The 60948-nt window shown below is 31.4% G+C and overlaps 6 protein-coding genes and 1 long non-coding RNA gene across 11 annotated transcripts in view; 2 read left to right on the forward strand and 5 right to left on the reverse strand.

Annotated features, from left to right (window-relative positions):
- Positions 1 to 4998, reverse strand: part of LOC108484082 (ketol-acid reductoisomerase, chloroplastic) — a 5665-nt gene extending 667 nt beyond the window's left edge. Inside the window, exons 1-9 of one of the 2 annotated variants that reach the window (XM_053031067.1) lie at positions 4767 to 4998; positions 4586 to 4678; positions 3955 to 4020; positions 3377 to 3517; positions 3027 to 3254; positions 2829 to 2946; positions 2608 to 2747; positions 2297 to 2464; positions 32 to 187 (exon numbers count right to left, since the gene is read on the reverse strand). In XM_053031067.1, coding sequence (XP_052887027.1) covers positions 32 to 187; positions 2297 to 2464; positions 2608 to 2747; positions 2829 to 2946; positions 3027 to 3254; positions 3377 to 3517; positions 3955 to 4020; positions 4586 to 4678; positions 4767 to 4826 — 1170 coding nt within the window. In that variant the 5' untranslated portion in view covers positions 4827 to 4998. Of the gene's footprint in view, positions 1 to 31; positions 188 to 2296; positions 2465 to 2607; positions 2748 to 2828; positions 2947 to 3026; positions 3255 to 3376; positions 3518 to 3954; positions 4021 to 4585; positions 4679 to 4742 lie in introns of both variants that reach the window. The other variant, XM_017787721.2, reaches the window with a different exon arrangement.
- A 3410-nt stretch (positions 4999 to 8408) lies between these two features.
- LOC108484570 (protein MICROTUBULE BINDING PROTEIN 2C) lies at positions 8409 to 11375 on the reverse strand. The gene is made up of 5 exons (XM_017788395.2): positions 10939 to 11375; positions 10713 to 10796; positions 9864 to 10208; positions 9246 to 9464; positions 8409 to 8981 (listed from the first exon to the last, which is right to left on the reverse strand). Exons 1-5 carry the CDS (start codon positions 11152 to 11154, stop codon positions 8814 to 8816), a joined length of 1032 nt encoding a protein of 343 aa, XP_017643884.1. The 5' UTR covers positions 11155 to 11375; the 3' UTR covers positions 8409 to 8813.
- A 6651-nt stretch (positions 11376 to 18026) lies between these two features.
- LOC108485383 (uncharacterized) lies at positions 18027 to 20444 on the forward strand. 3 transcript variants are annotated; one of them, XM_017789214.2, is made up of 6 exons: positions 18027 to 18245; positions 18514 to 18582; positions 18681 to 18751; positions 19153 to 19888; positions 19979 to 20076; positions 20200 to 20444. In XM_017789214.2, coding segments are annotated over exons 4-6 (834 nt in total). In that variant the 5' UTR covers positions 18027 to 18245; positions 18514 to 18582; positions 18681 to 18751; positions 19153 to 19154; the 3' UTR covers positions 20202 to 20444. The 3 variants fall into 3 exon arrangements, with proteins under 3 accessions (XP_017644703.1, XP_052886387.1, XP_052886388.1); XM_053030427.1 differs by having other exon boundaries at positions 18044 to 18245; positions 19979 to 20444; XM_053030428.1 differs by lacking the exon at positions 18027 to 18245 and adding an exon at positions 18265 to 18416 and having other exon boundaries at positions 19979 to 20444.
- Positions 20445 to 23218: 2774 nt separating this feature from the next.
- LOC108484549 (dof zinc finger protein DOF5.4-like) lies at positions 23219 to 24713 on the reverse strand. Its single transcript, XM_017788370.2, has one exon. The coding sequence runs from the start codon at positions 24422 to 24424 to the stop codon at positions 23477 to 23479; it is 948 nt and encodes a 315-aa protein (XP_017643859.1). The 5' UTR covers positions 24425 to 24713; the 3' UTR covers positions 23219 to 23476.
- A 6997-nt stretch (positions 24714 to 31710) lies between these two features.
- Positions 31711 to 32672, reverse strand: LOC128295071 (uncharacterized). The gene is made up of 2 exons (XR_008285374.1): positions 32594 to 32672; positions 31711 to 31967 (listed from the first exon to the last, which is right to left on the reverse strand). It is a non-coding gene; the product is annotated as an uncharacterized LOC128295071 (long non-coding RNA).
- Positions 32673 to 40251: 7579 nt separating this feature from the next.
- On the reverse strand, positions 40252 to 42951 carry LOC108484180 (uncharacterized). The gene is made up of 2 exons (XM_017787875.2): positions 42535 to 42951; positions 40252 to 42395 (listed from the first exon to the last, which is right to left on the reverse strand). The coding sequence occupies exon 2, from the start codon at positions 42358 to 42360 to the stop codon at positions 41482 to 41484; it is 879 nt and encodes a 292-aa protein (XP_017643364.1). The 5' UTR covers positions 42361 to 42395; positions 42535 to 42951; the 3' UTR covers positions 40252 to 41481.
- A 1562-nt stretch (positions 42952 to 44513) lies between these two features.
- Positions 44514 to 48273, forward strand: LOC108484715 (uncharacterized). 2 transcript variants are annotated; one of them, XM_017788614.2, is made up of 6 exons: positions 44514 to 45040; positions 45262 to 45362; positions 46069 to 46166; positions 46615 to 46817; positions 46971 to 47005; positions 47968 to 48273. In XM_017788614.2, the coding sequence occupies exons 1-6, from the start codon at positions 44695 to 44697 to the stop codon at positions 47989 to 47991; spliced, it is 807 nt and encodes a 268-aa protein (XP_017644103.1). In that variant the 5' UTR covers positions 44514 to 44694; the 3' UTR covers positions 47992 to 48273. The 2 variants fall into 2 exon arrangements, with proteins under 2 accessions (XP_017644103.1, XP_052886444.1); XM_053030484.1 differs by having other exon boundaries at positions 45262 to 45299.
- The last annotated feature ends 12675 nt before the right edge of the window (positions 48274 to 60948 follow it).

A 60948-nucleotide genomic window follows, 5' to 3' on the forward strand; every position in this document is an offset into this window, starting at 1 on the left:
CCTTCGTCTATATCAAAGGCAAGCATCATACCTGAGCCATCATCAAGGCCACATAGACACCGGCAGTAAATGGATTCAATGGCCCTAAATCACCAGATGGACGTGCCTTTCGGACTCGCTCACCGACTTTCCACATGCGTGTTTGATCAATTTTTCCCATTGGGAAAGCAGGGAGACCATCCTTCTCCTGTGAAACAATTGTTAGAGTTTGTTGTAATTGTTAGCCGGTAGTTAGGAATTAGTTATCAAGGCAGCTAGTTGTAAATACTTGTATATATATGGATGTACATGGTTAATAAAGATTAAGCATTATTTTACATTTTATTTTTCAACATGGTATCCGAGGCAGGTTTTCCGTCATCGGGATTGGAGAATGTTTCTATTGATTACACTCACCAGCTATATTTGCATCCGTCAGATACGCCGGGATGATTTTAGTCTCACAACAGTTGACTGAACAGGAGAATTATAACGTTTGGAGTAGGTCTATGGAGATTGCTCTTTTAGCGAAGAATAAATTAGGGTTTGTGGATGGCACTTGTCGCAGGGAGAATTTTGATGATCAGATTCGTAGCCAATGGGATCGCTGTAATGCTTTAGTCTTGTCTTGGATCATCAATACTGTGAGCCGAGATTTGTCCGCAGGTATTGTGTTTGCTTCCAGTGCTGCATTGGTTTGGGGAGATTTGAAGGAGAGATTCAATAAGGTCGATGGGGCGAGGATTTTTTACTTGCATAGAGAGATTGCCACTGCAAGTCAGGGTGATTCTTTGATTGCTGCATACTTTAATCGATTGAAGTTGTTGTGGGATGAGCATAGTGCTCTTGTGCCCTATAGTTCTTGTCGTTGTGATTGAGCTCAAGATAACTTGTTGCATTTGCTGCAACAGCGGTTATTTCAGTTCTTGATACGCCTTGCTTCCAGACAGTGGAATATTAGGCTTACTGAAGCCTTGCTTGCAGCCGAGTTTACACAAAGTAAGTATGATTACTCTTTGTTTACAAAAAGAGTTGAAGGAAAAATTGTGGTGTTACTTGTATATGTGGATGATTTATTGATAGCAAGGAATGATGTTGATATGATAGAGGAATTAAAAGAAGTTTTAAATATGACCTTCAAGATGAAAGATTTGGCAGACTTGAGGTACTTTCTTGGAATTGAGGTGTTGAGGTCTAAGGAAGGAATTGTGTTGAGCCAGAAGAAGTATGCGCATGAATTAATTGAAGACACTGGCTTAAAAGATGCTAAAACAGCTTCAACACCAGTGGAACAAAATCTAAAGTTGACAACTGTGGATTATGATAAAGACATACAAAGTGAGGATGCACTGCTAGAAAACAAGACAAGCTATCAGAGGCTGATTGGAAGATTAATCTACTTGACTCATACTAGACCTGACATAGTGTTTGCTGTGCACTATCTTAGTCAGTTTATCCAGCAGCCAAAACGGTCTCACATGGAGGCAGCAATTAGGATTTGAGGTATATCAAGAAAGGTCCAGGCCAAGGTTTGTTGTTCAAGGCTAATAATGAAGGAAAATTTGCTGCGTTTTGTGACTCTAATTGGGCAGCTTGCCCAATGACGAGAAGATCTGTCACTGGTTATTGCATCATGCTGGGGAGTTCCTTGATTTACAGTGGCTAGGTCTTCAGCTGAAGCCGAGTATAGGAGCATGGCTACTGTGGCAGCAGAGATAGTGTGGTTAACAGGACTGTTACAAGAGATAGGAGTGCAGAATTTGAAGCCAGTTGAATTGTGTTGTGATAGTAAAGCAGCAATACAGATTGCAGCAAATCCTGTTTACCATGAGCGTACAAAAATATCGAAATAGATTGTCACTTTGTACGAGAAAAAATACAGGATGGGCTTATTCGGACAGAGCATGTATCAACTACAAATCAGCTTGCAGATATCATGACTAAGGCCTTAGGGTCCCAACAGCACAACAATTTAATGTACAAGTTGGGGGTTAAGGATGTTTTTCAACCTCCAACTTGAGGGGGAGTGTTAGAGTTTGTTGTAATTATTAGCCGGTAGTTAGGGATTAGTTGTCAAGGCAGTTAGTTGTAAATACTTGTATATATATGGATGTACATGGTTAATAAAGATTAAGCATTATTTCACATTTTATTTTTCAACAACAATTCCAAACACAATGAATCTTACTGGTCCAGAGTGTGAATAAATCCATAAATTAAATAACAATAACTATGTGCAACTTTAAATTCCAAATAATGAGAAACTCGAATTCATTACAAGTCAAAGTATCAACAGTTGATTAAAGAAAATACTTACATAAAATCGTTGCCCAGCCAAAACAACACTGCGGATTTCACTTCCACTAGCTACATCTTCGTAACACTCATACAGTATATCCATGCATGGGTAATAAGATGCACTATAGGCAAGCTCGAATTCCCCTTTTCCCTCTTCTGACAAGGAATTGTACACAGCCAAGATGCCCTATTAAAGGAAAAAAAAAATAGAATACAGTAAATAAATGCAAACATTTAACAGGTCCAACTGCACCATGGTAGAGCAAAAGAGAAAAGTAGATAAAGATTAGGAAATATAAGAGGTTGAAGAAATTGGACACAATGGACAACCTTTGTTGAGATGGTCTTTGATATAATTCCTGTAATGCATTCAACGGTGTTTTTGTAAGCAAGATCCTCGTTCATTCCGTTTTCGGTGTATCTTCTAAACAAAGACTCCACAATTCCATGAACAGCACCGAGTAGAATGCCTAGAAATGATTGTCAAAGCACAATAAGCTAAAAGAAAAAGCATATAAGTTGATCGCAGAAGTGCATGGTAAATTACTTACCCCGCTCCCCGAAGATGTCACTCTTGTACTCCTGTTCTAAAGTAGTAACAAAGGTGAAAGGTGATCCAAGGGCAACCGACCACCCCAAGGCAACATCAGTAGCTCTACCATCAAAGTCCTGTGCACAAAGAAAATTAGTCAATGCCTTAACAGGAAAAGAAAAGAAAAGAGAACGGAGCAAGACAAGGAAAAAAATACCTGATGGACTCCAAAACTAGAATTGATTCCAGCACCGTTGATCTCTTTCCCTTGAACATAAAGTCTCCTTACAGATGGACCCATTCCTTTAGGACACACAGCAATTACACTAATGTTCTTTGGGAAATCAAGGCCCATTGATTGCAAGTGTCCAAGAAGAAAGCCATGGGAAAGCCCAAGGATGCTATTGGGTTTCATGTGGGAGAATATCTTCTCATGATTGTCAGCCTGCAAAATCACATAGAATTCAATTCTTTGCGCAAGAAAAATCATATAATTAGTAAGACCAATGACCAACCAGTTATTTTCATTAGTAGTTTAGCCAAAAGAAATATTATATTGAAACAAACCTGTGCAGCATCAGAAATTAAGAGTAATACAAGATCACTTCCAGAAATAGTTTCCCACATATGACCCAAAGTGCCATTTTCTTCAGAGAACCCAGCAGCGCGAGCTTCAGCAAAAGAAGGAGAACCGGTCCTGAGTCCAACCTGTAATTTTATATTATTTAAATATTTCTCAAAAATATTATATTATATTTTATAAATGTAAATGCCTACATCTTTAAAATAAATAAAAAATAAAACCATTAAATTTTTGTACGTATTATAAAATTTTTCTATTTTCTATTTTAACATTCTAGGTTTTTTTAGCAGGTGCACCTAAAAAACCAAAACTTAAAACACGTAAAAAGGCTAAAGCTTGAAATGTTTAAGAATTTGAGTAACATTAATTTATTTTCTTTCCAGCTTAAAACGCCATCTTTTTTCCTTTAACGTTATGAAAGCCAGAAAATGAGAATAGCGGGATGTTATTGTCGCTATTCTTGCGGCCATTATTCGCCGCTATTGTTGTGATTTATATTCACAACCATTTTCTTCCGCTATTTGAATTGCTGATAACAACGTAACTGAACTAAAGAGATCACCTTGACAATGATATTAGATTTTGCATCAGCAAGAGAATCCCTTAAATTTTGAGCTTGAGGAGGTCCCTGAAAGAAGTTTGTTAGCAGTTAGTAAGTTGGAGATTTTATCCCTCTACTTACATTCCGATATACATTGAACAAAGGGGTACTTCATGAAACCATAATGAAGAATATGAAAGATATAAACAGCAACCCATGTTGCTGGGGCAACAATATCTATTACAAGAAGCAGAATACCATTTCTTTCTTTAGTTGAGTGAAGATGCAAAGTATTTTTATACAACAATACATGGATACCACTTGCTTAATAAACCAAAAGCTATATAACATAACACAACGCACACGATGCCATCAAACCAGAGGCAAATTTAGAGGCCATCAAATGAATTTTTTTTTTTCCAAAATGATGGAATTATAAATGAATACAAAATAAAATTACACCAAATATTTTATAATTCAATTCCAGGATAAAATAATATTTATATTTACTCCATGCATACACGAATTGCAATGTCTAATATATATACAAGAGTGGAGAAGTCATAAATGGCCATATATAAATAAAACGAAAATAAAGCCTAAGACAAAAAAAAAATGATAAAAATAAAATTCTGGGGGTTTGGTTTGGTACCTGGGAGCCCCAGCCAATAACACCAATCTGCTTAATCCCTTTGAAAGCATCAGGCAGCAACTTAAACAAATCTCTTCCTCCTCTCACAATGTACTATAAAAAAAAAAAAAAACCCAAATCAATTCTCCAAATGAGATTACAAAAAAAAAAAAACCACTTCGTGGTGACCAGCGAGGGAGACTTTCTCTTTCTTAAAGACACAAGTTTGGAAATCGAGAGATATGTGGGTTTGGGAGGCCATAGCTGAGTCGCAGCAATTATGAATAGTCAGTGTAGTTGGTATGAGAGGACTCAAAAAAACTGAAAATGGACGTCAAGAAACCTAAATTAAAGTTTTGGAGGAAATTGAGGGATAGAGAGCAGTGAAGTAAGTAGGCGCCAAATATTGAGCTTTAGCAAAAAGGGGGCACAAGCGGTTACACCAATTTGGAATTTAGTCTACAAATTTAATCTTTTTAAGTTTGTTTTTCTTTTATTATTAATTTGTTAGTATCACTTTTAAAATAAAATAATTATTATTTGATAGCAATATAATTTAAATAATAAGGATTAAATTTTTAAAAGATATAAAATGTACATGAACTTTTATTTCGATACTTTCATATCAATCCAAATGTTCTGTTCCGTTAGTAAACCTAAATAATAAACTTTGATTTTATTATTTATTTTAAATTTATGTAATAATAAATTGTATTAACGAAGGTTATTAATTATAATATTAAGTAAGCTTCTGAGGTGGGCCAGCCCTGCCCTCTGCAACTTTCGGCTTTAGTAGGCGCTACTGTATCAAATGTAACGCAATGGTGAATAATAAAATTGTCAACCATCAGTATTTAGGGAAAAAAAAAAGAAAAGAAAAAGAAATATTGTGCCTACAATCAAAATTCTAATTAAATTACCCATAAACGAGAAGTAATGGTAAACATGTGAAAAATCTTGGTTTTTACCATAAATAATTATATTTAATTATAAAATAATCAATGTTGCCCTTTTTGTCGTCCAATTATTTGAGTTTTGGGTGTTTTCATTGTTTAGTTTAGTTAAGGTTTTGGCAAGAAGGTAGATTCATTCAAGCTTGAGGAATAGACGTAGGACAATGGAGTTTCTCTGTGAGGAAGAGAGGAAAATGCATTGAAGTAGGGCCCTTGGTTTGTTGTAGCAAGGATAGTCAAAATGGGGCAAGTTTGCATTGAAATCAGCTTGGATGAACCTCTCATTGTAGACAAGTAAATGTAAAAGAAATGATTTTGAGAAAGATCACATTTTCACATATCTGAAAGTGGTAGCTGATAGACATGCTGAAGGTATTTGCGGGGAGATTGGTGGCCCACCTCAACAATGCCGAGGAGTTAGTATAGACGCACAAAGGATATTTTCCTCAAAATCATGCCTACTAATATTCACATTCTGCATCTTGTAACTTCATTTCACATTCTTCTACTCAATCATTTTTCCAAAAATATTTCTCTCTCAAATTAGTCACCAAAACAATTGTAATTTCTCAAAATTTTAACACACATAAAATTAACTAATCATATTATTTAGACATGAAACAATTCAAATGTAATTATAAAATGGATAAACTACATCGGTAGTCATTTAACTATTAGTATTTTTTTATGTTCGTTCAACTATAAAAGTTACAAAATGATTAATTAACTATTTGAATTTTTCTTTTTTGGTCATCAACTATTAAATTACTAAAAAAATAATTTGGCAACTTTTAAAATTGATATAATAATAACTTTAACCCTTAACATTTATATATTGTATCAATACTAACATTATTCAATATTAAAAGTATAATTATTTACTTCAAAGTCTGAATGCAAAATATATCATATAAACTTTTGATTTCTAATATTATATAATTCAAATGTGCAATTGTTGTATTTAAAGGTATAAGAAGAATCACTCCATTCCAAAAAGAAAAAAAACTTATATTATATATTGAAAATAGTATTTTGTGATGTACAATATTTTTTTATTGTTCTGCACACAGTTTAAGAAATTTGTTTGGAACAAAAAAAAATTATACAATAACTAAGAATTGTAATTTGAAAAGAATTATTCATATATAAAATTAATCAAACATATTAATATAAGATGTGGGATCATTATTAATAAGCAACATTTACAATAGTTTGCATTTATATAATTTGATTTATTTTAAAAGTGATTAAATTTATAGGGTAATAATGAATTTTTAAGAAAAAATTTATGTTTTTATCATATTAACTAAAGAACACTTTTATATCTCACACTCACACTTACACTAAATAAGTGTTAATTTTCTCATTATTTTCATGAGCCTTTAGAGTAATAAATTCATGAGGAATGAGTTACAATTTAGGGTGTTTGGTTCGTTGAATTTTAAATAACAGGAATGTAAAATTACAAGTGAAATGTGAGATTACATTCTTTGATTCATTTAGTTGGAATGTAAGATTTAGTTCATTTAGCTAGAATGTAAGATTCAAATATTTAGTAGACAGAAGGGAATATTACCTAAAAGTAAATTTTACTATATTATCCTTGCTACAAAATATGGACCATTAACCAAATAATTAAGTCAACTATATAGCTAAAGAGCAAGTTAGTTCATCAAATTGCCACTAATTCTATAATCCTAACAGTTGGAAGAAAAAAAACCTAAAATCTTGTAAAGAAAAAAAATTTAATTGAAAGTTATGATCTTAGTGAAGTTTTCTATTTCTATCGAAGCATCAATTTAAATTACAAACAGCAAAGCAAATAAGCTACAAACTTTAATCTATGATAGTAATATTAAATTAAACTCATAACAAAAAGAACATTGAAATTTGAAAATTGAAAGTTAATTGAAACTCACAAACAATACAATGCAAAAGAAGAGATGGCCATAATAGTCATTATACAAGGTTTCCTCTTTCACTTTTCTCTATATACTCTCATTAATTAATTAATTAAAGATTCATAACAATTAAGAGAACCTCTAAAAAACAAGCGAGAGAACCCATAACAATTCAATCCGCAACAATCAACAAACATAAAACCTACAACAAATATTGAATTTTTTTTTTTTTTGAAAATCTCTCAATGCAATAAATCACAAAGTAATATGAAGACACAACTAGAAATTGAAAATATTAAATCTACCTAACTAGAGACGGTGAATGATTAGGAGAGTGTGAAGTTGAAATTAGGAAGAGAAAGCTAGAGAGTTTCTTTTTCAAACTTATGAAAGAAAAAGAGGTATTTTAATTCTTGTTTTACAAAGGTAATTTTGTCTTAAAATTCAGATTCTACTCCTATATTACAGGATGGCCGTAATGTGAGATTATGAGATTGTCAGGATGTTGAAATCTCATTCCATAATCTTCAAACACTACAATCTTATTTTGAAATGTAAGATTTAGAGGACCAAACGCTCCCTTATAATTATTTGTATACAATAATATCTATTATATTAAAGAGAAAAATAATAATATTTAAAAAAAAAGTATTGATTCAAATAATCTACAACTTTACACAATGCATATATAGAGTCAAATTCGAATCAAATTCAAAAGAGGAAGTTCAAATTAAAACTGAATCAAATTCAGATAGCTATTTGGATTCTTTTGCTAGTAGACAAACGAAAAGAAATGTGAGATTCAAGTTATATGCAAAACTTGCATCAAAAACAGCCAAATGGAGAGACGCCCATAGTAATTGCGGACCTTCAATAAAAGCAATAGTTATATATACATACATATATATACATATGTTAGAGCTTGACCGAGTTTACAAATATTCAAATCTTCAATCTATAATATTTTTTTGAACGAAACTGTAAGACCAATGAGTCAAAGCGGATAATACCCGGCAGGTATTGTCATATAATAAACATGGAAATAATAAAAAAGAAAGACGGGTGAGAGTGAAGGAGATCAGATACAGTAAATAAACGCCTACAGTATGAAACAAATAGTGCTAATACATAAATGAGCTTGTGCGGAATGCTTCAAGCTAAGATCAGACAATTTCGAACACTACACGTTTAGTAAAACATGAAACCTGTGTAATAAACACAGCACAACCCGAGAAATTTATGCACTAGTAACGCAATGGACACCAACATGTTTAATACACATTTGTGTTGTGTTGTGTTGTGTTGCGTTTGTGTTTACACAGCTTACACAAAACAAAACACCGAACGTGACACGTATACACAGGTTGCCAAGCCTACTTCAATTCTTATATTGCTTTATTCCATACTTTCTGATCTGAAAAGAAATGATTGAAGATATAACCTTGCACTAGCTGCAGCAGCAAGGGATTCTTCATCTTGCTTCTCTTTTGTAGCAGCAACAGCAGCAACATAAGCTTGCCTTGCTTCTTCCATTTTCTGCAGCTCCTCGTCATTTACATCATCCTGTTTATGCCAAAAGCAGATTCTTCATGACTAGACAAAATAAACAATGAAATCCGCACTTTATGGGCCTAAATGCAATGATCTTAAGTTATAATAAAGCAATAATAGCCTTAAATACAAATCCATTCATGCAGCTTTCTATTGTGGCAAATCCAAAAGAATGAAAAGTCATGTTAGGGATTTTGTTCGGAATTTATTCGGAATTTTGTTCCCTTCTACCATATAAAACCATTAGATATATTAGGCATAGGATAATAAGCTTACCATACAAGGGAGAGGATCCAAAGGGTATGGTTCTAAATCATAATCATCAGCATGTGTAGTGGGATTATTCTTTGTTAAACCATTTAACAACAGCATAAATGATGAAAATTCTCCTTGCATGGAATCAATATTATTTTGCAGCTCCTCCACCTTTTGCTTCGATGTCATTGCTTCCCACTGTGTCTTTTCCAGGCCAGCCTGCTTGTCTGCAAGTTTAATCTGAGGAAGACCTTACTTATCAATAATGATTAAGGGAACAAGAAGAGGTTCACAATGAAAATGTTTTATGTAGACATCTTTCTAAGTAGTCAAATGATTCATAGGTAGACAAAAATACAAAAATGGAAAACAAGAACCAGATATGCAGCAACCTTTTATAATGGAGGATACATGTATTCCGAAATCAGATGACAATCATATTTTAACAATCAATTAAATAAACAATAATTACAAAATCTTCCAATAACACAATTAAGTCTTGTAGATGAAACAAATTCTTTTTCATGTCAATTATGGAATATTTCATCCTAACTTTTTAATCTTTACACAGGTAATATAAAACCACAAACTCCGAATTCACAAACAGATCTCACTGTTCCCATTAATGATGTATTATACCTTGGCATCAGAGAGTTGCAACTGAATAGACTTGATTAAAGAGTCCTTTTCTGCAGCATCTCGCTTCAATTTACCAAGTTCAGCACGAACATCATTGATCTGGTTCTTTGAAAGCTCTGCTGATTTCAAAAGTTCATCTTTCTCTAGCAACTTCTTTTGCAGATCCTCCACTTGTTTCCTCAATGAAATTAACTCTTCATTCTCTTTTTCTGTTGCCAAAGCCTCTGAGGAAAATATTGAGCAGTCGTCACCATCTTGATTATTACTACCATTCTTGTCGACTTTATCTTTTTTCTTTCTCATTGGAATTGACTGAGCTCCATTCCTCCCTTTCATATCGGTAACCTACGCGAATGAAAATAACAAAATTATAGCACATTTATGTAAAGAAAATTAACCATCTCAAAAATGAAAAGCTATTAAACTAAAATATGAGCATGAATTTGATAGTAAAAACAATTGCACATAAAAAATAATGTAAAACAAACCTTATTGGTGAGAATTCCTTCGATAATCCTACAAAGAACTTCCATTGCATATTTGTTCAACACAAACTCAAATGTTGAATATCCTACCATGGTACGATACAGACACAAATGGAAGCATAGCAAATTCATATCAAAACACCAATTTCAATAGGCTATGCCTAATTTCCAATTTTTCATATTTGGAATGCAAAGGCATATATAATTTCAACTTAGATACAGGTATAACAAGGAGTAAATCTATCTAATTCACTAACAGTATAAGCCTATTAAAAAAATAAAGTAAGTAATACATAATTCCACAAATTTTCAAGTAAACTCAACAGATTAAATTGAAACAAGTGTATATATATTATAATCTCACATTTCCAGATAAGGATTCCCTTGAAGGGGTCTTGGTGTATATCATCGAACCACGCCTTGTAAATGAACTACTTGGTTTCCTCTCCTGATCGAACACAAGGTTAGAAAATAAATTAAAATTAAAATGAAACCCATTACTAATTTCCCGGTGTTGTTCACTAATTTCAAAAAATTAAGGCAAAGAAAAAAAAGTAAAATTAAGTAAGGAGAGAAGAGGAGGAGATTACGATGAGGGATTGAACAAGAGGGATCATTTCGACGAGATCGTTGTAGAGGACGCGATCCAGATTGGCGTTAGAGTAAGTGAGTGAAGAGTGAGCTGGAAGGTGAGTCGGGGAGGAGTTGCCGTTCATGATGTTGCGATTATCACCTGAAAGAAAGGATTTGGGGTCTCCGAAATTCGAATTCTCTTGTAAATTTACGAAACGTTGAGGCTCAAACATTTCTTTTCTTTTCTTTCAAAACAACGAGAATAGATAAAGAGAAAAGAAAAATCAAAGAGAAAATTCGAATTTTGAAACAAGTGAAGAAAAAAAAAAGGAAGAGAGAAGTTAAAGTTTTTTTTTTTTTTTTTCAAAACCGTTTTTCGTTGTTTCCACTTACAGACAACGGATATTTCTTGAAATCGTATTTTCGAAACTATTTTGTAAGATTACAAAAATACCATTTCACTAGAATATTTATATATTATTATTTAAGTATATGAGCTCTATATCTCACGTAAAATAGAAAATTATTTATCTAAATTTTTAAAATTTTAAAATTTTAATTTTAAAATTATAAATATATAAACTATTAAAATTATAATTTAATTTCGGCCCCTTAACTAAATTTTCTAGCTTCGCCTTAGCTCTCACCCATTATTTTTTGTGTCCACTATTATCTAATGCGATTTCAATAACCATTTACAAGTAAGTAAATTAGAAACCGAATTGTATTTTACTTCCTCTACTAAAAATAAATTAATTAGTCTAAGGACGTTAAAAAAAAGCAAATTGGTTATTCGATTAAAAATTTCATCTATTTTTACGATTAAAAACTGGTCTTTACAAGTCAAAATAAGATACACATGGCATGCCACATGTCACTTTCTGGTTATTCCATCAACTGGTCTCTATTTTTATTATATTTCGTTTTTTGTTTTCTTCTGTTTTGTTTTGAGACTACTGTAGACTTCTCTAATTAGTTTTTCAGACCCAAGTAATAAACGGACTCTTTTTTAAAAAAATAGTACAGTTGAATGAAAACTTTTACCAAAAGGCTAAAAAAATTAATTTACTCTTTAATCTAATGTACATTAAAAAAACCATTGACTTTAATAGCATTTATTTAAACTTGTTTTAACATTTTAAGAATGCCTCTCATTATCACGAAAGGCATTATCAAGAAAGATAGCGACGTTTTAAAGAAAACATAGCAAGATATTGGACTTTAGCGACATTTTCTAATAAATGCGACCATAGATATAGCACATGGGTGGCACTTAAATGACAAACGCGGCTAAATTAAGGTATTTAGCAATGTTTTTTCTTTCATAAAACGCCATTAAAAATAAGGCATTGAGAGACGTTTTTCATCTAAAATGCATGACCTTTTACAAACGCTCCTAAATATTCATATTATATATATTTTAAAAAATTACATTCCCTAATAATTATAATACAATCCAAACATCTATAATTTCACATTATTATTTATAAAATTATATACAATTCACAAATGAAAATAATATTTATAAAAATTAATTAAGTTCCAATATAATTAAATGAAATATAACATAAATTAAAAATTACTCATACAATGACATTACAATCACCGGGAATTTAACAAAGGCATCCTCTAATATTCATATAAGTGTATGAAACTGAGTGAAATATCTAATGGCTCTGACTTGCTTATTCCCCTGTTTAGAGGGACACAATTCACTGACCGGTCATGGACTTCCCCATATTTTTAAAAAAAAAATTGTTCGGTGTGACCCGACAGATTGACAGTACCATTAAATTTATTTATTTATTTCATTGGTATATCGATATTTTTATTAGTACTTTTAAAAATATATATATAAATACAGCTTAACACAATGATAGTATAAATTCTTTTCTTTTAACACTCATAAATAATTAATGATTGGTAAAAAAAGGTGAATAATGTTATTAATGTGTCGGACTATACCAATAGCCACAATAACAAACAATTTATTTACGTAATTAATTAATTTTTTTATGATATTCTTATAAAAAAAGCCTGAAATTTCAAATGATGTAAACACCTTTCTTTTGGCTTGATTATGAGTCAACTACTGGGTAAAACACTGTTTGATAAAAGGAAGCTGAAATCTTCAGAAGTCCCCCCTCTCTCTATGTTCTGCAAATTATATTATTTTGTTATTCTGTAATGAGTCAATAATTCATACTCACCGTCTCTTTTTTCTCTTTCCGTAGTCACACATAATAAACAGTGCAAAACTGATATTTATAAATCAAAGGTTCAGAGGCTCCGGCAACTTCTGCACCACATGCGATAGATACCTGCAAGACCCTTATCTCTTTTGCTTCCTCTCCTGCAAGGTTTCTTCTTCCTTTTTTAACCCATAACTCCACCACCACTTCCCATTCTTTGATTGTACACATAGGCTCATGGCAGATTGACAACGTATTAAGAACGGGATATGGGCTTTCCAAGTTCCTATATGATTGCAATTATTTGCCATTACCTGACGTGGGTTTGGATGATGGTTTTGAAAACTACAATAATAGTAATTTCAGACATAGCACAAGCATAAAAAAAAAAAAAAATTGTTCCATTGGTTAGAGTCTTACCCCTTCGTGTGCAAGAGCGATAGCCATAACAGCGAAACATGTTCTTTCAGTTTGTGCTCGAGCTCCACAACCTGCATTGGGTCAATTTGAAGGCAAGTTAATCTGAAAAATCTGAAAGGATAGAAAACTAGATTGTTCAGTTGACAACCAACCTTTTTCTGGAAATTTGAGCAAATTTCTTCCTTTTCCATCATTCTTTCTGAAAGTTGCCACAATTGCCTGTCTAATTATCTACATAACTCTGTCTTGGATGAAAGCTGGTTTTCAAGTTCATTGGGCTTTTCTCCTTTGGCGTTGCAAAGTTGATCCTTGCCTTCGGCTTTATCCTCTAAGTTGTGAAAGTTCTCCACTGACTTTCTTAAAGCATCATCTTTTGATTTCAATTCTTGCTTGGCTTTGTCAAGCTTCCATAGATCAACAGGAAGATGAGGCAAGAAAAGTACATCTTTAGGTTTTAGTTCCAGAAGATATCCACTTCATGTTCTAGTTTTGTGTTAGACTCTGTACATTACGTAATTAGCTTACCATCTGTTTCAATTTTCGAAGCTCAGCGATGTCAACCTGTTTATTTACCGGACCCAACTCCACTCCTCGAACCCGATTTGCAAAATTTAATCAACTTAGGGTCTCACCTAAGTTCTGCTCCGAAGGGCTGATTTGTACAAACATTAAGGTTTTAGAATCACCCTCTACAGCAGATTAATAAAGGCTTTTGAGAAAGGTAGATGATACTTTCGATTCCTTCATATAATAATAAAACTAATACCCCGTCATCATGGTTTAAGTGCACCATATTCTATAACAAAGCGTTCCCTCTTCAACTCTGGACATTCTTCTAAATGTGGTCATAGATAAACAAGTATGTGACGAATTCTATCTAAAGTCTATATTTGAACGATTTCACAGTTGACTTATAGAATATTCGAATAAGAAGCTCCTTCCATGTGCTTGCTTACCTAAGGAATCTTGGAGTTCCTGCAAAACCCAAATAGATAAAGCTGATCAGATTTAATTAAAGAGGAAGCATTTTCAAAAATTAAAAGAGGAGATTTTGCATGGATAATTCATTTACTTTAAATGTTGATTTATCTCCTTATTTGTTTGGAGAATGTGCTTATCTTAGCATATAAATAGGTTGCATTGCCTCGCATGGTTGGAGAGTAAATCTTATTGTAAGTGAGGTTTTCGGGGTGAGTGTTTGTGATATTGAGATACTTTATTGAAGCTGCAATTAACCGTTATATAAGAGTAGATTGGACTTTAGCCCCAACAAATTAATCGTAGATTTTTCAATTGGTACCAAAGTAGACTTCAAGAGTAGTTTAAAGGTGATCCTTTGTTTAGTTTGCAGACATGGAGTCCATGAAGGAAGGTAATTTGATTACTCAACCCTCATTGCTACTTGGTTAAATAAACTACGTATGAGAGATTTTATCATGTCTATTAATGAAGCAGCTTAAGAAGCTATTAAAAATTGGTGGACTCTACCTATTGTGATTATTGCTGATGGCACCACACATCCTAAAGAAAGTAGAATACATACTACTGAAGAAAGAAGGGTTACTCGTGGAAATTTACAAACTCTAAATGTCATTTTTAGTGAAGTTGACTTGGACAATCTTGCAAAACCAACATGAAGAAAATGAATTTGTGCACATCTCAAAACTTCAGATTTTAACTAGCAGGTTTGAAATTTAAAAAATGCATGAAGATGAGTCTATTTTTGAATTTTATTTGTGACACCTTACACCTAATCTAGTTATCGAATCTGAATGCATGACATCACATTACGTTATCAAAGTAACTCAAACTATCTCAATTAATTTTAGCATTCAATCATATTAAATTCCATACATACTCAATTATATGCATAAACATGATTAATTAATGTTAAAAGATCCTATACAGAATGTTTCAGAGTTAAACGGGTCAAATATGGAGATAGGATTCGAACCTGAATTCAGTGTGTCAATTTGAACAGTCTGTCTCAAGACATTGAAGTTCATGTCTCGAAACATAGGTCCCTTATTTCAGACGTTTAGATTCGATGTTTGGATGTCTTGAGACAAAACGGTTTTTATCTCAAGCTTAAAAATAAAGCAAAAATTATTTTAGGTTCAATGTTTATTAGTCTCGAGACAAAGTATCGATTATCTCGAGACCTGACAATGTATGTCTCAAGACATGTTCAAAATATCTAGAACAATCAATTTATTATTGATATCAGAAGACAATGATCTCCTTAACTTGAAACCAAATGGTAAAATGCCAAAATGTGCATTATCTCAAACATAAAAATGATTTCTTAAAGCCATCTAATTCACACCAAAGTTATACCACATCACACCAAATTGACCTTTAAAAACACAATCAAACATTTTAAATTCATAGCATTCCATGCATCACATTTTAATATAAGCAAATCGTTAATTAAGCAAGCTAAACACATACTTTTAACTACTTAAACCAAGCATCAAAACTAGCAAACTACCAACACATGCATCATTGTAACATTTACAAATCAAAGCATCATACAGGCCTCAAAATACTTCTTAATGACTTAGGTACATGCCGTATATAACCTATTAAAGTAAGCACAATATAAAAGATTATCGAGCTGAGAAAGTTGATGTTTCGGATGCTACCGAACTCGCGATCACTTCAAGAACATAAATCAAGCATGGGCACAAAAACAAACTAATTTGTGCACTGAATATTATATACTCAGTGGTAATAACATAATTTGAATTCAAAACATAAAAACATTAAGCTCATAAACATGTTACTAATACTTTATATCCAATTCATTAAATCAATTACACCGTCTAGCATTTTATCAACATCATGATATCATATCATTATCAGAATAATTTCATATTCATTTTTTGCATGACCAATTTCACATCATTTTCATGATTAGGATAACATTCAATTATCAAAATCAGAATGTCATATCATATTATGAGTATCAAAATAACTTTTCATTATTAAAATCAAAATGAAAAATCATTATTTACTTTTAACCTCTATTAACTGGATGCATACATAAGTATATGAGTGTACGGATTAATCCTCTAACACTCTACAATAAGCATCGAAGTGCTGAGAAGGCATAAATGCATTGCTTCTCTAACATTCCACAAAAATGAATCACACCGAAGTGTCAAAATGCTCCCACCAACAACATATATGAATCCTATAACATGCAAACTATACCTTATTATGTCTAACATATTTAATAGGGTAATTTCATAATTCTCATAATATCATTACATGTAATAATCATAGTTTCAACCTTTTATATAAAATCATGCATTATCAATTTCTCAATATCATACTCCATCATTTATTTAACAATAACATTACATTTCACATATTTTTATCATGATATCATAGTAAAAAACATCATAATATTATAGTGAATTTGTACACACAAACATGACAAATTTATTAATTGTACCAAAATTCAACAAGGCATAATCAACATATTCAAAGTGTCATTTATCATTACAATTCAACGAGCTTAGTTATATAATTAAATTCATGAAAGGAAGAAAATTATGAAAGTATAAATTGTTATTCCTCGATAACTTTCACTTTTTTTTTGTCTTTTGACAGACCAACTTCATCTTTAACTACATATGAAAATATAAATATATAAACTATGTTAAAAATCCCACAATCAAACAATATAACATTCAAATTAAACATGTTATGAATTAATTCAATTTGTTCCTTACAAATATAGGTTCTTATCATATTGCACTTTTTTATACAATATCTAGAATTACCCATAACTCCTCCACAACCATTAAAGAGGAGGATAATGCGCTTCAACGCACTTAAACCCACGTCCTCCTGCACTGACTACAATGCCAATATCAATCGAATTAAGACTCAATTAATAACTTAAACTAAAACTTAACTAAACAATTGAGTGAAAGACAATCATCATAAACTACAACCTTGAGGTGCAATGTAATGTTTCTATTCTCAATCCTTTAATTCACGTGGTTATCTCAAAGCATTTATCTTAGTTAATTAATTAATTTAAAAAAATCTTTTAAAAGTTAGATAAAAAATAATGTATAACTTATTATAATTTATTGAAAAACATTTATGTCAATCAATTAAAAAGTTAAATAAAAAAACAAGGTATAATTTGTTGATATAACTACATATTTCTTTTGCAACTCTAAATTACTAACCATTATTAATTAGCAAAAATATATTTTAACAAAAAACGGCATCTATCTCAATAAATTAAAGTAATAATATTTAAAAAAACTAAAACATTAATCTCAGTTAATTAAACTAATAATAATATATTTTCAAAAAACATGTTTTACAAAACTAAAAATTTATGCATAATTATTTAAAATTATCGGACAATAACACTTATAACAATCGAGTTAAAAGACTCAATCCGCAACTATACCATCCTTTCATACATGAAATATTAAAAGAAATGAGAAAACGTTTATGTTTACAAATTGGAAGTTTATGGTTTTATTGATATTTAATATTGTGAGCTGTCCATTTATTTCTTAACCTTTTTTGCTTTTTCTTCCCTTTTTCAACTGCCCTCAATTCCTTTAACCATCCCATTGGCTGATTTGTATTTTAGCTTTTTTTTCTATTATTATTAATCACTTGTTTATCACGGAAGAAAGTGCAGAAAGTTTTCTGGGTTTTTCCTTTGCTTACTCAAGGTAGCGTTCTTTTGTTACAAGTTATTTGATTAATCTTATTTGACAAATGCAGAGTTTATTGTGTTGGATTTTTCTTTTTAAAACTTTTTATATGTATGGCTTTTTCTCCATTGATTTTCTTTTAAGTTTTGCAATAGGGGAATCAATTTTGTAATTCCTTCTTTTTCTTCAGTGAGTACCCAAATTTTCAATAGATATAGATTTCACCAATATTTGGTTTCTTTTGTGTAACCATACAAATTCTCTTGTATATATCATGATCATGCAGGGGATGAATTAGTCTCTAATTTTCAATAATTTGAAAGAAACAGCCTTTATTCAGAGATGGGACATACTGGTTAGTGACAGCACAATGCCAAACATTCTTCATATCTTGTCAACTTTGCTATGGAATATTGACATTTTCATTCATTTTTGGTTTCTGAGATTTTTCAGGTAACTGCAGATATTTAAGAGAACAACTTGTTTTTGCTAAGAATTAGTACCAGCTGGATTACATTAACTTGGTAATTTTCCAATATATATTATCAATGATACATTGATGTTTATTTTAAAATATCAAGTTCCGTTACAAGCATGGATGTTGATTTTGTTTATAAACAATTGCATTGATGATTGTTTTTAATTTGTATGAAGATATATATATATACATATATATTGATGATATACACTTTTTGATTAATGCTTGACTATGTTATAGTTTCAAGATATCTCCCGGTCTTTTCATTTTCCTTAGAAGTACTCGTATTCTACACTTATCTCCGGCATATATTCATAAATGAGTATAGGCATATATGAAAGTGAATTTGTGTATGTACAATTTCTCTGCACATTTGAAGCAGTCGTATATATATATATATAGAATCCAATTGTCATGCTCATGCTCTTGGCTTGTAAATCACTGCAGGGATGAGAACATATAAGGCGAAGACCAATATAGAAGTTAATGGACAAAAGGGTGATGGAGGAATCAAGAACCATGGAGTTAATGATTTCATGGCTCGGAAGAATCCGATACAAGGAGCATCGTATATGGCAAGTCCTAGTGAAGTAGAAAGACGAAAGGAAGAAAACAAAGCTCATAATATGAGCGAGACCTTTTTGGCATCTGATGCGCCGGAGCTGGTTGTATTTATTCAAGAGAGTGATTATCAGTCAATCAAGGATATTTTCATAGACAGGGAAGTTCCTTCGCGGAATCGATTAAAGTATAAGGGTATCTATTCCAAGTATAATACAGATGCGAATGGTGATAGTGAAGAACCTGGAAAATCTCTTAGTATAATGTCATCTATTTCCAATGAGATTGAACAAGATTTTCAGAATTATGCAAGGAAAAGGCATGCTCTTGAGGACTTAATGAAGGATGATGATGATGAAGATTCCGATGGAAGAGACGTTCACTCGCATGATAAGACTACCATGAGCAACCTAGAGGAATTTTTACAAGGTTCAGAGTGTCAACAGCCTCATAAAACCGAAGGCTTACAGAGAAGCCTAACAGGTCCGAATCAAAACATCATTAACGAAATGGCTTCTGGTGATTGTGGTTCCATTGCAGCAAGTCCGATACCATGTTCCGGTAGCATGTCTCTGCGGTCAAGTAGTAGCACTGCCAGCTCTCATTCATTTGCTTTTCCCATGTAACTTGTTCCCTCTTCATGTTCCCATTTCCTTTTCTCAGTTGCCCCGTAAAACGTCGATGGCTCATTGATTGGATTTTTACAAAACAGGTTGCCAACGGAATGGAACGGCAGCCCGGTGAGAATGGCAGAAGCTGACCCGAGACGGCCAAAGAAGCACCAAAGTTGGAAAACCTGTTTTCTCTGCTGTATGTGGCTCTTTAATTGCTTCTTTTGTACCAACAGCAATTCTTTTTTTTTTTTTGAAATAGTACCAACAGCAATTCTAATTCCTCATATCTGATACAATTTTCATTTGTAATGCTATGCAGGATTCTAAAAACATCATAATTTTCAACAATGGTGTCATATTAGAAAGATAAAATTAGCAATGACGTTTGTCAATTGTCATACAGAGTGTTCTTTTACCTTCCAACATTATCATTCAACAAGTTGTGAAGTCTGTTGGGTGCAAAAACAAATAAGACAAAGCTTGTCCCTTTTTCTTTCTTTATACTGTCAATGACTGATACAAAAAAAAGTTAATATTTATACAAGTCAGTTCTGTTTTTTGTCATTTTCATTAGTTTCCATTTCTTATCTGCTGTTCCAGATTTGCAAGGTTTTATACTAGTTTTACCTGAGATTCAATAATGTCCTTGAGATGTTTCCTGGAAATGTAGGTATTTGGAGGATCATACTCCATACTCATTTCTGAATATACGCAGGATAATCAGGTTTTCATCAATGCTGGTCCAGAATCAGGAGTTAGCTTAAGTTTGTCGGAAATGGACATGGATAGAGACATGCGTAGCCATGGCTGAAAGTTCCTTGCTGGCTGTTTACGGCATAATTATAGTTTCCTCTCATGTGTCCAGCTAAGATATTGTAACTTTGTCACCTTTGACAAGCAAATCAAAGCCGGCTCTTCACTTTCAGACCTTTAAACACGTTTGAGGTCATTTTCCCTGGCAAGAAATCAAACCATTTCGAGTTTAGGTCATATGTGTATGAAATTCAAACCGGAGACATGAGCGTCATTTGCATGAGCCTCAGAGTAAAGTCATTAGGAACAATGTAGTAGATGTTTACTAATTTCTGGCACATCAAAATCATGGCTACAAAGTAAAGGGCCACAGAGAGAAGCAAGGAGTCATTTGAGTGAAGGACCACCTCCATGTGCCTAACTTTTTTTGAGGTGCTAGTTTTCAGTCGCCGTCCATGGCTATTGGAGACAACATGGTCCCTTGCTAGTTAAATCGTTAAATGATCCTTCCCATTTGGTTATCAAGGCAAATGCCTCATGCTTGGTGTATTGGGCCATTCTATGACCACCGGCCAACCATCTTTGTTGGTCTTGAATTGAACTGGTTTTTGAGATATTTCACCTTCAGTACAGCACCAATATACTAGCCAACTCAAAGAAAAAAAATGGAGAAGTTGGCTCTTTGACCTTGTGAATAAAATCTAGATAAATGAGAGAGAGAAAGACTCCGGTTGAGTTCCGAGTCGGTTAGGAAGGGAAACCTCTTCTCTGTGGACACTTGCTGCTGCTTCTTTTTTTCATTCATAGTACTTGAAGTTAAGATATGGAGATCTTGTTTAATAGATATCGAATTTTTTGTCACTAGCAGAGGGTTTTGCTGCTCATGAAAATAGTATATAACCTGCTGGATGGGGCATCTGGTTAAAAACAAAAAAGGCAGCTCACATGACTATAACCTGTCCAGCCATTGCCGGCTAGGTTTCTCTATCAGGATGTTTCTCAGCAGTGGCCAATGTTTTTTGTTTGTTTGTCCTTTTGCTTAAAAGAAATTTACAGAATCCGATGGTACCTTAATGTTGTATTCCATCAAACCACAACTATAAATCTATAATGAGAGACTGTATAGTTAAGAGTACAATTGATCGAAATTTAAGAAAAAAAAATTAGTATGTTTTGAATTAAAATCATATCAACTTAAAAATTGAATTGAATGTTAGACTTAAATCGAATGTGTATTTTCGTTTTATATTCTAGTTCATTTAACCATAACTAAAGTTTTTAAAATTGGACCGATAGTCGAACCAATTAATCTACTAGGTTTTTATTGATTCGATCCAATTAATTCATTTCAATCAAATAAAATATTAAAAATTCATTAAAAAATAAAAAAAAATTAGCTCAACCAATTCAACCAATCCTTATCGATTTATAGGTCAATTGATCCAATTTTTTTCACCAAATTGATACTCTAATTGATTTTCAATCTAATCGATTTGATTCCAGAAACAGCGAGTATAAGATTTTGTTAAAACCTTACTAAATTTCGAGATAATCTGGCTTGGAGGCATACGTGGTTTTCAGCTGTAAAATCTGACTGACCACCGGACCCATGAGCAGCAAACATTTGGCCAAACCAGGACAGCAGAGAACCTGGACCAGTGGTGGTCCAGCCTAACTCCTCCTAGCCAAGTTGATGAATAATGATCAGCCCCCCACAAAAACAAAAACCCCGCATCTAGGCTTTGTAGCAAAGGCAATCTCCTTATCATTGTTTCGGCAAAGAGATAGCAGCCCAGAACTCAACCCCCAAGTCCAAATATTGCAAAAGATGTCAATATCCCCCCAACCCCAAAGGACCACATCAAAAAACACCCTCACCTAATTTATCACCCTGCCTACTCTAAAGTCCAATGGTCCAAAACCATACATTTAATGCACACAAATGATGCAAAAAAAACAACTGAATTCCAATTCCTTCCATTCCATCATCAATCATCATCTTTTCATCAAAAGGGCATTGAATTATAACTAAACTACAATGTAGCAAATGTGATCTGGTACACTCACTTCCCTATGTACTCAAAATCAAAGGGCTCAAATGGTGGTGGGGTAGTAAGACTTAAAACACCACTATTGCTTCTGCACATGCGTTGGCCCCATTTATCCATCGCCAAACCACCCATTAACCACCATCATGATCATCACTTAAGTTGCCATCATACACGTATTGAATTATAGAATATCAAATACTAAAATTATTTTCACTTAAAACCGACCATCCATCCGCTCCACCGGGGGGTTCGAAAGAGTCAACCTAACACTTAGGGTGGGCCTACGCATTAAGACCGTTTCCCGGTGTCTCATCACCGCCCCGGTGGAGTCATAATCGCGCATGGGTCTGGTCAGTCAGTAGTCACTAACTCTCCCTGGACCTACCGAAAACAACTACTTCCTAACCAATTTCTATTAAAACCACAAAACGGCAACGTTTTCACCTTAACTAATATAATTAAATTATTAGTGATGATGATTATGACGATGACGATGACCGCCATTAAGCTAGAAGATGAAACTGGTTCGAAAAATCACCCAAATAAAACTTCAATACTATAAAAATGAAAGAAAACATTTTTTTTTTAAAATTACAAAAGGGAGAACAGTTATATTCATATACCCATATAACTGTATAAAGTACACACTTGGACGAAATTATCATAATTAATAACGAAAATAACAGTTAAATCCTGCCTTAAGCTTTGATTTTATGAGATTTTTTTTAATCTCTATTTCAATTTTGTAGTTAATAAATAATTTAAGTGGGATAAAAAAGGGTCAGAGGTAATTTACGGGAGATAGAGGCCATGGTGATCTTGATCAGTCCACTGAGTTTGACTCCAATATGTCTTATCAACATCGTTCGGAAGATCAAACAACCCTTGATCTTCGTTCCCTTGCCAATCCAACGCTCCAAAACCATTCTCTGATCTACTATGCATATTTGATAACTCAACCTGCACCGTTTGATCAAGCAATCCCCCGTTGATTTCATCCCCTCCCATCCTCATCATCTTTTGATGCTGTTGCTGCCACTGTCCTTGCTCAAGTGCTTGCCCGTTTAATACCTTATCGAAACCAAACGACATCGTTTCGTTGTTTGATGATGTAATCAAGCTCGTAAAACTCCCAATCTCCGGAAATATCCCGCAGTCTGATCCTTGTTCTAGCAATCCTGGCTCTAACCCTAAATTATTAGGGTTTCCGTAAAACTTCGGTTCACTCACATCAATCAAGTTAGAATGAGAGGTTACCGCCTCCGCCGTGCCAGCGGCAGAACTGTAGTTGTTGTTTTGATTTGGCACTGCAACGTTAGAGTTAGTCGCAGTAAGACTCGAACTCTCGCTACTAGAATGAGAATTCGCTTTACGTTGATCACAGTGTTGTTGCTCCGGAGGCGGCAGTGCGGAGGCGGCGACTGCTGTGGTTTCGGACGAAGCTTTGGTTTTGGTCCGCTTGGCTTTGCGGCAGCCACCGCCAACGGGAACGTTACGGAGGATGCCGCCTTTTGTCCAGTAACGACGGCAGCTCTTGCAGAAATGACGTGGCTGAGAGAGGTTGTAGTTGTTGTAGTAACAGAACTTCGTGTTGAGAGAATCGCAACGTGGACACTTGAGAGCTTGATGGTTGTGATGGTGGTGCGATCGTAACCTTTTGTCTCCTCCTCCTCCACCTCCACCGCCACCGACACCGCCGCCGAATATGCAGCCACCTTCGATCGAGTGGATGTCTTGCATTACTCGCAACAATTTTCGCTCCAAAATGCAAAATCGGAATGAAATATTTTATAATAGTTTATAGAAACACAAAGATTTTTGCAAGAAAAGAATCACATCAGTGAAGAAGATTTGTATGAGCTTTGGTCTTCCAAAAATCCCTTTACATATCCTTCTAACAAAATTATATTCCAATTACCAATTTAACCCTTTTCCAATATGGAATTACGTGAAAGTTGCCAAAGTACGAAATTGGGCTGGAAATTAAGATAACGTCTCCGTACCTTTTGAAATATATGCTGCTCCATCCTTTTTTATAAAACATATTTCCAAAAACATATTATTTTTATATTTTATTTACGGTTCAATGTATAATTTAATCGATAAAATATCACTCCAATCGGTATATATTTATTTATATATATTTTAAATTGGTTTAACCGCTCCATTTAATTAGTCTGTATTGATTTTCGAGTAAATCTATTCAAAAGTTTCTCTTCAACTTAATATTTTAACGGTTTTCAATCCAGTTCAAACAACATTATTTATATCTCATATGTTATTTTTTAAATAATTTATTTATTTTATATATATATTTAAAATATAAAAAGATAAACTATCTTATAATAATATTTGTTATTTTGTTAAAAGAAAAAGTTTTATTTTAATTAATTTAATGCTAGATTGATTCATAACAACAATTCAAGGTAAAAGATCTCTTTGGTCCCTCTCAATTTTGATAGTGATCAAATTGATCCCTTTAAAAAAATCGAGTAATTTAATTTCATTAAATTTCAAATTGAACAATAAAACAATTAATAACAATGTTAATGTTTTATGCTAATTACACATTTTTAATTGATATAATAAATAGATTTCAGCATTGATATTTTATATATTAATCCTTAAACCATTATCTTATATTACAAAAATACATGAGTCATTTTTTAAATATAAACTACATTTAATATTTATTCATGTTAAAATAATATTTACATGTAAAAGTAAAAAAAAATCAAATCAATAGTAAAAGTATCATGAAAGCCCTTTATACTATGAGTCAAGTTACATTTTACTCTCTTTACTTAAAAAGGATAAATTAATCCATATATATTAAATTAAAAATAAATTAATTATTTTTATTAAAAATTTATTCGTTTCTATTGTTGGAAAATAACATACCTAATTATCATCAAGGTTGCTTGAAAATGAGTTTATTTATTTTTTAAAATAAGGATGAGCTGATTCTTGAAATGTATTTTTTCTTTTTTAGTTTAATGTGGATGTGGAATTATGTGTGGATATATTTTGGCCTTACTTGCAAGAGATTCTTGATAAAATCTAATTATCATCATTTGGCTACAATGATGAAACATTACACTAATCTCATCTTTATAGTAGTCGAGGTCAACCTCAATTTTATCTTTTTTATCAATAGTAATTTTTATATTTCTATTTCGGAGATATGGCAACATGAGAATCAATTACAAAGACTCACAAGTGATCTTTTATTTCATATCGTCTGGATGATTATTTAATGATCGATTACTTGTGTGTCCCGTAACCTCACAGGACAGGTCATCCATCTTTAACAACTTAGTCGGATCCTTTTTTAATCTATCCGCTATTAACGAGTGCATTCTCCTCAAAGGGAATATTCAGGAATCGTCACATTTCCTTAATCCCAAGTTACCACATAGAAAGGGAACTCTCTCATCCTCTCTCAACAAATCCTAAGATGCTAAGCCCTCACCCTTCTCCTTCCTATTCTCTTGCTTTTGCGACTCTTGACTCCATGGGTGAACCACCCTTCCTAGGCACCACCCATTTTCCTCTTTCTCCACCCTTGTTGATACTATGTATCAACAGTAATAAAAATTTAAATCCTAATATTATAATATTTACAATTTTGTCCAAATATTAAAAAAATACATATATTTTATTTATAATATATTTAATATTTCATATATTTTTCCATTATTTTTATTGTAATTATTGTTTTTACCATTATACAATCAGGTTTTGTTGAGAAATGACGTCGTTTCAAAGGCATACTCTTAAAATCTCAAAAACCTGACACACCAGAAAATTTAATAGAAAAGGTTGACATATGTATTACTTTTGGCTTTTTTTTTTCTTTTATGTTATAGGAAATTGTTTAATTTTAGTTTTGTAACAGCCCATTTTCAGTGAAATCAAAATAGTGATCTCGAGACCACAAATCTGGTCCGAAAATAAAATTTATTTTTATTTTATTACATGGTCCGTAATATGCTAGAAATGTCATGTGAAATTTTTGATAATAAGATTTTATCAATTTAATACTTAATTATAGGATGGACTACATCGCATAAAATGCAAAAGTTGAATTCTAGTAGCTAGAATGATTAAATAACTATGGAATTCAACACTTCAAGTCCTTATATAGTAATTAGATCATTAAAGAAAAGTACGTAGATATTTTGGTGACTCATCCATGGAAATTTAGAAAAAGGGCAAGGACTAAATTGGAATTTGAAATAATTGAATTAATTAAAAGATGAAAAAGAAAATATCATCTTGTTTACTCATTTTCTTTCCCAAAAATACATGGAAACCTTAGGAGAGAGAGAAGAAAATTTCATGACTTAATTGGATAAGTTTCCTTGTCCAGTTTTTAGTAATTTTGATATTTTTCAAACCGAGATTGCTTAATCTATCTTTTGGGGGATCAATTTGAAGAATTATCAAAGTATGAAAATTAGGTCATGGATATATAAGCTGGAAATTAGAAATTTATGGTAGAAAATGAAAGGTTGTTGATAGATAAACAACTTTTACAAAGTGATTTTTGATGAAACATGATTTAGGGACTAAATATAAAGTTGTGAAAATTGATGAAAAATTATGAAATTTATAGAAAATATGTGTTGTAAATTTTATGTTGAAATTTCAGTTAGGCTTGGAATAGGGAGTAAATTTGCATAAATTTCATTTTCCAAGCCTAGGGATGAAATTAAAATTTATGGAAAAGTTAGGGGCAAAATGATAATTTTTCCTAGGACGTAAATTGAGTCCAAATGAATATGAAATGTGTGAAATTGATGATTAAAGTTATTTATATAGATCCGGACAACACAAATTTAAGGTTAGATCGAGGAAAAGAAAAGGTTTTGGATTAATAGATTTTATACGCGAACAAGTGTCGAGGTAAGTTCGTGTAACTTAATCAAGCATGTAAATATGTTAACTTGAATGTTATGATTATATGCAATATGAATCATATTTATGTGAATGTTATAAATGTGTGAAATAATTACATGTTCGAAAATGTTGGGAAAAGGGTAAAGTCTCGTTTGAATATTGAATTTCAATGCATAAATGTGCTTTCCCGAAATGAATGAGGTCCTGCATTTGTTTCTGATGGGATTTAACTTGGACGAGTAATCCTATTGATCTCATTATTGAAAGGATTTAGCCCGGACGGGTAATCCTGATATAATCTCTCTCGAGCATATGTTACAATTAGTGTAACACCCCCTAACCCTAAACCTTTATCGAAACAGGGTTACGGAGCATTACCAGACCTTTCAGACATATTACGAACCTTACACAAATAAATAACATACATATTATAAAACATTCATAATGTCCCTTTTATGGACCCTCGAAGCCCAAAATACGTGTCAGAAGTGAATCGGAACTAATTCGAATGCTCGAGAAATTTTTCATGAAATTCTAAAAAAACTTTTAACAAATACAGGGCTCAGACTGTGTAGACAGGACCGTGTAAGCTCAAAATAACCCCTTTATAATCATCTAACCAACCCTGCAAACTTAAAACATACCCAATTCAAACTAATATCACAACCATTACAATTTTATATACAATTACATTTAAAACATATCAAAACACCAACCTGATAATCTATTCACTAAACATTCACAAGCAACATTAAGATTAGTTTAGAAATTTCATTCTATTTCTATTTCAAAGTTTAATATCATATGTTCCATTTTATCTTCTTATTCTTTCATATGTCTATTTGATAATACTCTCGAACGACATATTTTATGTGCTAATTGCATGATTATTTTGAGTATGATCCTACTAGTTTGGATTATTTTGTGGTTTTTAATCTTTTAAGGATTAAATTGGAGGCAAGAGGAAATTCAAGGGCAAAAAGTACAAATTTGAAGATATAATGGGCCAACATGCAAAGAAAGAGAGAAGTGGTGCCAAAAATGCAAACATGGAAGACCCAATGACTAAAATGCAAAAGAATAGATTTTATAGCACAAGACTCTATTTTAATTATATTAGGATAATTATTAAGGATTTTTATTTAGATTTAATTCTAGGATTTATTTTCATTTATCTTTATTTATATTTATTTATCTTTATTTATTTGTATTTATCTTTTAGAATTTCATTAAGAATAGACTAGGTTTTCTAGTACTATAAATAGGGGATGGAGTGGCACATATTTGACATATCTTTTTTCTGTAATCACTCCCTCTCCCAAAAACTCTGTCTTTTGTTCTCTTCATATTTTATTCAATAAAAATCCCATATCTATTTAATTTATTTCTTTCCCAAAAATCATGAGCCACTAAACTAATCTAGCCGAAGGTTGTCAAAATTCCCCAAAAGGGTTCATGAGGCTTAGAACCCGCGCTTAGCCTTCTCAACAAGGTATTCATCACTTCTCTGCATTACGGGGCTGACGCTTCCGTCCATGTCCCTTAATAGGTGATCTTTTCAACTTATGCAAGGAACAACCGCTTTGTACATTTTGGGAAGATTACACAGTCGGTTCGTTGGCTTTTTGCGTCAGAGGTTGGCTTATCCAAGAGACAAAACAGTGTGGTATTCGCCGTTGGAAAGTGGTGATCTAGTAGAAGATAGTCCCACAAAACCGATTATTGGCTAGAGTCAGGTTCCGCCAAATCTTAAGTCTCAATCTTTGGAGTTGGTGGTCGTAGGCATCCTCTTCCACTATAACTGGCTTATCCTGCTCGAGAAGGGTTGCTTAAAAGCCAAAGATTGAACTCAAGGTGGAACGAGACAACCGAAGGCTGGAATTTCACCACATAAGAAACTTTCTCTTTTCCCAACTCTATTTCTTTTTCCTCATTTTAATTTCTGCAATTTATTTAATTTCACAATTTCAATTCACTTTAAATTTTATTTTTTTATTTTTCCAGATTCTTAATTTTATTTTTTTATTTTTCAGTAATACAGGTTTTCTTGGCTAAGAAATTGTCCAGGATTTCAAGAAACGAGAATTCGTACAATCCGGTCCCTAAAGATTCGACCCTACTTCCCCTTTACTGTTATTTTTACTATTTTACAGGGAATAGGATATTTTTGGTGCTCTCAACGACCGCATCACTATTCAAATAACATATGTCATCTATTACAACCAAAATCCACCATGACACATATACATAACCTAGGTACATGCCACTTTTACCAAAAGCAATATACATCACCAAAGTTTTTTAAGATCAGGATTGGCTTTGGATGCTGGATCGGAACGTTTGACTCCAACTAATCTGCGCACGAAAAACAATCGTAAGCTAAGTATGGATATACTCAATGGTATTACTATAATTCAGATTACTTGATATAACATACAAATCATACTTATTAAAATTTACAAATTAACAAAATATACTTATTCATTACAGAACAACCATAACCATTCTAAATAGCTTTTCTTTACTCATTTCAGTCATCAATACACAATTGTCTATTCGTGAACAATGATTCATACTATGCATTTTCATAATCTCATTTCATTGATTCATCAATCATTCCCTGAACCTTTGGTTCATTCATTCATTCTCATTTCTCAATTTCAATTTATTATTTCATTCTTCAATCAAGATCATTTACTTTCATTCAATTTTACCATTTTATTCATTACCCCTATTAACAAAACTCAGACTTTGACGGATACACGAATCCAACCAAACAATCCAGTATGGCACCCAGTGCCTCATCGATAGTTCGAAGCAAATAATTGACAATCAGTGTCTTATCGGCCAAGCCGAAGTAAGTTGGTACCCAGTACCTCATCGAATCTATCCGAAGAAATATAGTGACACCCAGTGTCTCATCGACTCGAGGTCGAAATATCCTGGACACTTCCAATCTTATGCCATACCAGCTATATCCGACTCAGCTCGACTAGTTAATAGGGTATTTAAATCACATATAACCTCAATTCAATCACAATTTCTCACATTTTCAATTCAATCATTTTTCCATCTTTCAATCAATATTCAATCCATATATTCACACATTTTCACAATTCAATACATTTTCATTCAATTCAATATCAATACTCACCTTAATTTCTCTTACCATGCATATTAATCACTATTCACAATTAATAATAAATAAATTCGAATTATAGTAATACAAACCAGAATTTCTCCTGAGTTACTCTCCGGTAATCTTTTCCTTTCCCTTCTGACCTGATGTCTCCGGTTTGATGTTAGCTACGAAAATTAAAATTAAAATAATTTACAATTATTAATACAACAATTATTCACATCAAATACCTGAATTTCCTATTTAACTTCTACCTTAATTCCAATTTAATCCTTAACCAAAATCATCTATTTTTTCATTCCAATTCATACCTTACTTGTAACGCCCCCACGCCCGAAACCATCACCGGAGTCAAGCTTGAGGTGTTACTAAACTTATCTTACCTTTTAAACAACTCTAAATCACTTATTTTAATTTTCGGAATAAACTATTTTTCTGCCTCATGGTTACTTAAAAATTCATTTCTCGAGTTTCAAAACTCGAAATTAAGATCCATAAATTTTTCATGAAACTAGAATCATATATATATCTACTAATTTTTTTCTAGAATTTTTGACTTAGCCAATTAGTACAGTTTATTAGTTAAAGTTTCCCCTATTTCAAAACTCGACTGCACTGACCTCTTCTTACTACGAACCATTTTTATTCCTGTACAAAATTCATATGACTAAGTCGTTTGTTTCTCTCAAAACTAGATTCAACAAGCATTCTAACCATATAAATTATACCTTCTAATTAGTTTTGTACAATTTATGGTGAATTTCAAAGTTGAAACAGAGGATCCAGAAATCGCTCTGACCCTGTTTCACTAAAACTCAGATATATCATAAAAATAATACTTTTACCTGTTTTGCTTATTCCATAAGAAAATATACATAATAAGCTTTAATTTCATATATTATTCATCTTCAAACTATGTTTCTACAAGTTTTAGTGATTTTTCAAAGTTACATCATTTCATTACTTGAATCTGTTTTTAGGTTACTTTCATATTTTCATAATTTTCATGTGATAATCATCATTCAATCATACATATTAATAAACATGTATATCATCAGCTATTTTCTTAGCTAATCACTAGCAAGTATTTACACATCATTCATTATTCATATTATACCAAAAGTAGCTAAGTTTCTATACATGCCATACCTAAAACAAAACGTCTAGTTATACTGAGTTATTTCTTTGATAGTGTGATCGGCCTCCGACATTTCCTTCGATCCCCGAGTGACTAGATAAGTACTATAAGAAGAAGAAAATAAAGAGATTAAGCACTAGGCTTAGTAAGCTTACAAGCAAATAAATCACAACATTCAACATAATGGATAATTATGCATAATATCATCTAACATCATAAATTTCTTTACTTCTCAATTTCTATCTTCTTCTTTATTCCCTTACCTTCTTTCTTACCTGACCTTTCCTTTTTCATAAGTATAATCTACTTTTCCTTTGCTGTTAATTCACTGTAATTTAACTCGTATCCTGACCCGTTGAACCACTCGGAATACTAAGGATACTAGGGTCGTTCCTGTCTATCAATATCCTGCCAATGCCATGTCTTTGACATGGACTTACATGAATTATTACTGTCTCCAATGCCATATATAATATGGACTTACATGGCTCAATCCTGTCTCCAAAGCCATATTTCTAATATGGACTTACATGGCTCATTTCGTTCTGTCCTGTCAACCCTAATATCCTAACATTCCTAGGGTTCAACCGGGGCTTTCTAACACTTTTCCTCTGTCACTTCACCTTAAATTCGACTTTAAATATTTTCATAACATAAATATATAAATGCTGGAAATTGAAAATAATAATGTAAAATAAAAGAATATTGCATTTATTTACTGTAAACTTACCTTGATACAAAATGTGACTAAACCTTACAATTTAGTCCTTTACTTTTTCTTTTCCTCGTTCTTCTTTGGATTCTTGATCTATAATATAAAATATTTCTACTCATTAGCATTTATTTGATTTCTATTTCACTTCACAATTTATGCTGTTCAAAATTCGAAATTGCACTTTTACCCCAAAATTTACAGTTTTACAATTTAGTCCTGCTCAATTCACCCATCAATTGAACTAATTTTTATAAATTAACACTTTTATTTTATCATTATAAACTATTTCACAGCCTTTGATATTCTGAATTTCAACACCAACATCTAATTCACAATTTTGCACACAATTAGGTCCTAAATACCATTTTCTATCAAAATGACTTAATAAAACAACCTTAATATGAAATTAGAACTTCAATTTCATAATAATTCATCATAAACTACCCTTACTCAGCCAGGGTAACTTCCAATTTCACCCACCAAATCAAAAACTAATGAATTAGATGATTGGACCTAATTGTAAAAGTCACAAAAACATAAAATTACTAAGAAATAGTAAAAATTGAACTTACATGGTGCAAAAATATGAAAAACCAGCATAGGAGACCTGCTACGGCGTTTCGGCTGAGAAAGATGAAGAAATGTCTAGATTTTCAATTACATCATTTTTTAACTATTAACTTTTATGCTAATTCCAATTTTGTCCCTTATTCACATTGTTTTATTGCTTATTTCATACCCAAACCGTCCAGCCATTAACCTTTGGGTCTAATTGCTCTTTAAATCCATCTTTTAAATACTTAAGCTATTTACTCACAATTTAACAAATTTTGAGCTATTTTCGATTTAGTCCTTTTAATTAATTAGCTATCCAAACATCAAAATTTTCTAACGAAACTTTAATACTAACTCAATGACACTTCATAAATATTTATAAAAATATTTATAGCTCGATTTTCAAATTCGAGGTCTCGATACCTCGTTTTGACCCGTCGACCTAATAAATTATTTTAATTCACTAATTTCACCATTTCACAAATTCTTCTAAATTCTTACTTGACTCATAAATATTAAGTTATTATCTTGTTCAATCTTATTTGTCCGATTTAGTGATCTCAAATCACCATTTTTGACACCACTGAAAATTAGGCCGTTACATTCTACCTCGGATTTGTGGTTTCGCAACCACTGTTCCGTTTAGGCCCTATTTCGGGATGTTACATTACTAATATTCAATTTTCAACCAAACTTAAACTTAACTCTCTAACTTTCATCATAAATACCTAATTTCAAATTTCTTGCAATTTAGTCCCTATTTCACAAAATTTATAGCCTATTCTACAATTTAATCCTTCTCCCAATTCTAATTAGAAATTCTATTAATTCAATCTCTAATTCACACTTTTACTCAACAAAATTAGTATCTAAAAATCTAATTACTCAACAAAATTTCAGCATATACTTAGTAGTATTTTGTTCTAGGATCATAAAAACTAAAAAATTACAAAAAAATGACTTAAATTGACTTACCAATTAAACTTCAAACCTTGAAACCCTAATTCTCCCTTTTTCTTTTCTTTCTTTCTTTTTCCTTCTTTCCTTTCTCTGTTTCGTTCTACGTCTTTCCCTTTTCTATTCTTTTATTTCTATCATGTTTTATATTATAATAATAATAACATAATAATAATAATATAATAGTTTTACTTAAATAATAAGTAAATACATAATAATCACAAATATATGTATTTTATTTACACACTTAGATTTATTTCTACCACACACTTGTCATAATTTTGGTTTATTTTACATAATATAATAATATAATATAATATAATATATTTTATAATTAAATAATATATTAATATATTTAAAACATAAAAATCTTATACTTTTATCATACTTATGCCGCCTCTTTTATGGGACTTGACATATTTGCCTATTTAGTCCTTTTAACTTTTCTTTAATTTATTATTCAACTTTCACTCTTATTTCAATTTAGTCCTTTTTTACAATTACTCCTAATTAAGTCAAATTCACCTAATCAAAACCTAATTGATCACACAACTAATTTCGTAAATATTTATTACTCATTTCACTAAAATGGAGGCCCGATAACACACTTTTTCGATGCCCGTAAATTTTGGGTCATTACAATTAGGATTTAGTCTAGACTGTAATCCTAATTGAGCTCTTTTGAGCATACATTTCGTAATGGATTTCTAGACTGTAATCCTAATTGAGCTCTTTTGAGCATACATTTCGTAATGGATTTAGCCTGGACTAATAATCCTGTAATACGATATGTGGCTCGAGAGTATGTTCTTTGATTTATTGATGTAATAGGTACTCTTGAATAAAAATTGACAGGCTATTGAATTGTACACCTTGAGTGTACTACTTGAGTATCCATCGGAATTTTAATGATTCAAGGACACAACTCTTGGCATGATAAGAGAATAATGGAATGAAATAAATAATGTCTTGAAGGAAAATTGTATGATGAGCTCATCTATGTTTACTTGGTGTATATGAAAATTTTGTGACTAACATGTTTGATTGAATGCATGAGTTTAGGAAATTTTTCCAAATGGATGGAAAACATGATATGGTATACTTAGATTAATAAATGGGATTGGTAAGTTTAGTTTCCATTATACAAACTTACTAAGCATGTAATGCTTACTCTGTGTTATTTTTTCCCTGTTTTATAGTGCTCGGAAGTTCGCGAAGGTTGGAGATCATTGGAGCATCATCACACTATCCACTAGCTTATTTTGGGTATATATAGTAAAATCAATTTGGTATAATGGCATGTATAAGCTAACTTGGCCATAGATGGCTTAACTATGTGGTTTGTAATCTAACCATTAGAATGGCTAGTAATGGTTGTTTTTGATATACTTGTAATGTCATACTATGGTAGCTACAAACATGTTAAATGGTTATTCAAATTATGCCTAACATATGGAATGTACCGAGGTAAGATTATGAACATGTATGCATGTAATGATATGCCATGTTGAATGATAGAGTTTGCTTAATTTGAATGCTTGAGATGGTTGGTATTTGGATGTGAGTTTAAGTGTAGGTCATTGGTGTGATTTTGGGTGAGAAATGAAGCTAGAAATGGTTTCATTTAGTCCACATGGGCAGATACATGGGCGTGTGTCTAGACTGTGTGTGACATACAGCCTGGTACATAGGTGTGTAGTTAGGCTGTGTGTCTTCTGCACCTTAAATTTGAGAAACAAAATGCTCAAAATTAAGCCCACGGGCAGAGACACAGGCATGTGTCTCATCCATGTGTACTACACGGCTTAGAACACGGGCGTGTGTCTTGGCCATGTGAAACCTGCACCTAAATTTGAAAAATAAAATTAACCACACGGCCTAGCACATGGGTGTATGGCATGACCGTGTGTACAAGTCAGAAGCTACACAGGGTCAAACACGATCTGCAGCACGGGTGTGTCCCAGGGTCACACAGGGGTGTTCATTGGACTACATGGGCATGTGAGCCCTGCACCTTGGAAAATTTTTGAAATGTCACGAAAAATTCTTAGAGTTTCCGATTAAGTCCCGATTCGATTTTAATGCTCATATTGGGCCTCAAGGGTCCATTTAAGGGACGTTTTGAATAATCTCGGGAAATGAACAGTGATTGACGTGATTTATCTGTAAATGTTCTAAAAGTTCCGGTAATGCCCCATCACTCTGTTCCAGCGACAGATACGGGTTAGGGGTATTACAAGTTTTGGTCATTCTACTATGATTAAACTTGAGATTTAAAAATTATACTTTAACTTCTAATATAATTTTGTTCATATACATTTACAATGTTATTTATTAGTCCAAATAGTTGTATCGTTAATTTTTAGTTAAAATATTTTGTAGTTATATATAATTTGCTTTGCTTTTTTTTTTACATTATAAGGTATTTGTCAAATTTTAGCTTTGGCCCCTATACTATGTTGAAACTTGAGATTTATTTCAGATACTTCATTTTTTAACATAATTTAATCTCTATACTTTTATAACATCATTAGTTAATCCAACTAGTTAATATTATTAACTATTTCAATTAAAATTTCGATGCCGCTTTTCTTTAGACACTATTCTAACAAAAAATATTTTATCATGACACGTTCAGTATAGGTATTTTTAAGAAAAAATTCATATAAACATTTTAACGTTATTTTTATTACATGACTACCAAGTGAACATATATTTTAAATTTCAAAATATCAAATCAAGGAATTTAATATAATAATATTAATAGTGATAGCAATTAGGCTTAAATTTTTAATCCAAAAGGAGAGGACTAAATTGCCAAAAATAAAAATGAAGAAACTAAATTCTAAATATATGAAGTGTGTAGAGATTTAAAGTATATTTTAATATTTACTTTACAATTTAGCACAAAAAGTAATTATTGGTTGAAACTAAACTATTTTTTTTCCAAATTACCAAAACTTAAAATAATATGATTGTGGAAAAAAATAGTATATTGTTAGTGTATCAAATACTAACTCTTATTAAAATCTCCTAATACTGGTAAATTCATTTTAGAGATTAATTCAAGCGATAAAATTAAATACAACCTTACTTGAATAGAATTTGTACTATAAGTTTGTACCTTTGAAAAATATGAAATAATTTCAATAACGAGATGAAGTGTAGTGTGGTGTGATGTGTTGTGGTGGTTACTCATATTATCTCTTAACTATAAGGCTAGGTGTTCGGTCCCTATCTATGGGAATGATTAATATTTCATAGACAGCCATTTACCACTTCAAAAATTGTTTTCCTGACCAAATTTTAATAAGTTAAATTAAAAAACTAAATTTTATTTTTTTATAAATAGGATGAAATTAATAAATAGATAAAAAAAAAATAGGAAGTCATATTTGCCAAGGGAACAGTAATTCAAGCCTTCGTTTGACATTCCAAATGACCAAAGTTGAAACCTAATCCACCTTTGTCCATTTGCAATATACCCTAAAAAAATCATATTTAAATAGGTATGATCCACGGAAAAATGCGAGGATAGTGTTTGGCTACGTATGTATGTTATCCCCAAATATCTAACTGCAATCACCAGCTTCTTCAACCATTTCAATAATAAAAGCATAATAATTGCTCTTCATTCAGCAATGGAGACTATGTGTTTCTGGCCCACTATGGAGACAAACCCTAATTTCCATCCATCCAACAACATGCCATTATCAGTAAATTTTATCATATATATACACTATTTACAGCTGCAAAATGAAAATATTTATGTAACAAATATATTTATTAATATTTTACCTAAAAATTAATTTGTTTATCATGCATGCGGTTAAAATTTGAATAATTTCATAAGCGAGTTGATGTTCGATTGATTAAATAACACCAATTCAAGAAAACATTTAAAATTAGTATGTAAATAGATAACTTAATTTGTATATAAAAATAAATTTATTAATATCATAACTCCGTGACACCATTACTTAATTAATTTTAATTAAAACATATTTTATCGTAAAATCAAATTTCTTATACCATAACTCTAGTATCATATATTCAGATAACATTGTTTTTTGTATTTTATAATCATAAAATAAGAATATTCTTGAATGGAATCAAAGAATTTAAATTTATATATTTAAAAATAAAAAATTCAATTATACAATTTCATATATATATATATATATATATATATATTTAATCGGTTTATTGTATGGGTAATTTAAGGGAAAACATGATCACATGCAAATGGGACAGTGTGGGGAAGGGAGGGCTCTTCTGGTACTTGTTCACATCAACCTCTCGTTTTCTTTCGAGTTTCAATTTTGAAAGCTTACAAACAAGTTTAGTAGCATTTATTATATGAAAAATAGAGTAGTAATATTAGGCATTCCAACCCTTTTTATTTTTAATTGAGATTCAAAAGTGGGTTAGGAAAATAGGGTTTTCATAGGCATCATATTTTCAATATTACCAAATTAGAATATGCATGTTTTTTTTTACTAGTTTTCTTGAGGTGGTGATTCGGATAATGAATTGTTATCTAGGCATGACTTTGCAAATGTAGGTGGTAACTACTAAACCGTGTGATTAATTGTTTTATGCACTTTCTATTAATTGTTTTATGCATTAATTTGAGGTGTTATAATTAAAGTCACAATACTATTTAACACGCATTTAATCATAATTGCCAATTGATATCATAGTAGATCATCGATCACCTTTTGGTGTGATATTGATTATGTAATTAGTACTAAAAGATAATCTTGATTATGTAGTTAGTAGTTATGGGCTTTTTGAAGGAAGGACTTCTTGATGGATCTAATTATACATATTAAAAAATTAAAATGAAAGTTTTTATCAAAGTTATTCATAAAAAAGCCCGACGTATTGTTGTAACAAGCTAACCTCTACTTGTCAAGAGAGATGTTGAAGAAAGGGACGCTGTGAAGAAAGTTTCAACATGCCAATATGTAAGTAATCTTATACCATCCATGACTATTTGTTTAAGTAATTCGTGCTTGTTTTCTTTTTGGAAAAAGAATTTCTTGCTTTCTTCATTTTATTCCTTATATAATTTCCTTTTTTTCAGGATTTTTAAAAACCCTGAGCTAATTTGAAGTTGGGTTAAAACTCTCATTAATTTAAGCTTAAATTAGTAATTAAATTCTTTTATCAGAATTGCAGTTACGTGAAAGAGGGCACGAGAACTAGCGTTGAAGCAATTTTTTAACAAATAAAAAACATAAAAAGACTACATTAAAAATAATAGAGGTTTGAGAAAAAACAGAAAGAAAAGCAGAAAAGAATGAAAAATAAAGAAAAATTAAGTTACTCAAAACAAGAAAATATAGGAACAAACTGTATAATTTAACTTAAAAATTCTATTTAAAATAATAATTTAACATCCCATATTAACTAATAACAATTAACAGTTTAGTGGCTAAAATGTTATAACACCTAAGTGACTAAAATGTAACTTACAATAAAAAAATAATTATTTTATAATTTACCCAAATAAAATTACAAGCACGAGTAATTATGATATACTTTAACTTTAACTGTAATACCAACCCATTTAATTTGGTATAATTCGATATAAATATGAAAGGGCGAAATACGATAACTAACAGCGCAGATTTAACCCCCTGCGTCCATTTCGGACAACAGCAGCTAAGCAGCAAGAAGACTCACCAGCGCTAAACCAAATTTGTGAAATATGGATCATTACAGTAAAGAAAATGCTATATTCAATTTGGTAAAAATTCGATAATCTTCTCCAAGTTAGAAATGACAACCAATCGATCTCAAAAATGACTTATAAGTCAATACAGATCGATTAAAACAATCTAATAATAAATTAAATCAAATTTTGTAATTTCATAATTTTTATTTTTATAAATTTTTAATAATTTATTTTGATCTTGACCGATTTAGAAACCGATAATGTGAGGGTTTGACTGATCTTGAACTTAAATTCCATTAAAACCTGATAATGTGAGGCTAAAAGAATGTATCACGTCATTCTTTAAAAATTTTAAAATATATATACATAAAATCTAAAAGTATAAATAAAAAAATTCAAATGATAACATGATACAATTTCACCCACCATACCCTAACGGAATCCAGAGACTAATATGGGCAAAAAAGAAAAGCTTAGAGACCAAAATGGAAAAAAGTTAAAAGTTCAAATACTGAATATTACAAGAAACTAACACAGAACAATCTGCAGAAGAAATATGGCCATTTCATTTCCATTGCAGATCAAGAGAAACATCACCTAAGTTTCAATGTTTATCAACCATAAATACAAGTGCAAAAACTTCAAGCAAGGAAATCTTACTTGTGAAGCAATAAATTTGCAATACCTATGTTACTCGAACGTACTTGTGTTGGATCCGGGCATGTGTCCAACACGATTATATTCAAGTTTATCCCATTCATTTGGAGGCATCGGTGAGCGGAGGTCATAACCCACATTTAGACATGCATCAGATACAAGTACTGAAGTGTACTTAAAGAAAAATGAAGCAAGGCAATACCTACTGAAAGTGGAGCATTTCTCCGAATCAGCTCTATTGAACAAAGAAAAACCACGGAGAAGCATGCATTAGTTAAATTTGAGGCACCACCAACATGACATATCACATTTTCATGTACAGTTTTCAATATACATTAACATTTCGGATCACGTACTCCCATATCGACATCACAATATAGTATATAAAAGAGCTTGTTTCATGCTAAAACAACATGGAAACCTATTAAGACAATTTCTAAGTATACTTAAATCATTCTATGACTTATTTTCATCAGGATATAACATGTTTTTCAACACTTAAAAGAAAGGAAAAACAGCAAAAAGCCGCAGAGACACGGTTTTTATCCTTATTTCTAAGTAAACGGGATTTCTCAAGTACTTCTAAGTTAAAAGTAAGAAATAAATACGATCAGCCGTTCAATCTCAGATGTAAAGCTCATGAAAAACGTTCACTAGCATTAAACAAAAAGTTCATACCTAAGCTTTGCATGACTCGATGCCAACTGCCAAGTAACGTTGACTTGTATCACCAGCTTATAAGTCGATCACGATATGAAGATTATTTAAACTGAATCATGTGCCTAAATTCGAAGCAAGTTACCATTTTAGTTCACATAATGTTAAGATTTTATAATTCGAGGGGGGCAGAGATAATAAACATGAAAGACGCATAAAAGTAAGAACTGGTGAAGTTCATCTCATTAACAAAAGCCAGCAAAGGAACATAAAGGAAAAAAACCATGTCAGAAACTGGAAAAAGTTACACGTCTGTGATATTTTTTTTCCTGCACATAAGGGAGGGGAAGTACAAAAAAAGAAAAGGACTACCCACAATTTATTCGAAGAGTTTTCACGAAGAAGCGTTGCCCCCTCTTAATTGTTGTATTGCGGTATACAACTTCCGTCTATGTCCAACAGCAAATACACCCATCTCCTTGAGATCATCCAGCGTAAGCAAAGGCAGAGTTTCTTGATCAACCTCATGCATTTCGAAAATACCAGCATACCTACCGAATCCCAAGTCCTCCAACCACGTTCGGACACCGGTAACATCATTACACGCATATCTCGTTTGGTCCCATTCATCACCGGATCTAAGCAACGCATTATCTCCTTCATAACAATCATCAGCATTTCCTTGTTGCCAACTATCAGGTTCATCCGCATCATGGTCTGATATGTCCTGCGAATCTATGCAAGCATTCGTTTCGATCCCCATAAACTCTTTCTCCTCATCGTCGTGCTCCTTTCTATCCTCACCACTAAATTCAGGGCTAAATTTAGGACTCTGTGTCCAAGCACTGCAAAGAAACGCGGAATTGTTGCCTTCTCGAACCCGCCCTCGCCGTTTCATGACCCTACTCTTTCTTGTTATGGTACCAAAATTTATACTAGACTTCATCATGTCAATTTCATCAGCAGTAACCAAATCAAAACCCAATTTTGAAGAATTGGGGTTCTTATTCTCTCTGTTCTGTTGCAAATCGGCCGGCAAAAAATCGGGGTCCAAATTCAAGAAATCTGGTGATTTCCCTTTAGAAAACTCATCAACAGTAACAGGTTCATTCACTTGAGAGTTGAGAAAATCAGGTTTCCATCTTTTATGTACTAAATTTTCCTTAGTTTTCTGAGAAAATCCACATGCAAAAGCAGCAGACGCATCCCCTATTTCCCCTAACCTAACATTAGGCCGCCTTTGCCTTTTGGAATTCATGCTTAAAACCAACATTTTACACCAAACCCTAACTTCTCATTAATCAAACCCTATCAACACAAAAATGAAACCACAAAAATCAGCACAAACATGGGAACCAAAAAATTTGCAACAAACAAACAAAACCCAAATCAAATATCATCCTAAAACCATTAAATCACCACAAAACAATGTAAATTAAAAGTGAACCTGGTAAGAGAGTAACAGTGGCTGAAAAGTTCGAACTTTTGCATGTTCCCAGAACTGGAGCAATTGCTGGATTGCTGAAGTATGCTTATTAGTTTATATATATTGAAAAGGAAAGTGATATTTTTACGAAGAAGCAAAGCAAATCCAAAGAGCAACAAAAAAGGATAAACTAGTGGAGGTTCTTGTTAAACTTTTAAAGATTTTCAGACATAGATAGAGACATGGAAGACATGTAATAAAAGGGAAAGTCAAAATTAAGAAACATCAAGGCAAAGAAAGAAAAGAAGAAGACTGATTTATGAAGTAAAACTTTTTCTTCGTTTTTAGAGCTTGTCTTTATCTTTTACACGTGGTTGATATAACCCTACATGTCATTAGATATGTGGAAGAGAATGAAGTGAGAATCTTGAAGCCTTGAAATTTCATACTCAATTTAAATATGTTTATTCTCTAGTCTCTGTGTACCCTTCTTCGTTTTTTTATTATTCAAAACTGTGGGCTGAAATTAAATTTTGGGGTAAAAGAAAAATCTAAAAAGTTGAAGAAGATTCTCGAAAAAACTAGGTTTTTTATTTGAGACATAATGAGTCCAAGGTGCTGAGGATAGACATTGACCTTTAGCCTACTGCTTTCAGTAGAGTGCTTTTTAGAATATAATTATAAATTTTGGCTAACATCTATTTTGATTTTTGTATTTTTTTATTGTAGTTTTTAAAGTTGATAATTAGATTTTTGAATTTAAATTTTGTTAATATTTGAAGATGTGATTAATTTTACTATAATAAGACTAAACCAGACGAATTGATGAGTGGAACCAAATGAGATATAGCTGTCTGAGAAAATAAATTGTATCGATTCACTTTGAAATAGCTTTAAATTGGTAAAATTAAAAATCGAGATAAAATTAATAGTTGAATTAGTTTAATGTTAATTTTTATTCTTTTTAGATTTTTATGAATTTTAATTATTTATTTAATTATTGTTAATTCAAGAATTGAACCGATCAAACTGATTGAATTGGAGAATTAATAGTCTAATATATTTAATCACCTGTTCGATTATTAAAACATTAAAGGTGACAATCTAAGATTATACCACACATCACTTAAAACTTTCAAGTGATGATGTAGCATAATTTTAGAGTATCGTATTAGAAAAAGAATTGTATGAAATAAAGATATTATCCTTTTCAATAATTTATTTTTCAAGATGAAAATTTTATGTGTGATTAAACTATTGAGAAAGGAATATAGATGACGTGACATTCTTATTTTATATCATTCTTTTCCATTACATTATCAAGCTTTTATATTTTCAAATGTAACAAAATGGATCTAATTATTAAATTTAAATGTCAAAATGAACTGAATATATATATATATACACTAATGTTAACTTAATTGGAAAATTCAGTAATCAAATTTTATATATTTTTTAAATTAAATATTTTGAAGTTAAATTAAACCGGAGATTAGTTTTATTGAACCCACATTGTTTACAGCTAAAGCCATTCAAACAATTACCCTTTTTAAAATTTGAGCTTGTTTTCTCAACTAATAATTTGTGGGTTCAATAGAGTGCTTTTAACTTACAGAAATTTTATAATTTAAAAATCAAATATAAAAGTAGGAATTAAAATAAAACATGATATGATATTGGAAATAGAATAAGAAAATATCTAAATTTAATTTATATATATATAATTTTGTTTGGACTTAGATATAAATTATGAATATAATAAAATTTTATATAAATATAATATATTAAATGCAATTATAAGATAAAAAAATATGTGAATACAAATGAATATTTATACCGTATAAGTAGATTAATACAATAAATATTTATTTATTTATAAAATAGATTGCATATTGTTAAAAATTTATAAAATGGGGTGAATAGTCAGTCATTCTACAGACTCTGGTTTCGACAGAAAAGAAATTTATAAAATAAATACGAAAATATAAAAAATTATAAATATATATATATTATTCTCGAAAATCTAATAACTGTCATGGCAAACGTGGATACCTCAACCATAGCCTTAGCATATCAAATTCTTCACTTCTTTCTACATTTCTAACAATAATCCCAACGAAGAAACCAAAGGAAGGAGAAAGACGAAGAGAATTTAAGATTGAGCATTTGGCTTGGTCCGAAATGGATATTTGGAACAAGGCTCGGAACTTCGCTGAGGATGCTGCTCGCCGGTCGTCGGAGCTCAGTATAGGCTCCGCTAAGCTCGGCGATATAGTAACGGAGGCTATGAAACGGTCCAAGGAGATCGCGGCCGAGGCTTCCAAACGAGCCGAAGAAATCAAAGCGGAAGCCGCGAAGCAAGCCGAGCTCATCAAGTCGTCGATCGCCGAGGGGGTCGCGCCTCCACAAAACACGGAGAGGATGGTGGAGCAAGAGAAGGAACTGGAGAGTTTTGGTATTAATGAAGAGTTGAGAGATTTTGTTAAGGGGATTACATTAAGCACCTTTCAGGATTTTCCTTTACCTGGTAAAATAATTACTTCCTTAAGCTTTGTTTGGATGCTGAGAAAAAAAGGTATGTAGTGGAAAACTAGAAAACGAAATTTGAGTGTTTGAAAAGTCGATGCTCTGGTTGTTTGGTGTGAAAATTTAGGAACTAAGAAAGAAATTCTAAATTTTCATTATATCATAAATGCAATGTAACTATCTTCTGGCTTAAGTTGATTTCATGAATCTTTTCATTGGCAGATGATTCTCCTATGTCTGATGTTCCCACAATCTCAAATGTAAGGCAAGATCTTACAGAGTGGCAAGAAAAACATGCCAAGCTTGTACTTTCTACGGTTAAGGTGCATATAAGAGCGTGTGTGTGTGTGTGTGTGTGTGTGTGTGTGTTTATGATATGCTTAATTCCTATGACATTTTAATCTTCTTGAGTAAACATGTTGTCCTATTCCTACAGTATGTATCTAAATTCATTTTAAAGGTTTTAAAATATTAAATTGTATTTCAAATGATTATAATGTTAATTGTATGCAAATAACATATAGTCAATAGCTACATAATCTGCATATAATTGCACTTGCATTACTGTTATTCCACTCAATCATATGTTTAACTATGATATTCTATCCATTGGAACCAGAAAAGGGTGTAAACTGTCCCATACTTATTTTCCAATTTGATGAAATAGTAATAGCAATTTTCCTCCTTTTTGGGGACTACTGCCAGATTATGGTAATTTATTTCCATCTTTGTTGAATATATGGTCTTTTGCTGGGATTAAAACATTCAATGTTGTTTGAATAGTAAGCACCAAACTGTGATGCTCTCTTTTTTTCTCTGATATTTTCCCAAATTCTTGAGTCTTCATGGGGGTAAATTGACCAGCCTAATGTGTATTTATTTTGTATATACTACAAAGTTAACTTTTTATTATTAGCACGGTAAGTGTAATCATAGTGCATGAGCATATTCATATCAATTGATAGTTGGAGTAATTGAGTCTTGTGTTTCTGAAGAATATGGTTTTACTTCTTTTACTCTATATTCCAGGAAATTTCAAAGTTAAGGTTTGAGTTGTGCCCGCGTGTTATGAGAGAGAGGAAATTCTGGAGAATATACTTTCTACTAGTAAACAGTCACGTTGCACCGTAAGTAATCCATCTCGATGTTAAGCCTTCAATTTGTCTTTTGCTGAATTTACACTTGCTAGTCACCACTTCATTTAAAATGAGCTTCTCCCAGAATATAGGTAGTTCAGATGATTATTGCATCCTTGCACTTCTCCTTTAATTTATGTATTTTATGAATTCACAAACTTTTAAACCAAAAATAGAATGTTCCACTGAATTTATGATTCCAGAAGAAATAGTTTGGCCTTCAGCACACGTTTAATAGTATTGATTTCTTTTCATTTGACTTGAAATTCTTTAAAACACATCTTTCTCAGAATCAATTCTTGTGTAATTGTGCATGTCATCTGGATCTGAAGGTGCATTTTAGATATTTTCTTGCTCTACTGTGCACTTTTACTTGTGTTTTAGATAACATTATTTTTGTTACCAGCAGTAGACCCTGCTAATATATGCTTCCATATAGGTATGAGAAGTGGTACATGGAAGAGATTGAGCGAAAAACAGCAGAAAAAATCCGGGACAAAAAAATAAAGGAATCTTCAAACATTGAAATGACGACTCAACAACAGGCAAAGGAAAGCAAGCAACATAATAAAACTTCGGCCTCATTTGTTGAGCAAGACCTGGATGTATTTCTTTTGGGTGGTGACAGCGATGAATGCCCTGGTATGAATAATTCTTTCTTGAAACATTAAGGTGGTTTGTTGATTGTCGTTATTCACTTGAAATAGATTATGCTTTTTCCTATATTAGCGTCATCATCACTGTTTTTTCATTTGAACTGCTTTTATTTTGCTAATCATCTGTTTGGTGCATCAGATGATGGAGATGAGGGCTTCGATGATTTTGGCTCGGTAAGCACAGTTCTGTTTATGGACTCGGTCTTGTTTCATTTCTTCATTGGATTGCTTGTGTAGATTGGACTTACTGAAAATAAAAGTTGTTCGATACAAGTGACTTCGTACCAAATCCGATGGACTGCAATATGATCTCTACATTCCTGTAGCTTCTTGGTTTTATGAGGTTTTACCTGTTTTTACTTTTTACAGAATCATTTTACCAGTTGAAAATGAAAAATACATAAGCAAATAAAGGGGATAATGCAAGCTTCTAATGATTCATATGACCAAATTTATGACTTTACTTTATGTGGTTTTATAAAGTACATAAGTGATGGTTTATGAGTGTACTCTTGCGTGCATATAGTAGTAGATATTTGAGTTTCCTTGCATTGGAGTTTCGTTCGAACTAACTCCGATTTTGATATATTCTGCAATATTTCGAATGAATGCGTATTATGGTTTATGCTTGCACATATTTGGCTTCCTTGTGATACAGTTTTGATGTGTCAAAATGCACCATGGAGGTATTTGTATTATGAGTCAGATTGCATTTTACCCTTTTAGTAAAAAAAAAAATGAGCAAATTAGTCCTTGTACATTAAATCAAAGAGCAAACTGGCTCTTTCTGTTAAAAATTTCATTTACTTTTTCTGTTAAAACTGGTTTTTATATGTCAAAATGAGGTACACGTGACACACTACGTGCTGTCACGCCAGTTTTTAACAGTAGAAATGGATAAAATTTTTAATAAAAAAGACTAATTTGCTCTTTAATTTAATGTATGGTAACTAATTTGCTCATTTTGTTTTACTGAAGGTGGTAAAATACAATTTAACTCATGGTACAAGGGTCTCCATGATACTTTTACCATCAAAAAGCCAAAAGCTCCTGCTTATATCGATGCAAGTTTCGCAATCTTATTGAATGATTGCAATCATATTTGTTCTAAAACTAGCTGGACCTGAAACATGCAGGATGATGAGAAGGTGAAATCATAGACGATGGCGAAACCGGTCCATGGTAAATCGTTTGCCATTACATCTGAAAGAAGATGTCTGGATATTGCTGGCTAAAACATTTTCAGTAGAATAAAACTGGGCAGGTGATTCATATAGTTCTCTATCAATATAAGAAAACCATTGGTGTTTCTTTTTCTTTGCCATTATTATTATTTGTTTATTCTCATTTAGGAAAGAGGTCAAGACATGGTAATTTGTGCATCCGTATTATGTTGGTATATTTTAATTGATTATTTTACATAAGTTTTGACAGATTAATAACTCATGTTATATAGATTTTAGAACATTCATTTGATTATTTTTCTTATTTATGTAAATATTATGTCCAAAATTATGTGGTTTGGTGAGCTGAGAACCGGACATCCTTTTGCAAAGAGTTTGCATGATTTCATAATTTTTTTATAGGATATATTTAAACCGAATAAATGTGTTTGGTAGGAATTCACTTTTTCTTATATTAATAATAATACTAATATCAACTGAGCTAAAACTCAGTCAATTGCATAATTTAATACTTAGCAATTAGTGTAATATTTTTAGTATCATAATTTTATTTATATGATTGTTAAAGAGCTAATAATTTAGGTTATATAGATTTTGATATTATATGTACATGAAAAAATTAAGGAAGCAGCTGGCTGTTCTCCTTTCTGTGCAAAGTTAAAATTCATTCATCGGAAATAGTAATACCAATGATCATGGAGCCCCTCCAAAAACATCAGCAGGAGAGGTTTTTAGACATGGTAAGGGTTTCAAAACTAAATCCACCATTCAATTGATTAAATCATTGATTTGTTTGATTTAATTAAGTAAATTATTTTAAAAAAATTAAAAATTAAAAATAAAATAATTAATTTAATTATCAATTCAATCGAATCGTATCAGTTTATGAGTCAACTAGTTTAATTTTTTATTTTGAATTAATATTTTAATCAATTCTTAATTCAATAAATTTGATTGATTGATCTAGTCCAGTTATAAAAACAAACACAATTGCATTCCCTTAGCACCAAGGTCACCACTCGGCTCAACCCATTGAGCATGGGCCATGATGGGAAAGCATAAGTAAGGTATCCATTTTAAATACCTGCAATTCCCTTAAGGTTTTGTGTGTGCTATATGTTTTGGGGTTGAGTGGTATTTCCTCGTCCCCTTGGGTCAATCATTAAAATATCTTTGCCTCTAGTCTCCAACTTATTAGTCTCCCACTGTCAGTAACCATCTCCTTAGCCTCAGGCATCAAAATGACCATTAATGCTGGTCATTTTCAAACACGTACTATAAAAAAATTTCACCTTCTTTAATTAACTAAATCCGTGATAGGCAGCGACTTTCATCTCTAAAAAATTGTTAAATTCTGCTTCTGCTATTGCTCTTTATATTTTGTAAAAGTTGTGGATTTAATTCATGTTCTTTTATTTGATTAATTTTAGTTTTTATTTTTAAACATTTTAATTTTAGTCTTTATATTTTTAAAATTTTGGAATTTTAGTCATGACATAGATAGTTATTGTTAAATTAATTTTATTAGATTCAATTACTAGTCTAGTACTATACATGCATGCAATTCTAGATTTGAATCATATTCTCCATTTGTATTATTTTAAATCCTTATACTTTTGAATTTTGAAATTTTAGTTTTGACACAAATAACAATCATTAATCCAACTGAATTTTTAGTGAGTAATATGTGGAAATAATAAGCTAATATAACATTACACTTATGATAAAATGTTTGACATATAAAATTTTGGAAATAACAGAATTTAATGAAGTTAATAGCTGGTGAGGATTGAAATTTTAAATTTTAAAAGGTATAGGGACTACAAACAACCAAATAAAAGTACAATGATTAAATTTATATCTTTTGCAAAGTAGAATGACTAATACCATAATTTAATTAAAAAAAATAGTGATCGCATGACATAGGTACCGTAGGACTCAATTTTGCAACTAGGGATGTTCATAGTTCAATTAAAACCAAATTAACCAGACGAACCGATCTAATTCAATTAATCGGTCGGTAGTAGAATTTAGTTCGGTCGAATATCGGTTAATAATTTTCTAAAATTTTGGTTATCAGTTAATTTAGTTCAAATTAGGTAATTAATGAAATAAATAATATATATTATATATAATATGTTTTATATTAGCAATGTATCTTTTGAACTATTAAAAAAAAAGAAAATGAACATTAGCAATTTATTTTTATATGTTTTTACTTATTTTAATCAAATATATATATAAATTTTGGTTAATTCGGTTAATCGACAGGATTAACCGAAATATTTCGGTTTGATTACTATATTTAAAAAAAATTCAATTCAATTAACTGTTAAAAATTTTTACATTTTAAATAATTCGGTTTGGTTAATAACTGAACGGACTATTTGTGCAACCTAGTAAGTCTATCGCCACTGATGCCACCCCAAATTGAGAAAGAGCCATCACCATTCAACTGCATGAGTTTCACGTTCCAATTGCATCTACTCTTTACGTTTAGATCACCGCCCCATGCCTCAAGCGTGTGTAACAATGCATATCTATTTTTTGTGTGTGGAGAGGGACCTTAAATCACATTGTGGATGGAGCCAGACCGCAAACGATTTGATGGCACAGACAATTATTAGGATATTGACGCGTGTCTATTCCGATGGAGCGAACCGTTCTGATATACAAATACCGTCATAACGGAGCAATAGACACTTTGACGCCAAAATATATAATCAAAGACTCCAAAGGACAATGTTCTCCCCAGAATACCTTCATCTTTTTTTGATTTTCTTTTTTTAAATTCACCTTCATATTAAATGTCATATTATGAATATATGATAAGCTTAATATACATTAGGATTTTAATGTTTATTAGAAATAGAGTTTTATATCACGTATATTTTTATGTCTAAATATAAACTTTAGAGAAGTATGAAAATATCCCTATTGATCAATAAAATTCGTACATCCTCTAATGCTGGTGAGTTCATTACTCAAGCTTTCAATAATTATTATAAGTTGGATTATAGATGTGAGTAATGATCGCAAAAGCGTGTTGTTTATACATAAATAGTTTAGCAAAATTAATGATTAAATATCTTCAATTAGTGGCTAAATCATCACTTTTGATAAAAAAAACTTTTTGTATATAAAGAAATGATAATTTATATGAATCAACACTTGTATGCATCATGCCAATAAGTTGTAATAAATATTCCCTATTACAATTTACTTTTGGTCAAGAAACAAATACAACTCAATCTAGAAGTTTTAAATGTGTGATATATGTTTAAATTGCTCCACCATAATGCACAAAATGAGTATTCAAAGAAAGTTGAGAATGAATTAGTTATGAGTCTCCTTGTATTATTAAATGTGTCAAATAAATTAGAGATTTGATTGTAGCATGATTTGGTGATTACAACTTTGATTTGATAAGTTTTTCAACATTAGAGGGAGAGAAATAATAGAAGGGTAGAATAACTTGGAATGAATTATTACTATCTAGATTCTTGTAGAAAGTAATTTGAACTAGAAATTCAAAAAGATATCTCCCTCTATTGCAAGTTAACTGCCATATATATTTATTGATCTAATGAGAATAGCTTTTTTTTTTATTGAAAGTATTTTCAATTGGCATTCATAAAAAAAAGGACAAAAGTGAAATATAGAGCAAAAATCAAGTGTTCTCCAATCACCTAACAAAATCAATTCTAAAACTAAAAAAACATTAAATAAAGTTTAGAAAGAGAGTAGAAAAAGAAAAACCAATCTCCTCACATTTAAAAAAAAAAAAAACCTCTCAAAGCCTATAAAAGTTGAAGAGCCAAACCAGAAAATCCCTATCTTGAAGAAATGATAGAACACTAAAAACCTCAAATCAGGGACGCCAAAAGGGAGAACAATGCCAAAACATGCAATCAAGTTGTTGTGCGACAGCAATCCCATTCCCCACAGGCTAGAAACAAAACCAGACCAAGGAAGCAAAAGAAAAAGCTAAAAAAACTATTCTAAGTGGAGAAAATCTTGAGCTTCTTTTAGAAGCCAATAGATCTACTCCGGCCCGTCCTCCATCCATAAGGTATTTTCTCCATAATCCTTACCTAACCTTGCCAATAGATTAGCGACAATATTCCCTTGTCTTCAAGTAAACACAAAATCACAACATTGAAAAAAAAATTCTCATGTGTCTAATACTTTGAATAATGGGACCAATAGGAGAGAGATCAAGATAGCTAGACGATGTATTTTTAATCACGGTAAGAGAATCCCCTTCTACAACCACCTTATCAAGTCCCAAATCTCGAGCAAAAGCCATGGATTGAAGACTCTAACCAGAATAGTTCTATATATCAATTAATGTTTTTTTATTTGAATTGAAGTCCCAGTAGGACAATTTGTTAGAATAAATGAAAGTAATGCATGTTTGAAGCATGATAGGTTGATCGATTTCAAATATGAAAAATCTCGTACAATGATATAATAAATATAAATGGTTATGTAATGGAGGCGAGTGCTCCTAAAAAGACCTACAACATAACTACTTATTAAAACTTCAAAAGGGATTCAAATACCTAAATATGGAAATGATAAAAATAAATAGAACTCAATAAGTTATGTCAATACGAGAAAATATAGAACTATGAAAATAGAAAGTTGTCGACAACGGTTTTACATACAATTTTATTATTGAAATAAAGAAAAAAAATGAGGATCTTGAAAAAATTTGTTGAGAATTATAGACATGAAATAGATTGGCCAAAATGGAAGACACAATTTAAGTCGAATTAAATTCGTAACGTTTCTAAACCAATAGTCCAATTCTAGCCTTTCATACCAATTTATAACTAAGTAATCCACAATCAAGCATACATATATAAATCAAATACATACCAACCTAAGTAAATAGATATCATATGAACTTATGTGAGCAAAACACCAAACAAGTTGATTTTTCAAGGACTAATCAACAAATTTATCTTTTCCTTGATTAATTCCGCTTTGATCTGGTTCTTAATCTAAACAATTATTTTATACAATCCATCAATACCAAAAAATTTGCATATTATGTCATGACATGAATGAACTTATATAATCTCATTTTTTGATACCCCTAAATTTTATATTTTATTCAATTTAGTCCTTAAATTAAAAATAGCCATAACTTTCCATTTTTAACCTCGATTTAAAATCCAACTTCACATACATTCATGAGGGATCCTCTACTTTCTATTTCTATCGAATTTTCACAACAATTTTATATATTATTCACTTTAATTCTATGTGCAAAACTAACAATTAAACATTACAATCTAGTCATTTTCACCACCCTAAGCTTAAAATCTATCAATTTCAAGCCTAATTATTCAAAAATTCAACAATGACAACTTTCAAAAACTTTAATAATTTTACAAATTGGTATATGAGCTAGCTAAATCAAGCTCCCATTACCTCAAAAATATATAAAAAAAATACAAGAAAAAGACGTAAATTTGCTTACCTATTAGATGGCTGAATGTTTGAGTTTCAAAAATGACTTTTCTAAGGTTTTTATGTATGGACGGTTAAGAGAAAATGAAGAAGGAATGTCCCACTTTCACATGTCTTATATATACTTAATAATCTTTAATTAACCTAAATTAATTAAGTTAATCTAACTTAATTAACATAATAAGCATTTAAATTTCAACAATAGAAAACCATCATCATGAATTATCTCCTAATGAAAAATGGTTTATTTACCATTTTAAACTTTTTTATAATTGCAATTTAAGTCCCTAAACTTTTGGTCAATTAAAAATCTATAGCAATTGGACTTTTATAATTTAGTCCTTGTACCCTAATTAAGTAATTAATAGACAAAATTGATGGGCCAGACATCAATATTCTTTTATACCAACTCCATAAATATTTATATTTAATATTTACTGACTCGGTTTACAGAATGGTGTTTCGAAATCACGTTTTTCGGCACCACTGAAAATCAGGATGTTACAAAATGTATGTTGTAATATCTAGTTTTTCAGTGGTGTCGGAAACAGTGATTTCGGGACTGCAATTTCGATGTGTGATCATGTTTTAATATTTAGTTAATGTTTATGGAATTGTATTAGGGTTATACTAAATTTTGGTAAATAAATTTTGAGGTTTAATTAGTAATTGAATAAAAATTATTAAATTGTAAAAGATGCAAAACTTAATAATTAATGAATTATATTGACTTGATAGTTTAATTAATGATGTGGAGGGACTTATAAAGTATTTTGTCTATAAATTTTATTGATGGACGGTTTAAGGCTTGAAAATATGTTAAAATGCATGTTTAATTTTAAGGGCAATTTTGTAACAGAGTTAATATAGTTTAATAATTAAAACAAAATTGAGTATCATCTTCCCTTAAGGGTTCTTCCACCAAAAATAGAAAAGAAATCTACCATTTTGATGCGGTCGTTGAGAGCACCAAAAATATCATATTCCCTGTAAAATAATGAAAAAGAAATAGTAAAGGGGAAGTAGGGTCGAATCCTCAGGGACCGGATTATACGAATGCTTGTCTCTCGAAATCCTGGGCAGAATCGTGCCCAAGAAAACCTACGTTCCTGGAAAAAAAATAAAAAACAGAATTTAAGAATTGATTTTGGAAGCGAAAATAAAATAAAAATAGAATTTAAAGTTTACTGAAATTATGATTACAAAAATAATAAAAATAATAAAGAGAGTTTTAAGAGAAAAGAAATTCTTATGGGAAAGTTCCAGCCTCCGGTTGTCTCATTCCGCCTTGGGCTCAATCCTTGGCTTTTGGATGATCCTTCTCGACTCAAGTAAGCCAGTTATAGTGGAAGAGGACGCCTACGACCACCAGCTCCAAAGATTAGATTTACGATTTTTAGGGAACCTGACTCTAGCCAGTAATCTATGCTAGATCAACGCTTCTCAATGGCGAATCCCAAGCCATTTTGTCTCTTTGGCTCGCCAACCTCTGACACAGTAAGTTAACGAACTGACTATGCAGTCCTTCCAAAACATACAAAGCGGCCGCCTTTGCATATGCTGAAAAGCTTACTTCTTAAGGGCCATGGACGAAAGCGTCAGCCCGTAGTGCGGAGAAACGATGAATACTTGGCGAGAAGGCTAAGTACAGATTCTAGGCCTCAAGAACCCTTTTGGGAAATATTGACAACTTTTGGCTAGAAGGGTTTTTAGTGGCTCATGATAATGGAGGAAAGCAAATAAATAAAAATATGGAAAAAGAAATTTTATTGAAAAGAAATATGAAAGAACAAAAGACTTTTGGGGAGAGTGTTTACGAAAAAGATGCCCCAAATAGAGTCACTTCACCCCTATTTATAGTGCTAGGAGATAGTCTAATTGAACTTAAATTTTAAAAAGCTAAATACATTTAATTAAAGATAAACAAAGATAATTAAAATAAAATCCTAAATTTGAATAATCCTAATAATTATCTTAATATTAATTATCCTAATAGAATAAAATAAAATAGAGTCTTCCAAAATAAAATCTCTTCTATTTGTTTTAAGTCCTTGTGCCTTCCATGTTCGCACTTTTGGCACCATATTTGTCCCACGTTGCATATTGGCCCATTTAATCTCCAAATTGATGCTTTTTCCCTTGAATTTACTTTTCGCCTCCAATTTAGTCCCTAAAAGATAAAAAGACATAAATAGCTCAAATTAGTAGGCTCAAGCTCAAAATAAACACATAATTAATATATAAAAACACGTCATTTTTGTGCTAGCAAGGTTCGGTTAAAGTTCCCTTTTGCATGTGAGTTCAATTTAAGCTCACCTCTTGTAATTTTTATGTTTTTGGGAATGTTGCAACTAGGTCAAACTAACCCATAGCTTCTTTTTTGAAACTGTTAAGACTTTTGAAATGTACCATGGATGAATTCTTAGTATTATGAGATTAGATGATGAATTAGAGTTATTAGTTGGTGGTTATGAGTAAATTATAAAATAATTTTTGTAAGTTTTTGAGCAAAGGATTAAATTGATGAAATGTTAGAAGTGATAGGGAATTTTAGTGAATTTAGAATAAATGTTGGCTGAATATGGTAGGGTAAAAATTCGGCTAGCATGTTATGTTATAAAGTTTTGATAATTTTGGTATTTTGAGGGTAGGGCTAAATTGTGATAAATGTAAAATTTCAATGAAAACTTATAATTAATGAAAAATTAAGGGTCTTATGCATTAGATTGAGTATGAAATGTATGTGAATTTAATAGAATGTATTTAATTATGAAATAGTCCCTGCGTTTGAATCGGGAGTGGATCGTAGGTAAGATCATAATGTTTTGTTTTAGAATTGTAATTTGTTTGTGTTTTAGATTACTGATTTCTAGTTAACTAATTTTTATATATATAGTTATTTTGGTTATTTATATAACCATGTGAATTGCAAGTATTTATGTATATACTTCGGTATCCCTGTTTGCACATCTGTGCCTCTGTTTTGCATCTATGATGCCCCTGAAAATGGAGTAATTATTGAGTATGTGAATCGAGTATAATGATTTAGACTAAATATTATGGAGTCCTACGAACTAGTTACATACTTGAATGGAAGGTATATTTATGGATTGTTACATGGAATAGGTATTGTAGCAACGTAAAAATTTCGCTCGGGTTGCTAATTGTGGCGATTTAGTGGAAACTTGAAAACTGAAGTTTGATTTTGAAATAAAAAAGGGGAAGTCGCCACCGATCCTTTTTATAGGTGTGATCGGACACCTAATAAATTTATTTTTTAAAACAAAAGGAGGCCGAGTTTAGGTCTACGTCATAAGCCAGAGAAAATAGGGTTCGGGAGTCGGTTACGCACGAGGAAGGTATTAGCACCATCGCGATGCCCAAAATTGGTATCTTATAAACACGTGTTGTCTTGATCTTCAAAAATACGAGTTCAATGTAAGATTTAGTCGTAATCCGATTGAAATACGAGAAATTTTGGTTTTTCATTTTTTTTTAGAAGGGCATACCGTTTTACGAGTCGATTGATGTTCACCCAACATAGCGATGAAATCAGCGACTTAGTATTAAACCGATACGTTGCCTTATTTTAAAAAAAAAAGAATAAGATTTTCGAACTAATGCAAAGCAAAATAAAAATAAATAGAAGACAGATCTAGAAGTATATTGAAGCAAATATAAGTGTGACAATAATATTATAGACAATAAAGATATAATGTAATTCTAGAATTAAATATGAAATGGAAACAATGAATGTATATACGTAATAATGACATTAAGAATATGTACGTAAAATAGGATGAAAAAGGTTTACATAATAATACTAATATGGGTACGTAATATATATATATATATATATATATATATATATAACATATTTAAAATGAACATATACAATATACATATATAATGTACATATACTACTAATAATAGTAAAAATAGTAATAATAAAAGATATATGTACACCAAATAACATAATAATATTAAGATCATAAGTGGCAATATGGATAATAATAAGTATATTAATGAGTGTAATAACATATGAAAATAATACAATATATAAAAATATATATACACGTATAATAAAATATATGTACTGATAATAAATATAATAGGAGTAAAATAAATGTAATAATACTATATACATGGGAATAGTATATAAAATATAGCTAAGAATATTGAAAATATATACATAATATATATAACACATAGATGATATATACATATACATTAGAAATGACAACAATATAAACTGAACTTACTAATACACCACATAGATATGTATGTACATGGGTATAAATAATAAGGATATTAGAAATACTTAATATATAATATCTAAAAATATATACATAATGTAAAAATACATATATGACGTAGTATTAAAATATAAACACAATATATCCATGAAAACACTAAAAATAAGTACATAATATATATATAAAATATATACATAAGATAATATGTAAAAACATAGCATAGTTTTAGAAATATATACATGATAAAAATACAACACTAGAAAGGTATATATATACATAATATATAAAATGCGTATATAATATAATGTTAAAATAGTTACATAATATATACATACATAATAATAATGTTGAAAACATCTATTAATAAGGTCACATAAATATGTACCTATATATATGTATTAAAAAATACATAACAATATTAAAAATACGTACATAGTATATATATACATATAATATAGTTATTAAGAAAATACTTACGATATAATATTAAGAATATACACAATAAATAGGGTATTAAAAAAATATAGTATTAAAAACATAATATATACATATACATATAAAATATACACTATCATTAATACTAATAATAAATATAGTAATAATAAACAAAAAAAACAAATATAATATAATAAATAAAATAAAGTGATTAAAAATAATACCATGTATAAGTATATATATATAATATAACATACACTAATATTGTATATAATAATAATAATAATAATAATAATAATAATAATAATAATAATAATAATAAGATAAAAAACAAATATAATATAATAATAATGTTAAAAATAGAGTAATAAATATTAATAGAGAAAGTAACAAAGATAATAGTAATATGATAGTAAAAATGTAATATAAAAAAATAATACTAAATATAACATAATAATAATATAAAATAATAATAATGATAATAGTAATAATATGAAAAATAGCAATATATAATAAAACTTAATCTAATATAAAAAAGTGAGAATAAACAAAAAAGGATTAAAAAAATTAACAATGAATTCAGGCGGATTTGCAAATAAAAAAAAAAGAGGAAAGGGCTTATTAGAACACGCATGAAAGCAGTGGGGGCCAAAAGAGCAATTTTCCAACGCATTTAAAACGGTGCGCATCATGGGGGATCAATTTGAGAACCATAATGAATTTCAGGGCCAATTTATAAATAAATATAAACTTGATTTAAAACACCAAAAATGCGGAAGGACCGCGCACGCAATTTCCCCTTTAATTAAAAACACGTGGATCCTAGGCGGATTTGGATCGGGTCAGGTCGGGTAGGCTCAAAACGACGTCGTTTCGGAGGGCTATAAATAGGCCTATTTTCAGAAAAAAATTCATTTGTGAAGGGAGAAAAGAAAAAAAAAAGAAGAAGGGAGAGGAAGAGAGAGGAGGGAGAGGGGAAGGATTCCGGCCAGCGGCCGGTCACCGGATCGATCGCCAGAAAGGTAAGATTTTCCCTTTTTTTTAAAATTATTTTATTATATTTTAATATATGAAGGGTGATAAAATAGGCTTTAAAACGAAATAAAAATAGAAAAAAAAAAGAAATCACCTTTAGGCTTTTTTAGCTTCTGATTCTTCGGTCTTTGGTATTTTTTTGTTTGCTTGGATGCTTATCCTCGTATTTAAATGTTGATTGAATTGCTGTTTTCAATCTGGAATCGAATGTCTTCTTATTTTTTTGTGTTTGAACTGTCGAAAAAAAAACCCCTTTACAAAGCTTCAAATCGGCTTATATAGCCTTTGTACAAATCTGTTTATTCTATCTTTGTTGCTGTTGCGTGTCCCTCTTGTTTTACAGGTGGAGCAGGTGGTGAATGTGGTGGTGGCAGAGGTCGGTGGTGGATGGGACAAGGGCAGATGCAAGTGGCCGGATGAGACAAGGGTTAGAAGTGTGGGTTTGGTTTTAGGTTAGTTTAGGCTTTGGGCTAATAGTATTTGGGCTAGGTAAAAATTTGGGTTTAATTATTGGGCTCCGGGTATGGGTTTGATGGTTTAGCTAGTGGGTTATTGTGGGCCATTCGGGTTTTGGGTATTAGGGGATTAGTGGGTTTATGTTGTAAGGTATTTGGGTTTATGTAATATATTTGGGCCCGAGTCATTTTAAAAACGGCCCAAAATTGGCCTATAACAGGTATAATCCTATTATGATAAATTTCCAGAGAAGATGCTGTAGCACCCCAAACCCGGCCCAGAAGTTATGGCCGAATCCGGCATGCCACATCAAAACGTAAAAAAATTCCATTCTAAGTCCGAAAAATCGTACTTGATGTTCAAAAGATTAATTCATTAAGGGTTAAGGTGAATGGAAGTCATGCACCGTAGGAAACCGGAAAGAGGTGGTGAGTCCATCGGACCGCTAAGTACCAAGCTCCCTTCGGATCCAATCCTGACATGCATACCGCCATTGCCACACCTTAACGTCATGGATATTTCTAGAAACCGATTTGATTAAGTCATTTTTAGGAAAAGTGATTAATTTTGGAAAATACTTTCATTCGGAAGCTTTGCTTGTTGTCGTGTTATTTTGAAATCAATTGTTGTTTTTGAAAACGCGCCTAAAGCTATCCAATTTCAACAGTTAAAATAAGTAATACCTATCTTAGTAATACATATTAAAACCATCAAAAATAATTAAGCGGCCTTATTACATTTAAAACCCAAAACTTCAAACGTAAATAAAAGGATGTCTAGTTCACGGAAGAAAATCAAACTTTCGAATGGGTGGCCACTCCGAATTTCCTCACGACTCCAAGCCCACTATGGTTGGGGATTTCTGCGTGGATGAAAATAAAAGGGTGAGTTTGGGGAAACTCGGTGTGTAAGGAAAACCCATTCAAAGCCCAAGTCACTCAAGCCCATTGGGCCTAAGCCCATTCAGTAATAGTGGTATTGGGCGAGCCCTTTTCAGATTACAATAAAGCGGGCCTTAGCCCTTATTCAGATAATGATGGCCCATAGGCCCATTTCAAAATACATGCAACATCAATAACATATGCAAGCCCATTTGGGAGACTACTCAACCCACCAACCACTACACTCCACCCGTATCACCATACACTCCATGTGGGAATAGCTCAACCCACCCAAATTTAACACTTCAGCATGCCTTTTGCTCAGCCGATTATCGATAAATTGAGGCAAAGCCTCCAAAGACGTGGACAAGCCACTTTCAAGACTTCCT

Source organism: Gossypium arboreum, chromosome 7 (genome assembly GCF_025698485.1).
Source record: "Gossypium arboreum isolate Shixiya-1 chromosome 7, ASM2569848v2, whole genome shotgun sequence".
NCBI lineage: Eukaryota > Viridiplantae > Streptophyta > Magnoliopsida > Malvales > Malvaceae > Gossypium > Gossypium arboreum.

Coding starts and splice junctions, on each gene's coding strand:
- LOC108484570 (XM_017788395.2), bottom strand. CDS start 11,154: ATGTTTGAGCCTCAACGTTTCGTAAATTTACAAGAGAATTCGAATTTC. Junction 9,465..9,863: donor TGCAACTCTCTGATGCCAAG/GTATAATACATC, acceptor GGTCTTCCTCAG/ATTAAACTTGCAGACAAGCA. Junction 8,982..9,245: donor TGGATCCTCTCCCTTGTATG/GTAAGCTTATTA, acceptor TGGCATAAACAG/GATGATGTAAATGACGAGGA.
- LOC108485383 (XM_053030427.1), top strand. CDS start 19,155: ATGAGAACATATAAGGCGAAGACCAATATAGAAGTTAATGGACAAAAG. Junction 19,889..19,978: donor CATTCATTTGCTTTTCCCAT/GTAACTTGTTCC, acceptor TTTACAAAACAG/GTTGCCAACGGAATGGAACG.
- LOC108484549 (XM_017788370.2), bottom strand. CDS start 24,424: ATGCAAGACATCCACTCGATCGAAGGTGGCTGCATATTCGGCGGCGGT.
- LOC108484180 (XM_017787875.2), bottom strand. CDS start 42,360: ATGTTGGTTTTAAGCATGAATTCCAAAAGGCAAAGGCGGCCTAATGTT.
- LOC108484715 (XM_017788614.2), top strand. CDS start 44,695: ATGGATATTTGGAACAAGGCTCGGAACTTCGCTGAGGATGCTGCTCGC. Junction 46,818..46,970: donor TGACAGCGATGAATGCCCTG/GTATGAATAATT, acceptor TTGGTGCATCAG/ATGATGGAGATGAGGGCTTC. Junction 47,006..47,967: donor GCTTCGATGATTTTGGCTCG/GTAAGCACAGTT, acceptor TGAAACATGCAG/GATGATGAGAAGGTGAAATC.